Source organism: Penicillium longicatenatum (assembly GCF_028827895.1).
Source record: "Penicillium longicatenatum strain IBT 33135 chromosome Unknown contig_2_segment0_segment0, whole genome shotgun sequence".
In the NCBI taxonomy this organism is placed as follows: domain Eukaryota; kingdom Fungi; phylum Ascomycota; class Eurotiomycetes; order Eurotiales; family Aspergillaceae; genus Penicillium; species Penicillium longicatenatum.
This window is the reverse complement of record NW_026643120.1, coordinates 7,570,428-7,637,686: the sequence shown is the minus strand read 5'-3', so window position 1 is coordinate 7,637,686 and position 67,259 is coordinate 7,570,428. Positions and strand designations below refer to the sequence as shown.

At 43.7% G+C, this 67,259-nt stretch overlaps 13 protein-coding genes across 13 annotated transcripts, besides 2 other annotated features; 5 read left to right on the top strand and 8 right to left on the bottom strand.

The window, feature by feature from the left end:
• Positions 1 to 2,887: 2,887 nt before the first annotated feature.
• N7484_005357 (uncharacterized protein) lies at positions 2,888 to 5,431 on the top strand (the record flags this gene model as incomplete). Its single annotated transcript, XM_057115776.1, has 3 exons — positions 2,888 to 2,984; positions 3,039 to 3,090; positions 3,142 to 5,431. The coding sequence occupies 3 exons, from the start codon at positions 2,888 to 2,890 to the stop codon at positions 5,429 to 5,431; spliced, it is 2,439 nt and encodes an 812-aa protein (XP_056975916.1).
• A 6,863-nt stretch (positions 5,432 to 12,294) lies between these two features.
• N7484_005356 (DUF3435 domain-containing protein) lies at positions 12,295 to 14,818 on the top strand (the record flags this gene model as incomplete). The annotated part of the gene is made up of 5 exons (XM_057115775.1): positions 12,295 to 12,653; positions 12,704 to 12,965; positions 13,015 to 13,337; positions 13,394 to 13,731; positions 13,776 to 14,818. The coding sequence occupies 5 exons, from the start codon at positions 12,295 to 12,297 to the stop codon at positions 14,816 to 14,818; spliced, it is 2,325 nt and encodes a 774-aa protein (XP_056975915.1).
• Positions 14,819 to 23,163: 8,345 nt separating this feature from the next.
• N7484_005355 (uncharacterized protein) lies at positions 23,164 to 23,568 on the bottom strand (the record flags this gene model as incomplete). The annotated part of the gene is made up of 1 exon (XM_057115774.1): positions 23,164 to 23,568. The coding sequence occupies one exon, from the start codon at positions 23,566 to 23,568 to the stop codon at positions 23,164 to 23,166; it is 405 nt and encodes a 134-aa protein (XP_056975914.1).
• Positions 23,569 to 24,120: 552 nt separating this feature from the next.
• N7484_005354 (uncharacterized protein) lies at positions 24,121 to 24,720 on the bottom strand (the record flags this gene model as incomplete). Its single annotated transcript, XM_057115773.1, has 2 exons — positions 24,121 to 24,502; positions 24,707 to 24,720. 2 exons carry the CDS (start codon positions 24,718 to 24,720, stop codon positions 24,121 to 24,123), a joined length of 396 nt encoding a protein of 131 aa, XP_056975913.1.
• A 4,145-nt stretch (positions 24,721 to 28,865) lies between these two features.
• N7484_005353 (uncharacterized protein) lies at positions 28,866 to 30,033 on the bottom strand (the record flags this gene model as incomplete). The annotated part of the gene is made up of 4 exons (XM_057115772.1): positions 28,866 to 29,124; positions 29,287 to 29,349; positions 29,410 to 29,917; positions 29,997 to 30,033. 4 exons carry the CDS (start codon positions 30,031 to 30,033, stop codon positions 28,866 to 28,868), a joined length of 867 nt encoding a protein of 288 aa, XP_056975912.1.
• A 1,247-nt stretch (positions 30,034 to 31,280) lies between these two features.
• N7484_005352 (Clr5 domain-containing protein) lies at positions 31,281 to 32,475 on the bottom strand (the record flags this gene model as incomplete). Its single annotated transcript, XM_057115771.1, has 4 exons — positions 31,281 to 31,738; positions 31,807 to 31,932; positions 31,987 to 32,225; positions 32,327 to 32,475. 4 exons carry the CDS (start codon positions 32,473 to 32,475, stop codon positions 31,281 to 31,283), a joined length of 972 nt encoding a protein of 323 aa, XP_056975911.1.
• Positions 32,476 to 37,615: 5,140 nt separating this feature from the next.
• N7484_005351 (uncharacterized protein) lies at positions 37,616 to 38,343 on the bottom strand (the record flags this gene model as incomplete). The annotated part of the gene is made up of 3 exons (XM_057115770.1): positions 37,616 to 37,942; positions 37,974 to 38,041; positions 38,229 to 38,343. The coding sequence occupies 3 exons, from the start codon at positions 38,341 to 38,343 to the stop codon at positions 37,616 to 37,618; spliced, it is 510 nt and encodes a 169-aa protein (XP_056975910.1).
• A 237-nt stretch (positions 38,344 to 38,580) lies between these two features.
• Positions 38,581 to 39,387, top strand: N7484_005350 (Ser/Thr protein phosphatase superfamily; the record flags this gene model as incomplete). Its single annotated transcript, XM_057115769.1, has 1 exon — positions 38,581 to 39,387. One exon carries the CDS (start codon positions 38,581 to 38,583, stop codon positions 39,385 to 39,387), a length of 807 nt encoding a protein of 268 aa, XP_056975909.1.
• A 48-nt stretch (positions 39,388 to 39,435) lies between these two features.
• N7484_005349 (uncharacterized protein) lies at positions 39,436 to 40,222 on the bottom strand (the record flags this gene model as incomplete). The annotated part of the gene is made up of 2 exons (XM_057115768.1): positions 39,436 to 40,026; positions 40,079 to 40,222. The coding sequence occupies 2 exons, from the start codon at positions 40,220 to 40,222 to the stop codon at positions 39,436 to 39,438; spliced, it is 735 nt and encodes a 244-aa protein (XP_056975908.1).
• A 5,036-nt stretch (positions 40,223 to 45,258) lies between these two features.
• N7484_005348 (uncharacterized protein) lies at positions 45,259 to 46,839 on the top strand (the record flags this gene model as incomplete). Its single annotated transcript, XM_057115767.1, has 1 exon — positions 45,259 to 46,839. One exon carries the CDS (start codon positions 45,259 to 45,261, stop codon positions 46,837 to 46,839), a length of 1,581 nt encoding a protein of 526 aa, XP_056975907.1.
• A 7,448-nt stretch (positions 46,840 to 54,287) lies between these two features.
• Positions 54,288 to 54,313: a sequence feature (Short protein (N7484_005347, KAJ5651624.1) was converted to a misc_feature.).
• Positions 54,314 to 54,418: 105 nt separating this feature from the next.
• Positions 54,419 to 54,422: a sequence feature (Short protein (N7484_005347, KAJ5651624.1) was converted to a misc_feature.).
• Positions 54,423 to 55,070: 648 nt separating this feature from the next.
• On the top strand, positions 55,071 to 55,451 carry N7484_005346 (uncharacterized protein; the record flags this gene model as incomplete). Its single annotated transcript, XM_057115766.1, has 1 exon — positions 55,071 to 55,451. One exon carries the CDS (start codon positions 55,071 to 55,073, stop codon positions 55,449 to 55,451), a length of 381 nt encoding a protein of 126 aa, XP_056975906.1.
• Positions 55,452 to 61,519: 6,068 nt separating this feature from the next.
• N7484_005345 (glycoside hydrolase family 71 protein) lies at positions 61,520 to 65,267 on the bottom strand (the record flags this gene model as incomplete). Its single annotated transcript, XM_057115765.1, has 4 exons — positions 61,520 to 62,307; positions 62,554 to 62,820; positions 62,906 to 65,132; positions 65,187 to 65,267. 4 exons carry the CDS (start codon positions 65,265 to 65,267, stop codon positions 61,520 to 61,522), a joined length of 3,363 nt encoding a protein of 1,120 aa, XP_056975905.1.
• Positions 65,268 to 66,346: 1,079 nt separating this feature from the next.
• N7484_005344 (uncharacterized protein) lies at positions 66,347 to 66,814 on the bottom strand (the record flags this gene model as incomplete). The annotated part of the gene is made up of 1 exon (XM_057115764.1): positions 66,347 to 66,814. The coding sequence occupies one exon, from the start codon at positions 66,812 to 66,814 to the stop codon at positions 66,347 to 66,349; it is 468 nt and encodes a 155-aa protein (XP_056975904.1).
• Positions 66,815 to 67,259: the final 445 nt, after the last annotated feature.

Sequence of the window (67,259 nt, the reverse complement as noted above, 5' to 3'; positions counted from 1 at the left end):
TCATATTATATAATCTATAATATATAATATGTATGTATACTGAAGCGCCACATAATACTGTATATATATATGCTATTACTATTATTAGCTATTATGGGTTAAGAAGCTTTTTCTGAAAATAGGCGTAATATTAATCTAAATATACCATATAAACTTAATTTAATATTATACCAGTAGCTAGTAATACATACTCGATAATGGTGATTCAACGTGAGCTTTTAATAATCAAGATGAATAGAACTGAAGCGTATGCCACCCTAACCACCCTTTTTGACTTGGGGATCAGAAAGGATTGGCAGGATCTGCCTCCCGTGGCCTTAAAAATGTTCAAAAAGCACGATTTTTCTTTTGATACTAAGGAAGATACATCAACGACTCTTAAAAGGAATGGAATCGATGTATCTAGCGGTGCAATCAGCACCGTTATATGGAGCCATCAGCATTTTGATCATGTTGGAGACATATCCAAATTTCCAAGTGACACAAAGTTGGTTGTCGGAAAGAACTTCAAAAAGCACAACTTTCCCGGATACCCCGATGGCACAAAGTCAGCTCTTTATCATCACGATTTCGAGAAGCGCGAGGTCCAAGAGCTTGTATTTCCACCCGGGTGTATGAAAATTGGGCGCTTTGCAGCTTGTGATTATTTCGGAGATGGGAGCTTTTATCTTCTAGACACTCCGGGTCACACCTCAAGTCACATTTCTGCATTAGCGAGAACGGATGCCTCCCCTCCTTCCTTTGTTCTTTTAACCGGGGATGTTTGCCATCATGCTGGGGAGATTCGACCTACCGAGAGACTTCCATTACCCGAGTCGATTGAGCCGTCTCCGATTCCGGAAATATCATATCCTGTTTGTCCGGGTTACTGGTTTCGCTCAATTCATCCACACCAAAGTCGGACTACCCCTTTCTATTCTCTTGCCGAAACTTTCAATGACGACTCCAAAGTGGCCGCTTCGTCCGTCACCGGTGTGCAGGCGTTAGATTGTGAACCTAATATATTGACCTTGATTAGCCACGATTCAACTTTACTGGGCGAGATACCATTTTTTCCTAAGTCACTTGAAGGCTGGGCGGATACCGATATAAAAAAGCGCTTAACGTGGAAATTCTTGGCGGACTTCCGCCAAGGGCTACAGCATCCATAACCTACCGGGTGTGTACATATGTGAATAACAGTCGGTAACACCTCGGAATACTTTCAAGTTGATCCCAGAAGGGGTACTTGTGAAGTGACTTTGAAGAAATCACAACATTCATTATGGTGAATACACAAATCTTCAGCTATAAACGGATAAGAATGAATTATACTTCATCGGCCATTTCTTCTCAACATCCTCGACTTGATCCTCAACCTGTATGGCCGGATAACATTGATGCTGTGCTAGCGAACACGGCCCTCCAGCACTAAATGCGGATCCCAAGACGGTGATTTGTAGCCGTACCGTATCCTAATCCATTAGGCTTTACACGGTTTCCGGGTTCGGGTCTACAGAGACATCTTGCAAGATGTTCAAGCAGAGCGCCAATAAGGTTAGACCACCGAGGAGCCGCGATTGTAAAGATGGGGTGTCGACTCGTCATTTTACCAGTCATCAAAGAATGTACTTAACTCTTTTTCTGTCCTTAGGGTTTTTGCTAGTTACCACATGCCTTTTATATAGATAGACGATAACGGTGCCTTGGGCTCACCCTCTACGTTGAAATGGTAAGATTTGGGCTCGAAAATACTCTCACATCATATCTTGGTACTGAAAGATCCCAACACCCTCATGGATCCTTCAGACCCAGCTCTTACCACAAGATATTGTCAATCGAGTCTTACTTACCATCTTCAACAACAGATTCCGGCTACTGTTATGGTCACTCTTCATTAATATTGGGGTCATCAACGCTGCCGTGACATGTACCTAGATCCCCAGTGACCTGAAATCTTCCAGCGGAGCAACTGTGGTCCTCAACAACATTTTCGAGCGTGTGCAAAAAATGCTTTTCTTTCTCGTTGATCTCGGACACATTTTATATCTGGTATACTATCAGCTGATCGTGGATGAACTGACGAAGTACTGGAGCCCGTAAAAGTTCAACCGCACAATTCTTTCGTCTACACTTCGGTGGATGCCTTGCTTCTTCGGCTATTGTGGCTGCCAGAACGATACGCATAAAACCATTTTTTTATCCTCTTGACACTTATTCTCTCAGCATCACGCTGGTCTCTAAGAGTCTGGCAACCATTCTCGTTTTGACAAGCGTCGATTAAGCTAATGTCCAACGCGATGCAAAGGAATCAGGAATGAGTCTATTCTTGACCAAGCCTGTGCACTGATGATTGTCGAGTCTACAAAGCCTATATGGGAACCAAATTACCCTGGTTGCCTCGCAGGCAGTGACATAAGGCCTGACGGAAATTGTTAAGTCTTTGTGATTTGGGATGTATCAATCTTGCACTCGCCAGTGTTTGCTTTGTTCGCCGTAATATGGCCGGTTTCTGACGCTCAACACACGATGGAGCAGGCTTGTTCCTTATTTAAGATGGAAACACACAAGCACAGTATCTCTATGGATACTTGGGGTAATAATCCAGTACTACGCCAGTAGGTTTAAAATACTGTCTAAATTACACGATTCTAATGTCTCATAAAAATTCATTCGGTTGGCAAGATATAAAGTTGTAACTTATAGCACATAGTGTTTGGGGTGTTCCGCTCGGCTGTGAGTTATGTTACGTTAACTTAGCCTGTATGGTTACTCAGCCGTTCAAGCTCGGTACCAGATGGAGTAGACTTCCAACATCGGAATTTTTATCCGATTATATAATCAATTGGAGAAGAAAATGCATCATAATCATCTCCGGACGACCCCTCATCAGCACCACCCGATCATAATGGCTAGGGGGAGACCCAAATCGCAAGTGGCCCCGTGTCGCTTTTGCAATAAAGAATTCAAACGCTTTGAGCACCTACGGAGACATGAGCGTATTCGTCCGTACCCCACCCTTGGCTGATTCTCCTTCCGCATACTAACTTGAGAAACAGATACTCACGAAAAGCCATTTGTTTGTCATTGCGGCCGCCCTTTCTCTAGACAGTAAGATTTCGCCTGCTAATTTAGATTGCATCGTTAATGGTCTCTTTGAAGGGATCTCTTGAGTCGCCACGAACGACTGCGCCACGCACCCGTCAGCGTTGAAGAACCGAACAATGCAGCAAACCAACCACAACTGAACAATAACGCCCCCAATACTCCAATGCAGGATATAGAGGGTTTTATACCGGACACACATTCAAACTTGGGGGGCAATCCAATCTACAGTACATCCGCCGTGGAATCCCAAAATGCAAACCTACTTCCGTCTGAGCTCTATGCTCCTGTTGGCACTTCTCATCTTGATGACTCCAACTACCAAATGGGTCTTAGTTTTGGACTGCTGGATGAGCTGGACCCCGGGAACACCGATGTGTTCTCATTCGATAATGTCGTCCCACCTCAGTTCTTGGATTCCGATATATCACTTTGCGATCTTTTCCAACGATTCCCTCGACAAGACCAGCTGGCTTCCCAGGGAGATTTCCGACCGACCACAGACCTAGTCGGGCTTTCATTGCCTCAGGAGGTCCCGTCTTTGACGCCCGCAGAGACACCAACCCCTCAGAACCCGCCACTTCCACCACAATTCCCTTCAACTAATGACCAGTTGCACAATGGAAACCTTGATGCAGAATCAGACACCGTGGGATGCCCTTGGCTCCTGTCCTCTGCGGCTTACAAGCGGATTTCGGAAAAGGTGGCGCAGAGCAAGTCGATCTTACCTGACTTTAAGCTTCCGTCCAAATTCACTCTCATCCGTTACCTTGAAGGATACTTTTGCGGATTCCATGATCACTTACCTTTTCTTCATCCGGTTACATTCGACCCACAAAATATTGACCTTGAGTTGTTTCTTGCGATAACCTCGTGCGGGGCGTTATATCGCTTTGAACACGCACAGGGCTATCAAATGTATGACGCTGCTCGATGTCTCGTGGACCGAAGCTTTTCCCTTCGCCGGCGCCGCACCATGGAAAGCCTGAAAGTTAGCCCCCCGGCGTCTGTGGGTACAAGAGGAGATCTATTTTCCCCATCAAAGACCTCTTATGCGCCCGAGTCAGCGGAAAGTTGCAGTAATCATGATGAGCTACACTCGCAAACATGCCTACAAAGGGCCCAAACTCTCATTATTCTTATATCCATAAGCGCTTGGGGAGAGCAACCACTTGTTCAAGATAGTCTTGCCTTGGGAAGCCAGCTTGCAGTACTTATACGGGAAATCGGAATTAGTCGGCCGGATGATACGACCGATATGACTCTCTCATGGACAACCTGGGTTAGGCGTCAGCAACGGAGACGTACCTTATACGTCGCCTACATTCTGTTCAATCTTCATAGTATTGCTTATAATGTCCCACCCCTGATTCTCAACCAAGAAATAGCACTTTGTCTGCCGTCCTGCGAGGCAGAATGGAAAGTGAGATCACAAGCTGGCTGGGAGCGACATCAGCAAGGTTACCATTGCCGTGAGCATCTTTTCACTATGACACTAGACCGTCTACTCCAGGGCGACAGTGTTTCTGATCACGGCGCCATTTCAGCTTTCTCAAACTATGTCCTCATACACGGTCTCATCCAAAAAATCAACCTCCAGCATCAAACCGCAACTTGTCTTCTCCATGATGGTTTTTCGATGCACCCGCGGTCACTAAAGCTAATGGAGACTGCTTTACGATCTTGGCAAGCTTCATGGGAGGCTACCTATGAATCCACGCTTGATCCTTGTTCACCGAAGGGCCCCCTGGGGTTCAATGCAACGGCATTGCTACGGCTGGCTTATATCCGGCTAAATGCCAATTTAGGGCCCTGCCGTGACCTTATCTCTGAGGATTTAGCTAGCGTACAGCAAATCTTCACCAGTACTGATACGATTTACCTTTCTCGCTCTCCATCATTAGACCGGGCTGTCTTACAGTGTATCCATGCTCTTAGCATTCCGGTCCGTGTTGGCATTCCCTACCTGGTACGGACCCAAACTTCTCACTGGAGTATTCAACACTCGATATGCAGCTTCGAATGTGCGTTCCTCTTAATTAGATGGATGCAAGAAATCGCTAAAGCTGTTAATGCCGGCGGAATGTCGGCGCTTCGCGGAGATGAGCAGAAGCTACTTGCTATGGTAACGAGTCTAATTCAAGAGACACATCTTCAAGAAACATTGGAATATGAGGAGGATCTTTCAACTCGAATAAATCGTCTCGCGGCTTCAACCGCTCGACTGTGGGCTGAGATATCCAGTGCCACCCATGTTTTTAATATTGTTCATCGTATCGGGGCTTCCTTGTCTACTGTAGCTAATATCTTAGAGTCTCAACTCCCCCGGCCTTGTATTCCTACCTAGTAGCTCTACCAAAGCTATACTTAATTACTCTTACGGCTCAGGCATGATATTATTAAATCAACATAGTAGCATTTAATAAGGTAAACTAAGCATAGGAGAGGAAAGAGAGAAGGAAAAAAAGAAAGATGTTTAATCTACTTTAGTATAAAAATAAGATATATTAAATATGCTTATTAAGAACTAGCACTGGAAGATAAAGAGTAGTAGCTTTTACTAGTATACTACCTCTAGGAGGCTAAAGCTCTTATTATCTCCTAGCTCCACTAGAAACGCTATAGCCCGAAAACTTAAGAGAGTTTAGATAAGATATAAGATTTCTAGAATAGATAAGATATTACTATAGTATCCTTATATATAGTAATTAAGTCGCTAATTATTTTAGGTTCTATAAAGGTATAAAGCGCGATCTAGTAAAATGTCTATTATATCTCTTTAATACTAAAGAGATAGTCTACTTTCTTAAGGCCCTCTTTTCCTAGTAATATAACTAATAATAGGGAAAGGATAGATATTATACCCTAGGGCTAAAAAGTAAAAGCTTGTTTAATATATTCTAGAAGTAGTAGTATCTAACCTATAAGGCTAAGATTAGATATAGCCTTAGTAAAGATATTTAAGTCAAGATCTATAAGATCCTAATTAGGTATAAATATTAATAATATTATATCACTAACGTTCTATAGGTACTTATAATAGTTATGATAGATAAGAAACTTTCCCTTAAAAAACGCCTAAAAGTGACTATATTTATTAAGGATATAGCTAAATTTACCTAAGTAATCCTATTAATAATAGAGATAACTTTCCTCTATAGCTAATATTAAGTATAGCTCCTTCTTTTCTATTAGCTAACTACTATTACTAGTAATTATTTAGGAGCGCTACTAAAACTCTACTTCTAGGATCTTAAGTTAATATTAATTCAGGATCTAAATAGAGGATATCCTTAGCTAGACCTAGATAAAACCCGCAGGATTCCTACTATAGGATAGACCGTGGCATAGGTAATTTCATAAAAACTAGTCCTATAAGTGTAGGGCGTGGTGGTTAAAAATGGTTTATCCCGTCCTATAGGCGGGACTAGGAGGGTATATCCCACCTACCTTAGGAAATAGGAATACCTATAGGCCTATAAATAGTGTAAATAGTTACCCTTTTTAGACGTGCATTATTTATATAGATTAAAAAAAACAACTATCTCTTGGTAAAACGCATTCTTGCAATATCTCGCCAACCAGGGGTCCTAGGACTCTAAGCCCTAGTTCAAATCGTCTATTATTTCAACGGCTACCGTTTGATCCCGATTTTACAGGGCATAATGGCAGCTATTGGAATTCCACGCCCGAACCGTGGTTCTATACCTACGGACCGCGGGGAAAATCAAAAATTCGTAGTGCCAAGACCTACCAGAAACGCGACAAACAATAATAATAACCACGCCAAAATGGACCAGCTAATAGCTACAGCGAATGCAGTTATTCGCTATATAGAGAATACTGGCTAGGATGAGCCTATTATCACCCGGTTCGCCGTCACGGTCCGCCAGTTCGCCGAGCAGGCAAAGCAGAGTGTTAGCGCTTAGGGCGAGATAGCTAAGGTAATCTCCACCCTTAAAGCTATTGCCGCTGACACCTAGCGATTAAATACCAGAATTGATAGTATTAAGAAGTTAGCGAGCTCTATAATATCTACTTCGACCCTATCGTCCACAGACCGCTAGAAAGCGTTCCGGGCGGGCGCCTAGCGTAGCATAGTAGCTTCCGCCAATCCACCCATCAACTATAGCGACGGCACGGCGTCGCTAGGTATAAGCAAGGTCGAACTCCATAAGGACCGCTTTATAACGGTTAAGGTAGACCTAACGTGCCAGGATAAGGTACGGTAGATAGAGGCAAAGACGATTATAGATAGAGCCAAGTAGGCTTTGGCAAATGGGCCCCCATTTCAAAATTTCAGGGCCCACCCCACCCCATAAAATCCATGCCCCTATATGGGGGCCCATATGGGGGCCCATAGGCCTATAAGGCCATAATTAATGCCTGATTTGGCCTGATTTTGGCCTGATTTAGCATAATCTTTGCCAAGCCTTTTTTTTTATTATAATCTATTCTGGTCTATATATGTATAGTAACCACTTTTCCTCCTATATTCTACCATATATATTGTAATCATGTGTAATATAGCTTCATATAAGCTTATTATACCCTAATACCCTAGTTCATCCTATATTTAGGGTAGCTAGATATGGTATAAAGTAGTAATTTTTAAAGTGGTTGATTTGCTATGCTGATGGGGGAGATATATATATGTAGAACGTGTAGCTTCACCACCTTACTAACCATATATCTAGGTCTTCGCCCTAACCACCCTTTATATATAATTTAAATAAAGAATAAGCTATATTATAAGGTATTAACCTTATATATAAGCTTATAAGCTCTATTTTAACTAGTTTAGGTAAGAGTTCTATAGAAATATAGGTTAGTCAAACTGGTGTTCCTAATTATATAGCGCGCGGGTAAGACCACTATAGTAGTAACTAATTAGGGCTATAGAACTAGACCTATATATAATATCCAACTAATTGGGTTCTAGAAGGTAATATCTTTAAAAATCCTTTTATCCCAGCTCTCTCTTAGCTCTATATGCCTAGCATGTCAGAATTAGGGTATCTAAACCCTCTCCAGAGCGACCTAATTACTCCTTCTGAGTCAATATCAACGTCTTACCCTACCTAGAGTACCCTACCTACCCTACCTACCCTACCTACCCTACCTACCCTACCTACCCTACCTACCCTACCTACCCTACCTACCCTACCTACCCTACCTACCCTACCTACCCTAGGTACCCTATCTAATGGAATTCTGTAGTTTTCCATACCTAAAGTAGGAAATCATGCTATATGGTCCTAATCGAACCATCTAGCCTTCCTTAAATGGTGGAAAATAACCCTAAATGGGTTAAAGGTTATTAAACCATCTCTAAGTTAGGTTAAAAAGGGCCCCTTAAAGATTTGGTCCCATATTAAGTAGGTTATAGAAGTTTAGACTGGACTACTAAGAGTACGCTATATAGCATGTCATATACTACTTAATCACCCTAATTAGAGTAATAGTGGGGGTTCTATTAATAGAACCTCTACTATTCGTCGCCATATTAAGAAATGCTATGATTCTAGGGTTATAAACCCTAGCCAGACTTTAATTTAGAGTAGCTTTGCCTTTGCTATAGTAAGCCTACTGCCCTACTACCCTACTACCTTATATTTATATCATATATATCATATATATTATATATATACTAACCCTACCTAGGTAATTCAATCAAAGCAGCATATAAGCTATCAGGTATAGCTTAAGCTACTTATGAACTTCTTTACTACCTACCACCTACCTTTTAATATCTTAAATAGTCAGTAATTCAAGGCCTTTATAGAAGGAATAGCCCAGCTTACTTCGGTCCCATCTATACCTTCCCCTCGAACCCTATCTCGTCGCCTACGAGATAAAAGCTTGAATCAATAAATAACCGCTTTAAGAGCGCTTCTAGAAGGTTCTAAGCTATTAATTGCCCTAGATTGCTAGACATCTCCATTCTACCAAGGTTTTCTAGCTATTATAGGCTATTTTCTAGACCTAGACTAGAACTATAGAGAGGTCCTACTAGGGTTTAAACCCCTACATGGCACCTATTTAGGTAAGCCTAGCTCCCTAACCACCCTATATAATATAGCTCTATATAATATAGCTCTATATAATATAGCTCTATGTCTGAGATTGGCAGGGTAACTGGTTACTAATCTCAGGGAATTAGATTAGATGAATAAGGTAATATGGTTAAGCTAAGCTAATTCAGGGTCTTCTCAGGAAATTCTCAGGATAGAAAGTGGAGAAGAAATTAGCATAAGATTTAAACTATTCTGCTAAAATACGAGAACTAAATACCTGAGATTTAGAGAAGAAATCAAATAGAATAAATAAATTAAGTAAAATATCACATGATATGATATAAATGAAATAGCGGAGAATTCCGGTAAAAAAGTGCGAACTTAGAGAATATGTAAGGACTCCATTCTCTAATATACCCCCCTAGATTTAATAGCATGTTAAATCTATATATTTAGTAAGTAAATCCTATAAAATTTATTAAATTCTGGAATATAACTAAGGAAATATAGCGGGTTAAACTGTTAAAATTAACTAGACTAGTTAGATATAAGGTGCTATATATTAACTATACTAAGCTATTCTATAAAGCGTTATTATTATTAGGATAAAAGATGCTTAGTTAGTCTATTAGTAGGTATCTCTAAGGTTAGAACCTACTTAATTAGTAAGTTTCTATTCTAGACTTCTTAACGTAGCTAGTTCTATTAAATATCTATATGTTTTAGCTTAGTCTTAAATATTAAGTCCTACTTAATAAGGAGATTAACTATTTACTAGTTATTGTATTATAGGATAAAGGGCTCTTTAAGATCGAACTTAATTAATTAAAATAACCGTTTAATCTAATATAACTATTTAGCGGCTATTATTATAGATAGAAGCTTAGCTTTAGTTATTAACATAGTAATAGTGCGCTGCTTACGCGATTTCTAGTTAATAGCTCTACTATATAATAAGAAAATATACCCTTCTAAGCTCTTTTAATTAAGATTATCCATAAAGCTAGCGTCTAAGGTAGCCTAGAATAGCTAAGTAGCTAGCTTGCGCCTATTAAATTTAATAGTAAGGTATTTCGTCCTATATAGATATTTAATGACGTGATCTACTATAGTAATATATAATACACGTGCCTTAGTTAAGAATATAGATAGAGCTTATGATAAGAAGTATATGTCTAGTCATATAGATATGACGTTAAAAAGAAGGCTTCTAATACGCTATTAATATCCATTTAGAGTGGTATATAATAGAGGTAGTTTAGTCTTAAATTCCATTAGTCTTTTAGATAGTAATAGGGTCTTAGGTATAGTATATCTAGTAAGGTTAAAATAGTAAGTAATTTTATTAATATATATATCCTATAAGATCTATAATCAATGAGTTACATATTCTTAGATAATTCGCATCCTGATAAAATAAGATAATTCTCTATAATCTTTTATCTTAAAGCGGTTATAAAGGAATGACCTGATTTTCTACGCTAATTTAGCGTGTTTCTAATGATATATTATTAGTATATTATCTATAAAGACTATAATAATCATGTTCTATCCTATATATAGATATAGGTCTTCTAAAATTAGGTTAAGACCATATACTCTTAATGCTTCGCGGAGTTCTTATTGCCATAGAAATGGGGTAATTTAGAGACTATATAGGGCTTAAAGAAGCTTTAAAATGTGTCCTTTCTATCTAAATCCTAGTAGATAATAATAGAAAACGTCGTCTATTAGCTAACTATTTAAGAACGCGTTAATAGTGTCTAATTATATGGTTTTAAGGTTAAATGCGGCTATGATAGCTAATAGAATATATAATATAGTGGCGGCGAGCGTGGTGGCGCGCGTATCACGATCCTCTATGATCTACTAGTCTCTATATATATATAAGCGCGCTTTATGCCTTATAACATACCTATTTAGGTCCGTTTTATAGGCGAATACCTACCTAATAGGTAGGATTTAGTATATTAGACACAATTTCTATAGAATAGGTCCATACTTAATATAAGCCTAAGAAATGAGGTCTTTCTTAACTAGAATCTATGCTTTCATTTATTCTAGCTTCTTAAATTCTACCTCTATTACTTCTCTAAATTAGACTCGAAATTCGTGTGTTTTAAGGTTATAATAACCTTCTAGAGGTAGTGGAATATCCTTAATATAAGCCTTCTTTAGCTAGCTTATTAGCGCGGTAGAGAACGCCTGGATAAATAGAAATAGGGTAAGATTTGACTTAAAACGTTTAGCGTTATAATCCTTAAAATCCATATTATATATGCTATCAGAGGCACGTTTTAGGCGGTTATTTACCATATCTTCTATAGACTCTAAGTCGTCTAAATCATGGGCAGGATTATCGTTAAATATTAGATATTCTAATATGTTAAATCGTGAATTATTAACTAGGATCATAGGTCTCATTACTAATATAGCGGGTCTATCCGCCTAGTTTATTTTAGCCAAAAAGGACGGTTCTAGGAGCTGGTTGATTTTGGCTAAAGAAGATGGCTCTAGGGACTAGTTAGGTGATCCCTTCATAGTCTCTGGTATATATAGAATATTACCTAAGACCTCATCCTCCTTATCCCCCTTAGAACATATATCCTATATTTCTACTCTAAAACAAAAACCATTTGTGCGCAGGCAGCCGAAACCTGCACCCTTTGACGCTGGAAACGGCCGCGTCGGCACAGCTCCTCTACGCACGCACCTCTCCTACCACGGCCACGCACCACCCCTACCCCCTTGTAACAGACGGCGTAACGATGACCACAAGCCGGCCCCCACCTGCGCGCTTGCACCCATACCATTTGCACTTGCTCAGCCCCGGTGTGCCCTCGTTGCCTGGGCGTTCCCAGTCTTTTCCATGGCCTTCCAGTCAATCACTCCCAAACCACCAAAACGCTCCTCCGTCTTCCTCGCCGCCAAAAATGGCCGCCTTTGCTCCAGCTCTCATTGGCTACGCTGGCTTTATGGTCGCTAGCCATAAAATCGGCAACTTTCCCTACCTTGCCCTCCCTCGTTCAACCTCTTCTTTTCCTTCCCAGATCCCCTCGTGGCCCCTCACGTTTCGGCCCCAACACGCTCTTTTGCATGCTCTCTAAGGACTCTGCTCTTGCGCATTGCACAACAAATCTTTTTGTCTCCTGCCTGCAGCCTGCGCATTTTCTACTAATAAACCGATCCAAGCATGTCCGCCGCGTCTGCTGACGTCGAACTGTCAGATCAGGCGCCGGGAAATGAGAGTGATACATCCGGTGTGTCTTTTCGGCCAGAAGATAGCGATAGCGATGTGCCAGACGGTGATCAAGTCGGAGGTTCGACCACTCAGACTTCACCAGAGCCTTCACGGTCTTCCGAACAGTGCGGCGGAGTCTCCTGCAGCTCCAAACACTCTGTGCGTAGTCCGATTCGCTCTAGAGATTTGCCAGATTTCAGTGACGACCCTGATGACGACACTGACGAGGATATTGCAAACGTACCCCTTGACTATGGGCGTTCCGAGAAGACCAAGGTTCGCGGGGTTCGAATTGAGCAACGCTGGCAAAAGTGGGCGAACATTCCAAAACCCGTGTAGCGATGCCTGCTGACATGACCAGGTATTGCCGAGTGAAGGCCAAAAGCCCTGATGCGTCGTTGAAATGGAATGATCCGACGGAGGCTCTTCGTCAGGTCACACCCAATGATGTACATCGTTTTCTCAACTACTGCCTGAAACTGAAGTATGGCCAAGATGGCAGGCATTTGAAAGGAACAAACAAGGCTAGTTCCCTCAAAGCCGATTGGAAGAGTTTCTGCGGCTACTTTCGAAGAATAACCCGTACCAGGATCAGCCCCGAAGATCGCGAAGAAATCAACGCAGTGAGTTAGCCATCATCTTCTTACGACATACAGAGCTAATGAAACCCAGGGAATTCGGTTGCTGATCGACAAATGGGAACTCGATCAGCAAGAGCGAGGAAAAGAACCAGTCTATGTACAAGACTTGACCGAGCTAAATGAGACCATTCTTCGAACCCAGGAAAGACGATTTCATTTTGGATACGAGCGCATTCAAATGTGTCTCTTTAGCATGATTGGCATTTACACCGTGAATCGACTAAGTGCCCTGCTCTCGTTACAACTCAAGCATCTGCAGTTCTCCATACAGAAGGATCCTCAGGGTGGCCCTCCCGTGCTTCTGGCGGAAATCAAGTCAGAGCATACCAAGCGGTTCCTCGGGTCTGAGGCCATGTGAGTGATGTAAACCCCCGATCCCCGAAAGCTCAGCGATTAATACTTTCTTTTAGCAACACTTTTCCATTCCCTGAAATCATAGACGACCCGTCTCTTATCTTCAGCCCGCATGTATTCATCTTTGGTATACTTTTTTGGCTGCAAGCGTTTGAATCTCCAGCCCTTTCCTCTATGGAGAGACTCCGAAGTCTGTTTGTTCAAGGCGGTCGCCAGCAGATGCAACTCCCCTTAAAACCTGAGGTCGAGGACCATTACATTTTTTGCAAGACACAAGTCACCAACGGTTATCCGATTCTTCGGTGGGATCAACCCATGCTTGATGTTACCATGTCCGCTCGACTCAGGAGTCTCGGAGAGATTCATGGTTGGCTTCATTCGATGTTTGCACATCGTATGCGCTATGGAGGGGGAAAATGTTGAATAACAGTGACGCAGTCAGCGAAGCTCAGCAGAATCTGATCATGAAGCATGCGGACTCCCGCACCTTCCTTAATCATTACCTTCCGCGACACATTGATACGGACATGCAAAATGTGATGAACGGCCGCGATTCCAATAAATCATTGATGCGCGCAATCACCCGCATGAGCAGGTGGATCGATACGAGGCGACCTCGACATCTGACCGCCGAGCAACGAGCGTCGATCCGTGAGCATCCTGAGTATGTCGAAGCGGTCCAACGATTTGATGAGCAAGCTGAAGTTTGCATTCATGACCCGAGTGAGCAGATGCGATCGCGACGTGACAAACTCGCTCGCGATAAGCTCAACACGTTTGGCCGGCTAGAGAGAGCATTGAGGCAGAAAATTCGAAAAGAATTTGACCGCAAACAGGCAAACATAGACATTGAGCGGCAGCTCTCTGGAGCGGCCATCGACGACGAGGAAGCCAAGAATGTCCTTCGAACGGACAGTATGCTACCAGAGCAGATCAATCTGCTTGAAAAATTGTTTACCTGGCCGACTTCCCATTCATTAGATGCGGAGTGGCAGAGACGAAATGCCGCTGTCGTTGCAATCTCGCAATACTGTGGTCACCTTGAAGGTGGGCCGCTGCGTGGACGACGTAAACGGACGGCTCCGAGCGATGACACTGATGAAGAGCAAAGAACAATGAAATTGCAGTCATTGAAAACAGTCCCTCTCTCTCCCGAAGTGTCGCAGGAAGAGTTGCTTCTGGAGAAAGCGGGAAAGTATATTCGAAAGGCCAAAAAACCTCGACGCTGTTTTCAATGTTATGGCGATGCCCAGCTTCCTGTCCTTCGTCGGACACAGAAATATAGCGAATACAAATCAACCTTACGACATTTTCGAAAATGTCATTTGAAGGATCGGAGATGTCATATGTGCAGTGAAGATCTTTTGCACGAAATGCATCTTCGCAGGCACGCAGAAGACGTCCATCGACTTGCCACCGAACGCAATTACTACGCAAAACAGGAGAAAGAAGAATCAGGATCCGACATTGATACGGACTGAGTCGTACAACTAGCCGCTGAATTAATTCAGATCATCTCACTCCCTCTGTCAGTTTTGAGATGGCCAATATTGATCCACGCCTATTGGAGGCACATCCTGTCTTCGTTGCGGTGGCTTTGCCGACTCAGCCAGATACTGAAATTCTATATGCCTCTGGTGAATCATCCTACCCCAACTCAGCCGAAACTCCAATCAGACGATCGACGAGACGCACGGCAAAATTTACAGAATTCGCCCCGGTGCCAGAGTCGCAGTCCCAACCTCAACATGTGAGGCGCTCATCTCGAGTTCAACGTCATGCAGAGCTGCAATTATGTGGAGAAAGGGTAGTGGATAAGCGACTACGCCACGTAAAAGCTTTCAAAAGTCCTCCGCTGCGTCGATCAGAACGACTGCAATACTGATCATTTTTTCGTCATAACTTTTTGAGACAATCTGGCTTCAAGGTTTTAGAACCTATTTTTGGGTATAGGTCATATCGCAAATATTTTCAAGCGGCAATGCTCCTGAATCTGTAGCTAATACGTAAGTTTGCACAGTGACGAACTGCATGGCTGCGCACCTTGAGTTGTCAATCGTTTAAGGGACAACTTGCGAAATTTAACATGATTCCAGGATGATTTAATACACGTTCTGAGCACCGATTTGGAATAGATCAAAGGAAAGTCAACTGCAGGACGACAATCTGGGGATTTTTGTGGGCTATCTAAGTCATTGATTGTCCTTTTACAACCCTGGAGGATTTGGGCATAGGCCAAGCGTAACTTTGTCCGAAGGCTTCTGGAGATTGTGGCCCGACTCGGTTTTTAAGAAACGAGATTGAATGAGAAGCAATGACTAGCTAATCAAATGAGCATAAGGACCTGGGCTCAGCGGCATTGAGATGACATGATACCATTGCCCATCTTCTGTCTGAAGCTCCAAAACTTTCCCACGTGTCTATTTCAGAAGCACAGATCCCAAAGATCTGCACTATGTTGGCACAGTCGCGACTCTTCATGTCCCACATCTCTTCGCAAGGTAAGCGCTTTAAAGCACAGAGAGATCTTGATCCGTCACTAATTTCGGCCTCAAATAACGCGAAGCCTGGAAAGTCAGTTATCTTTCATATCAGACAATAATGGCCGACCTACCAGTTCAGACTGAAGAAAAGCCCAAAATCCGGAAGCGTCCGCTGAGAAAATGAACACTTGGCCTGTTTCACGGAGACGTATACCCAAACAGACATCTGCGTCACACATCTTGCTATATTCGCATGCTTTCTTCATAAGACTTGTTTTCCTGCGACATCGTTTCTGGCGCTTTGCTTTCTTGCTTGAATCAGGACGACTTGGTCGGGTGTTTGGAGTGGCAGTCATTGTAGAGTTTCCTTTGACGGCGAACAGAATAATTTCTTGAATGTGTTTTTTGATTCAGGGAAGAAAGAGAAGTGAAAGGAGCCAGCCTAATCAAATTAAATAGTCATAATTTCTATTTCATGTTTTTTTGGGTTGTTCTTCTTTCAACGGTTTTGAGCTACTAGTATCTTTCTAAGTGTCGCGTTGAAAGATTAAGGTCGTCAACTGTTTCCTGTTCCACTCTTCAAACCTCCCCTTCCTCTGTCCTTTACATTGAAGCCAAGGCCTATGGGTTAACGGCCATATAGACCTGCAGCTCGAGACAGAAAGGTGAAAGAAGGAAGGTAAACACATGGTGACTGCTCGAATTTATACTGAGAATATAAAAAACTGTGACAAATGAAATTTGAAAATGATCACTTCGTCAGAATTGGAGTGAACAGTTCATCGCTGGTGAAAACGCACGAGCATTAAAGTTAGTGCAGAAAGAATGACCGACAAGATCTTCGCAATGCCGTTTTTAATTTCACCAACGTTTGACGACTTATTCGTCCAACGTAGGTTAGGTATATGCCATGGCTAACGCGAGTCTTGAGCGTGCCCGCTCACCTAAGTCTTCCCTTATTAACGACCTCGTCTTTTCATTACTAATACTAGCATGGACACAGGCTCGCAAATTCTCGGGCATGACCTACACCTCAATAATTCAAGCTTTTGTACTGAGCTGCATTAACCTGTCTGATTGTGGTTTTTGCACAGCCAATCATCGATAGAAAAGAACAATCTCTAGCAAGCTCGGTCTTACATCTCGGGTCTATCAGGGATATTGTATTCACAAAGAAACAGGATGATCGCACAAATGACCTACGTAGGACTCACATGGTGTGTTACGGCGCAATCTCGTCGTTAGGGCATGATATCAGGATAGGCCGAGACGTTGCCTAATCGTGCCCGATCTACTCCCGAGGAGCACCTGCATGACTCGCTTAATCAGGGTTCTGCCCCATCATGTATATATCTATCACACTTGAGGAATAAGTTAATTCCTCAAGGATTAGTCTCTGTCATTCTCTACAGTTGAATTACATCTGACATCTTTGACCTTGCCTAGTTAATACCCCTACCTTAACATGATGCGTATGGAATTTCTTAACGCGAGGAGGCTATAAGTATATTGTATAACCACTTGAAAGTGATTTCCATGGGCGTGGCTCTTTTCCTCCTTAGTAGCCTCGAATATCAATAATCAAATTACCTTGCGACAATTCTCAAATGCCACCATTCCAAGTAAAAGTGCTAGATAGAGCAAGAATGATCTCATCTGAGGACATCAGCTAAAGCTATTCCTATCGCGTTCATTCTAAATATCGTTAAAAGTATTTGAACGTAATACACTAGAATACCCCACTATATGTAATTAAAAGTATGTAATGTATATAATCATAAAATACTCGCCATGTCCCTGCTAATTTTTGTCTGTATAAAAGGCGTTATGCACTGCCGCAGACTGGCTTGGGGCCTGAGGCAACAATACCTGCTTAGATATGTAGATGGTAGAATGGCAGTATTATCTAAACTATAGTTCTGGCAGAATTCTACCCTTTGATATTCTGCCAGTAGTCTAAATCCCATGTTCTGGGACTGACACGGCAGAAAATTATTTAGCATTTTTTTGCCTAGTCTATCTACCTCGCTCTCTTATTACTAGTAGAAAGGGTACTATATTAAAAGTGTATTGATTCGATATTAATTACGATTATGCGTATGGTACTATAAAAATACTAAAAGCTAATTAAAGCTATTATCCTACCCTATAGATCATAACTATCATTTAACGATTAGGTCCTAGTTCCTATTAAAGCCTTAAGTAAATCTACCATAAAAGCCGCTCTCTATTCTAGATTCTACTAGCTCTAAGGTAGAACAAACAACTCTTAGCTATTTCCAGGACGTAGGGCCAGCGATAAAATGAAAACGTAAGTTTGTGGGACTATTTATCCTTTATAGAAAAATAGAATTATCTTATGATGCGTAAGTTATAGTCGCGTGACTAAAAAGTCATGGTTAAGAATGAGAATCAAGATATATAATCCTAGTAACGCTAGTAGACTTTTACGATTACTAGAATACTAAGAGGTATCGTCCTTCTAGGTAAGGTAGAAGTAATATATATATTTTAACTATGAAGTTATGTAAAATGAATCTGCTTAATTAATTTATTTTGTTTGGCCTTTCTTAGTAACTTCTCTCGCCACCAGAATTACCTTTCTTTTTCTATATTATTATGGAATTTAGAAACATAATCCTTTTCTTTAGTAGCTATGTAGTATATCTTAGCTATTAAGATAATTATAAAGACTAGAATAAAGTATATATAAATAGAATAGATGTTTTAATAGGCCTATATATAATTAATATATATTACACGCTTAATGATATAAATACTAAAGTATTATTTATCTTAGTTAAGGCGTTAAATATAGTGAAGATAAATATAATAAGGTTATTAAAGAGGATTCTTTACTTTATATTTAATAACTTAAGACCTTAGCCTATTAATAAATTAAAATACTATTTGATAAAAATGTAATAAATATGATATTTTTATCTAAAATTTTTATATCTATAATTAAACTCTCTTAAAAGATACCCTATCTAGATATTAGGCTAGATAAATTTCTATAAAGACCTATTAATTCTATTCAATCTCTTAGTATTAATAGCTTAGAAATTTCCTTTTACTATTTTATTAGCTATTATGACCAGTCCTAAAAATATTCTTTTAAATTAGGAGTTAGAGGGTATAGATAACTATACTTCTTCTAAGAAATCCTCTATAGTACCCTTAGAGATAAGTACCAACCGTGATTTCATCGCTTTAGATTTAGAAAGCTTATCATATACCTCGCATCATTTATTAGACGCTTTATATCTTTTTTAAGGGTATTCATCTAAGGAAGAGTATAGTATTTAGGTAAGTGCATCGTGATATATTCTTAATCACATCGCTGATCTAGTGAATATCCCATGATAGGACGGGAAAGTTCCTATTAAAATAATCGCGCGATAATTAGTTATATAGAATGGCTAACCTATTACTAAGTACCTTATTCTATAGTACTTATGGGAATATGATAAGATATAAGAGGCTTATAATATATTAAGGCTAGTAAATAATCGCTTTTAAGGTTTATAAGTGAGTATAGTCGATATATAAAGTTTAATCCTACGAGTATTAATTTCTCTATCTAAACGTGTTACGTTACTTTCGTTTCGTGGTGTCTCTATTAGAATTTAAATTATAAAAGATTATAAAGTCGTGATTCCAAGAGTCTCGCTTTTACGATTTGATTTTGATTAAATCTAGCCTTCTATTATATGAAGTCCTTTATTTTATGATATATTTCTATTTATCTTAACATTTCTATTTATCTTAATATTTCTATTTATCTTAACTTAAGGGTGTACCTAGCTTATAGTACTCTATATTTTCCCGCATTTTCCTATCTATTAATAGAATGGATAAGCCTGACTGATTATTAATTAATAGAAAGCCTTACTTTTTTTCTAAGGACTCTATATTTCTTTAAAACATTATTGATACTAGGCTTATCACTTTATAGTTTTCTCACATTATCTATATCTACCGCTATATGACTTAGACTCCTTACTATTTAAGTAGATTAGTGTTTCTAAACCGCTAAATGGCTTATACTAGAACATAAGCTATCACTAACCCTAGAGAAAGATATATTTAATAAGAAGTAAGATCTAGTAGAGTCTCTAGAGTCGTGGGACATTAGAAAGTGCTTTTCTAGCTAATCCCTCCATTATCACACTAGGTACAGTATCCATCGCTGTATGTATACCTTGTCTAACGGCATAGGATACAGTAGTGACAGTAGGTATACTTAGAGTTAGCAGGTTAAATATAGGAATGATTAATGATAAAGGTATATCGGTAGTATTCCAGTGAAGCTCTATAGTTATATTAGGTTCCTTAGACGCAGCAATGTTATGTTCGGTATATGCGATGGAAGCTCCACTGATTATATCGTTGCCACATAGAAACATTCTAATAATAGATAAGTAAGACGTTGACTTAATTAGAAAGTTATAGTAGGGGGGCCAACTTAGACTTAACTATAGACTAAATAGACATATAATGGCTCTTAGATAGTGTTACGTCCAAAATGTATATTAATATATAGCCAGATTTAGTAAATCGAAATGGTTATTTCTATTTAAGTCTTAGTATAGGACTCGTTATTTAAGTTAGATTTTAGACTAGAAAACAAAAGATCTCAAATATCTCATCAATTAACAAGTACTAGAACACCCATAAGAATACATAATACTACGCATTGTCCTAGCTACAGTATGCAGTTTCCTATGATCAACTTCTTTCAGCGCCATAATTCAATTGTTGTAGAAGCTATAATTTATAAGAAATTGTTTGAGGCATAAAAATGAGAATGGAGAATTAAGACTCCTTATTTGAAAATTTTGAGTTGTCACCGTTGGGCTAGCCAGCTTTTTCGTGAGAGATCTAGAAATTTTCTATTCTTTCCTATCTTTCACTATTTACTTCTAGAAGGGCTACGTAGGCCTAACTTAAGTTAATCACAGTTACACCAGCACTATACCTATGCTCTCTGGGCGGCACGGCTTATAATGAGATAGCAACGCCTTTCATTTCTTAGTCTACAGTACACTTCCAACAATCAGACTTGACATTGAGATGAAGTACGAAACGAGGTATTTGTAGTAAATAGCGTAGCAAGAACGTCATATCACATATAATACCGAATCTTCCGTACTTTGATAGTCTATTAATCTTCAAAATAGTAATTACTCCAAAATTCAAATAACAATACAAAATAAAGGTCTAAAAAACAACCTAACTAATTCCTTTTAATCTTCTTCATACACCATGCTCAGGTCGATACCAGCCCCTTAACTTACTATTCTGACCTTAACAAAGGCAAAACAAGAGTAAACACTACGTCTTCTCGTTTAATCTTTTCCAGAAGGTAAAACTTATAGAAAAACAAGAGTACCAAAGAGATAGTAAGAGTCGCCTCAGTAGCGACAGTAGTAACGATGGCTATCACAGACCAATCTCCCCGCTAAGATACGTAGACGTTAATAATTATAGTTAATAGCCTAGCAGCGGCGTTTAGCGATATCGGCCTATTAATATATTAGTTTTACTTACCCCAATTATCGTTTAAGTAGTACAGTAACTTACGTGAAAAGCCTATTAATCAACCATATATAATTACTTCTAAGCTTCGCGAAATGCAAAAGCTATATAAAAGCTACAAGACCCCCCAGAAGAAGACAACAGGCAATAGAGAGCAACGGAGGATTTTATATGGTGTGTAATACTATTCAACCAGCTTTATTAGCTTATAAAGCATATTCTACCTAGTCGGAGCTTTAGAGAGAGATAAACGTGCCTAAAACGACTAGATAGCCAGCGAGCAGAGCCCAGTTTACCACACTAACAGTAACGTTAAAGATAAAGTCCATTTCTTCCTCTTCTCTAAGCATTCTCGCATAGGGAGTCTCATTAATACAGCGAGTAGGCAAGGGATTACTTACTCTAGGCGACACACATACCTCATTTAGGAGGCTACGTAAATATACAGGCTTCGCCCATAGGACATAGACGCTTAGTTTCATAGGTTTATACATAGCAGGCTTCATTTAAACACTATATTGCCAATAAATTTCCAATCGAGGATAAAGGCACAAGTCAGCATAGATTTCAGAAATTTATAGTACTTTCACATTCATATAGTGCAATAACCCCGTACTGATCTTATCAACAAAGGGACTTCAAGTAGCTAAGTCGCTTTAGGTCAGTACGTTTCAATAGTCACTTAGAGTCATTTTCCAGAGTCGATTCAGTTTATCTCTCAATCAAGCGGCCCAGTCTCATAAACAGAAAAACTAAGGAGGTTCTCATACAATCGGGTCAACATAGATTCAACCAGGCAAAATATCACTACGTAGTGATATTCATGCCGGTTCAAAATTTCAAAGAAGTGTCTCAACATCTCCACGATTATCTATAATACATTCCCTATTAGTGCCCATAACTCCGCGGGCCGGTATAATGTCTATGGAAGCTTTAGAGTTTTCACCCCAGCAGTCTCAGTAATATAGATCAAAGCGAACGTTTCGGAACAGTGGAATATTTCTAGCTATTCGTGGTCGCGATAGGCCAAAGACTGAACGTGATTAGCTTTAACTTTACCATCTTATATTCCGTAGACCTGCAACCCTGTGTCGCCACCTCTCCTGCGTGATCTCAACCCGTAGTTCATCGACGTAAAAACAAAGAATCATATTCTTGGTACAGTAGAGTAACTAATTCGTGCATTGAGTAATTCGCGCGTTGAATAACTTGTTGAAATATCCCGGTTGCTGAGATAATGATTGAGGCTGAGATCACGTGCATACATGTATACGAATCTCTCAGCCTACATGTATCTTAGACAATACATGCAACACAACAAGCAAACTCTACTTCCAATTTATGCCAATCTCCTTCAGAACTTTCCCCAGGTGGGCGATATTGAACAAGCCGATAGACTTTTGGAGCCGTCTACCAAGGCCCGTATCTGGAAACACTTGCTTGATGTGTCAGCAAGAAAGAGGTTCTTTTATAGCGAGACATCCAGCGTCCAGCGATTTAATTGCAAACTCAACAATATGTAGGAATCACATTTTTGCGGCGTTGCTTTCTTTCAACAGTTGATGAAAGTGGTTCACCATACTCAACGCAAGATTTGAGAGGAATGATCCTAGGTCGAAACTTGAGTTTGTAGGCCACAAAGTCTCCAAATACCGTTTCAACGTCGTTCAACTTGCTTCAACGCCAACGAAAGGACAGTGATTCTCGCTACCCTCGGCGCAACTGGTTCCTTGGTAGAGACTTGACCGAAAAATTATAGAAGGGGCCGGATTACCAGCCCAAAATTCTCAGGACTTCCATCCTCACACTTTGGTCCTCGCTCTTTGATGCATCATAGTGACCCTCTCTTGCCTGCGGGCTTGAGAGCTTCCGTGACCACGGCTGTCGCTGCCATGAGCCCGGCGATGTAAGAATGTGCTCCCTCGCTGCCTTGAGCCCCGCGAGCGTAAAAGGTGGTTCGCAGGATAGGTCTGCGTCAACAAAAATCCTCGCAGGGGAGCACTGCGTGAACAAGGAACTCCGCAGGGGAGCACTGCGAAAACAAGGAACTCCGCAGGGAAGAGCTGCGCAACCAAGGACTTCAGAGCTTCCATGACCACGGCTGTCGCTGCCACAAGCCCAGCGATGTAAGACTTGCGCTCCCTCGCAGCCAATGCCCTGTGTATGTAAGAAGGTGCTTCGCAGGATAGGACTGCGTGAACAACCATCCTCGCAGGATGGGCTCTGCGTGATCAAGTGTGCCTCGCAGGATGGGCTCTGCGTCAACAAGCGTGCCTCGCAGGATGGGCTCTGCGTGATCAAGTGTGCCCCGCAGGATGGGCTCTACGTCAACAAATGTGCTTCCTCGCTGCCCTGAGCCCCGCGAGTGTAAAAAGGTGCTTCGCAGGACGAGCTCTGCGTCAACAAACGTGCTCTGCAGGGGATTGCTGCGTGAACAAGGCCTCTAGCGATGTGTAGGCACCTCTCCGTGGTGTTAGAGACCAGTATTCGAGTTTTCAACAGTATTCGAAGAAGCAAAGACCTGCCCAACCTCCTCATAATCTGTTTCTTTTTCCGAAGGATCATCATTGGATAGGTAGAATGAGCCCTAGACAGATCGTGTTAAGTTCAATGGCCAAAATTATAAGATAACAACTAAAGTGTCATTCTTATCAAAGGGGAGGTTCCCAAATGTTCTGCGCTGATAGTTTGCGGTCCGATAGTCCTCTCGCCGTAGTGAAATTGGCACCCTTCATTCAGGCGTAGAGCAAACATGTTGGTTAGGGTTGGTGAAAGTTGGTGAGAGTTGGTGAGAGTTGAGAGTTGAGAGTTGATGTGTTGATGCGTGTTGATGTGTTGATGTGTTGATGTGTTGATGTGTTGATGTGTTGATGTGTTGATGTGTTGATGTGTTGATGTGTTGATGTGTTGATGTGTTGATGTGTTGATGTGTTGATGTGTTGATGTGTTGATGTGTTGATGTGTTGATGTGTTGATGTGTTGATGTGTTGATGTGTTGATGTGTTGATGTGTTGATGTGTTGATGTGTTGATGTGTTGATGTGTTGATGTGTTGATGTGCTGATGTGTTGGTGTTAATGTGTTAACGTTGACGTTGATGAGTGTTGATGTTGATGTGAATGGTCGGGCGGTGAAGGGAGTGCTGGTCACCGTGTCACAGGGGCAGCACGGTCTCGTCACCCACATTATAGAAGCATCATTTGCATTGTTTTGATTCCGCAAGGCCCTATTTTGACCCCTTTCGTCATTCCCTGATGTGCAGCCTCCAACTCAATTAAGATGATTCCGTTCAAGAAATGCTCAGCTATGATCAGGCAATATACGGTACGCTCAAGATCAGACCTACGGGTGTGGAGCCATATGATGTCTCTCAAAAGTACGAATCGTGAGCTCAATTCAAGATGATTATACGGTCGGCTCTGTTCCTTCCGTCGTCAAAGAAATTGCTTCAGATGGCTATTATGAGTTCACTCGAACCTACTCTACACTAGAATACCTAGAGCAATTACGTGAATAAATGTAGCTTTGCCTCGAGAACAACCATGTAATTAAGAGCTTCAGCTCAGGATTATTCGATCAGCCCCTTCTATATAGGAGCCGTCGCAACTTTGTGAATAATTTCCGTCAGCAACTACGATTCATAGTCCATCCAATCTCTCGTAAAAGTCCACTACAGCGATAAAGCGGCGGCCATTACTTCCTGTGGACGTATTCTTGAGTCATGCAATAAATCATGCTCCGCTGCTGATATAGCACGGTCGAAGTCCAATTGGGGTCCAACTAGCCATCTGGAACCAGAACTGGCAAAGACATCTCTGGCATCGCCGTTCAGGACTGGGCAATATCAGCGCAGGGTTAATCTGATCTACGTGTAGTCGTTGCAGGCACGCACTTAAACCATCCCATCCTTCGAAAGCAAATATGATGTGAGCGCTTATTAGGAGGTGGCAAATTCAGTATAGGTTGCACGGGAGAGTACGAGGTCCTACAAGCGGATGGCTCTTGTGGTGCTACTACATACATAAAACCCACCTTCAAGGCAAACAGCTCGAAGAGTGATATGCCAGATATCTTCCGACGCGGTGGGTTTGAGGAAATATCATCGATGCTCAAAGGGCAGTGAGCTCAGGAGGTAAGAAGTCAGTGATTCCCTGGCAAGACCTACTTGCGCCGCTAATTGCGGGATGTTAGAAGACAGTCTCAATGAACAAAGGATATTGCATAGCTTGACTGACCTCCAGCTGCTGTGACCTCCAACGTGGACTGGCTTTGCACATAATGCTCTCGGGCTTGGATAGAAAATCGCAGGCTTCGAAATCAAATCAAACAGCCTTCGGTCCAAAAGGGACAAGGCAAACACTTTTCATAGCATGCAGCTCCGTGTATGTCCGAATGACTTGTTCCCGCTCGCTCGCATATGTCGACAAGCTCAGCAACGCGGAGAGTAAGATGGATCATGGGGACTCTATCAGACGTGGTTCTTGGGTCATGCGTCCTCTCTTTCGTTTGGCCGTCCTTGGTTTCATCCATCAATTCGAAGCTAAAATGGCTATTTTTAGTTGATTTGGCTAGAAATGACGGGACTTTCGCCTCACATTCTCCTTGCAAAGCAGACTCGACGAACAACCTCGCCGTGTACGAAAATACGGCTCTAGCATGACGAAACATCGGCTTCTCCCAGTGTCTTCAGATTTTCAGGCTCGCAGATTTTCAGGCTCGAGAGACGCTAGACGCCATCTGAGGAGAACGATGGTCACCCACTGGACGCTAGGGATCCAAGCCGCAACTAGGCTATCCCCTGTGGGTGTTCAAATGCCGAGAAACAGACACTGCTATGCGCTCCATTGGGTCTTGCATCAGGTAGGCATACCAACGCGTGATCTGATGAACCAAATCACGGAGAGAAGGTCGAGGTAGCGACTAGTCGATGCCACCAGTAGTCACTTGGAAGAAACAGAGCATGCGATGGTGTTGGTGCAGGGGAAGCCGAGCAGACAAGACATTTGCTCGCTTCGCATTTGACTGTGAGAATCTGAGGGTGTCTTCTTGTGGTGAGATCCGAGTCAGCAAGTGTTGATCCAGTTGGACGAGGTGTTGTGCTTTACGTTGTTCATGAAGAACTACCCGAGTGTACGGTTGAGACAGATGATAAACAAGAATCGTGATCATACCTGCTTACCAACTAGATCACTACCAATTCAGTTCTGCGATACAGTCACCAATATACCATGTTGTATCCACGTTCGTCGCACTCTCCGGCTGTCGCTTCGAGAAGTTGCGCTGGATGCACTGGGAAGTTCACAAGACGGCAAAGGCGCATGACGAACCCACGCGTGACAAGAAATTGTACAGTTGTATTAGGAGACAGCTTCGTGCAGACAGCGAGAGGTTGAGGCACTCTGTCGTTCAGTGTGTGAAGGCGGTGAGGAAGAGGAAGACGCGATGGCGCGTCGGCCCTGTGGTCTTATCTGAGTCGGCGGGAATAGGTACCTCGCCACAAGAATTGTTGCGGTTGGCGATGGGCTGCTCCTACAACGGCACAGATATGTCAGTGGTGTTTGTCGTTGTAGTTCAGAGGAATAAAACTGATTGTTCTTTGTACCAGAGGGAATAACTGGGGCTATATATACAATGAGAAGATCAAGTTGATTGAAAATCAACTTGGTTCTTCGTATACTGTAGACAATGCGGGAATTAATTCCGATGGTGCGGCTTGGTTCCTGGCCGGCACCAGCCTCATATCACAACATTTGTCTGGGGCACAGACTGGCAGAAACTCAAAACCAGCGCAGCAAGAGACGCGATAATCCACTCACCTCATCGTGGACAACGAAAGTCTGGCGCTTATGTGTCCTGTTGTTGGCCCGCAGTCCTGGTTTGCAGAATTTCAGGACATGTTGCATGGGTTGAATTGACGGCCAGAAATGGCGTGTAAGCCGTGACTTTGCGGGGAGCACTGACGGAGTGCTGGGTCGGACTCACTTTGGTGTGCTGTCAACGGTCACCTATCCATCATTAGCTTGTCGATCGGCGAGCCAATGAAGGACTCACATGTTCTGAAAGACGACACGGGAAAGGGCACCGTGGCTGGTGTATATTGGATGCTATGCATGGATCTTTGTTTCGCATCGTCTTTGAAGTCAGTCTAGTGCCGGACAGGGTCGCGCTAAGACTTACTTACCTCGACCTCTCTTTTGCATCGATATATTCAGGAGCGGACGGTGGTCGGCTGCTATGGTGGACAGATGTTCGCATAGGCACATCGACCATCTAACACAAATCTGCTTCTTTGATCGGCTGGCATGGGTGGCATAGTGGACCTGGCGGGAATCTCATTCTCACAAGCACTTCCTAGCTTGTCGGTCCACAATGTAACTATAAATGTCAGTACAGTGGAAATCCAGTAGGTCAAAGAGAAGAACGTATCAGGTGCCTCAAACGCAAGGCCTGCTCGGCTTTGCGCAGTCAAGTGATCGAATTGTAGAGCAGGTATTTATAGATTTCTCGGCTCATCCTGTCGCATACGTGCTCTGCTAGGTAGCAAGCGTTGAAGGACACCTATCCTAATTGAGGCCTGTTGAAACCCATGTCTTCTTTTTAACGCAACTATTTGGATCGACATTTGATGCCCTGATATGCTCAGTGAGAGAAACGAGCAAGAGTCGGGTTGAGAAAAGGGATGCTGAGTCGACCAAGAAACGTTGGCTGACTGTCGAATCCTTCACGTCCTTGTTAAATTGAGCTTTTGTAGTGCATTGGAGATATTCAATCAGCAATGACAGGCTCATGTTTCGTGTTTTGACCACCTCATCTATAAGCGGGCAACATTGAATCACCCATGAGTGCCTACCATTTCATCCCTAGGACTGATGAGCCTTTTTTTTCCCAGCCTCGCTTTAGTGTTGGTTGTGTTGAGGTGTGGGTCACGGTCGCTTGCACCGATCCGCGAACCTCGTTGAAGCTTGGCCCTACATCGACTCAATATTTTGAACTTGTAAACATTATTTAGGTATTCTGGTTATTTTCTTTTTTGTTATTCTAACTTTTACCCCTTTCGTCTATTAGAGTTCAAAGGCCTTCTTCGAATGCGGAAGATGGGTCGGATTTCAATATATATTTCTCCACTAGTGAGTTATTGAAAATTGGATACATATATTCAACATCGCGGTTACCTCTTCATGGCACTCCATGCTAAAAATTACGCATATATGAGTCCCACACTATGTACGCATCATTTCTTTTCCAACTGATTATGCGAGGTATAAATGAAGGCGTTGAATTGACACCTTAGATAATGATCCATATTGGTTGGTCCTAGGACTACTTGGATTAGTCTTAAGCATAACTTGTACCAATCCCGACCTCTCATAATCACCCCACACCCCCAAACTCCTACGTGAAAACGAAAAAGGAACAGAAAAAGCATGCCCTCAGAATATTGACATTGTGTGCAATCCTGTGACATGATTTGAATGAAATTTAATCGGAAAAGTTACGCGCTGGTTTTATTGATAACCGTTGCGCTTGAGACGGCCGGAGTAGTGTGAGCTTCCGTTTCGGAAGTAGGGGTGCATGCAGGCCTGCCTCGCCGAAAGCCGGTGGGCGGGGTCGTACTGGAGTAGGGCCTCCAGCAGCTCGAGACCAGCAGGCTCCATGCCGGGGACAATCGACGCATCGGGGCGTTTCCACTTGGGGAAAGTGGCCTTATAATCGGGGAATGAAGTGACATCGGGCCAGAGCTCTTCGTCGGGGGTGCCGAGGACACTGTAGAACGAAAAACACGTTTAGTGATTGGTCAATCACCAAGTGAAAGAAGTGTCTACCGGAAGATCTTGAAGATTTCGTCGATCTCCGAGTCACCATAGGGAATAATGGCTTGCGGGTGTACATCTCGGCGAAAATAGCGCCGACGGACCACATATCGACGCCAGTAGAATACTGGCGGCCCCTAAGTAGAATTTCGGGGCAGCGATACCACAGCGTAACGACCTGAGATAGAATGTGCCGGTGAGCTGAGATGCAGTCCGTTTCAAGAATACCGGTGCTTACCTTATGGGTGTAAGTCCGTAGCGGGACACGAAGGCTCTTGCCAGACCAAAATCGGCCAGCTTCAGGTTACCATCACGGTCAATGAGCAAGTTCTGGGGCTTCAGATCACGGTGCAGGATGCGGCGACTATGGTAGTAGCGGATACCCTCAACCAGCTGGGCCATAAACTTCTTAACCATAGCATCGCCTAGTCCTAGGGTTGCCATCGACGTAGACTCATGGGGAAGAGGCTTACCACGACCACCCTCGCTAACCGGTAGAGCTTCCATGTATTTCTTCAGATCGAGATCGAGGAACTCCATAACGAGGTAGAGACTGTGGCTATCGGCATGGACGATGTCAAGCAATTGGACAATGTTGGGGTCCTGCATTTCCTTGAGCAGCGAGATCTCGCGGATGGTGGTGCTAGGAACACCCTCATCTTCGGCCTCCAGTCTGATTTTCTTCAGAGCAACAAGACGGCAAGGATGGTTCAGCTGGCGGGCCTTGTAGACGACACCATACGTGCCTAGGGACAAAAAAACGCGTGAGCTGAGTTCCGACAGGAGCTTATCAACAAAACCAAAAAACGCGTCAAAAGCCCGTACCTTCGCCGACTTTCTCGGTTTTCTGGTAGTTCTCCATGGAGAATTCGACGTCTGGCCCTATTCTGGACTTGATCGTATCAAGAAAACGAGAGCGGAGAAAATTGGAGTGAAGCAGGTAGGATGGATGGTGGGAGGAATGAGGAAGAAACAAGGAGGGGACGAGACACGGGAAACTGCAGTAATGAAACTCACATATAATCAAACAATGATCTTCGAGACCACTGAGCAAGTCAAGTAAAGTCTCGACACCAGAGGGGACTCTCTTCATGTCCGTGTTCCCAGCTGAGCGCAAGATCGCCCCGCGAACGAACTAAAATATTTACCTACCGCCTTCACGGGAACTCCAGGCCTGTTGCTGCCACAAAGAATTTCATGGCCTGACAATCTGTCTTTGAGAAAATGTAAACAGGCTCAGGCCTTCCAGAGCAGTCTTCGCCTCGTCACTGTCACGGTCAAGATTGGGATCGGTTCATGGTACTGTCTTGAGCTGATCGGGTTGGGATTTCGCCAAAGTTACCTTTAACCTAGTTCGTAAGTGAAGAGGAGTGGCTTTGGGAACACATGGGCGGGATCTGGGATCTGTTGCACTCCTGGGACCCTCCATCTGGGCCCTAGAGTCAACTTTTTGCCTCCGAGGGTCGAGGGAAATCCTCGCTAAACACCTTCACCAGACCTGCGCACAAATCCGAGCCATTTAAGTACTCCCAGAAGGCCAAGCTGTGGTACCAGGAATCGCACTTAAGGTTTCAAGAGTTAAAGTAAGGTCAACAGGAATACGACTTTGATTCCCCGAGGTGGAGGTAAAAGGCCCCAGAAGCTACGTCGGGTTTCCTAGGTGTTGTGATATGAGGCTGGTGCAGGCCAGGAATCAAGCCGCACCATCGGAATTGATTCCCGCATTGTCTATACGAAGAACTAACTTGATTTCCTCATTGTATATATAGCCCCAGTTATTCCCTCTGGTACAAAGAACAATCAATTTTATTCCTCTGAACTACAACACTAGGGGCTATATGGCTCCTAGAATCCGCTTCTCTGCTCTTAGCAACCGTGTCAGGGAGGTGCATATGGGTTCCGCGCAGATCCTATCTCCATCCGTCCTGTATGCTTCATGTATAACCTTGACAATAGGTGTGCGGGTCTCGCGTATATTCTTTATACGTGCGGAGAAGGAGAAGCAAAACGCAAGAGCCTAGAGAACCTATCGAAACACAGGGAACAAGAAAACCTCCGCTCCAGATGATAGAAGACATGGATGAGAATTCATATACACAGCGAGCAAAATCACATCCCGAGCCCCTCGTGATTAGTAAACTCTATATTGGGGTCAGGTTCCCGGTCCCATTTGGACATTGTCAGGTTGAGAGTGTGTTGCAGACCTTCGAGTCGAGTCTGAAAAGCATCGAGGCGGTTCCAGTCATCAGAGTTGGTGACCAGCTCGCCGGGGGGATCAATATCGCCCCGGTGAACGGGCACAAACGGTACAACAGAGGCAGAGGCTACAGTTGCGTGCTGGCCGGGATGATGATTATCGTGGAATAAATAAAGGGCCGGGGAGCTGGGTGAAGGGAGCAAAGGCTGAGTCGCCGTGTGAATCGAATGAGATACCAAGTGAGCACCTGCGTGAGTGACATGGTCCGATGAAAAACTGTTTTTTCGACTATTCGTATTATGCATAATCATCTGATAGGGTCGATCGTCATCAATGACTAGATCGGACATAGTCTCAATATTGCTGGCATCTATCGATATGCTTAGTCTTCGATCTAATGTGTCATCACGGTAGTCGTTTGGAAGCAGGTGGTGATACCACAACTCAGGGGGAAAGGAGGAACTTCCCTCGTTGGAGAAGGCTGATCTGGCGGTGATGCCGTTGTAGCTCCTTTTTGTTCAGGTTCAGGCGTATAGCACGACATATTGGAAGGGGTCTCTGTTGCTAGTTGCATGAGATTCGACATAATTTTTCTGACGATCGAATATAAGAACCTACCCGGTTCGGGACTTCGCAGTTCTGTGTCTTGATCCCGATGCCGCACCCATGAGGCACAAGAGCGACGAGCAAAGCGGGCAATTCGCCTGTCATCAACAACATGGCCGGCCCTGCGGAAGGCCGTTCGCTTGCCCTGGGCGGCACTCTTTTGCTTTTTGTGAATCATGATTTCGAATTCAGCGGCTTTGATATTTTTTCGAACGTTCCAGGCCGCAAGACGATCTTTGTACTGTTTTTCCCTGAAGCGAATGTAAAGAGTTAGGCGAAGTTCTTGTTGACGTAGCAATTGTAGAAGAGAAAGAGAGAGAAAAAAAAAAGGCGCAATGCGAGGCAAAAAAACTTGTATTCCTGCTCCATAATACGTTTCACATCTCGTAGTTTCAATTGATCGGTGCGATAGAGTTGTTCGATAATCTCGCGGTACTCGTGCCAGTGACCGGATCGACGGACCCGGTGGTCGTTGGATGGAAAAAGGGAAGGGTCGTCCATGAGCAGTAGAGCGCGATGCTCATCCGGGGTCTTGTCTTCAAATATTTTAAAGAAATACCTCTCGAAGATATTGAAGAGTAGATTTATGCGCTCCAAAAGGGAGGTGGAAAGAGGAAGACTGAAACCAAAAATCCCATCTATTTTAAGGCAACTTTCTTCGACCGAGGCCCGGGCCTATAATCTTCGACTACCCTCTGCAACGCGCCGCGAGCGGACGCGCGACCCGGTCTAATCCGGATAGGTGTTACTGGATGTCGTGGGCTCTATTCAGGTGCAGGCACGTGCCAGTGTCATGATCGTCAACGATGACCGGTGCACGAATCGTACTGCTTGGAAAAGATTCCCGGGGGCGACTTAAAAGACCGGCCTGGCTTCCCCCTTTTTGGCTCCCGGCCCCCACTTTGGAGCCCTTGCAGCCCACTCGCGATTTCTTTTGAATCATGCTGGACAACTGGCGATCGAGAGCGTGCTAGGAACTAGGTCGCCAGATCTTGCAGAAACATATTCCAGTAACTTAATGTTGCTTTATGCCGAGTATAGTCTTTTGGTAACATAAAATTACATAAAATCACAGTCGGCTGCTATTCAGTCACTTCTAAAGCCACCTACGTCACAATCTGAAGATAGTAGAGTGGTAGAGCTGATCTTCACCACTTACGAATAAGGTGACTACGAACAAGAAATTTGTCAGTGTGCTCTAATTACTAGGACCAATGAGGCCCGCACTCAATCTGGTTGTTCCCCTTTGATATTTGATACGCGGGGATGTTTGCAGTGAAAAACACGGTTCGGGATGCGGAAGGAGCAAGCAGTGCTTCCCAATGCAAATATCCCCTTTCTCTCGTCCGTGAACCCCCAGCTCGTCTTTGTCAAGGAGAATATTTTAGTGTAATTGTTGTGGCGGAACCACTTGGCCTGCAAAAACCATTAGTACATATGGACTTTGCCATCAATGTTTCTCTCAGAGGCGCTGACGATGCCCAATTATTACATGGAATCGGTGGATTCTTGACCTCGTCTTTAAAATGCCGAACGGACAATCGATGCTTGGCGACATTCGAAGATCTCTTCATTCGTCGGCCCGGACAATACCGACTTCGCTTTTTGTTGGCGGGTTCTTCGCTGTCTGGAATGATAGTGAAGGCGCGCGTCGATTCCGATATTATCGAAGTGGGTGAGTACTACTTATCCCAACAGCCCGCACTCCCAACTCACCTGGAAGGCTTATCACGAGTAAAAATGCTGAGATGAACGGTCCAAAATCAGCGTGAAGACCTTGCTTCGAAAAGTCGCTGGGCGTCAACTTGCGGATTTTCCGAGTTCACAATGGTGATCAATACGTTAAAGTCAGAAAGTAAATAAAGGGATGGCATGTGTACGGTCGAGGTCGATAATCAATGAGAATTGTGATCATACCAGCTTACCAACTAGATCACTTCCAATTATTTTCGGCGATGCAGTCACTGTTGTAGTTCAGAGGAATAAAATTGATTGTTGTACCAGAGGGATTGACTGAGGCTATATATACAACAAGATCAAGTTGGTTGAAAATCAACTTGGTTCTTCGTATAGACAATGCGGGAATTAATTCCGATGGTGCGGTTTGATTCCTGGCCTGCACTAGCCTCATATCACAACAGTCACCAATTAGGGTTCCGAAAGGAATAAAGGAATGCGAATACTCGCCTTGTTGAGTATCACGGTGGCTGAACCTTATGGCAAGGATTGGGAATGGATAGTTATATATGAGGCATCCTGCTCCTGTAATGGATAACTAAGAAGAAAATGAACAACCAGAATCGATATATCTATCTCAACAATTCATATTCATATTATTCATATTCATATTATTCATATTCATATTATTCATATTCATATTATTCATATTCATATTATTCATATTCATATTATTCATATTCACAAAAATTCATGAATATTCATGAATATTCATGAATAATCATATTCCTTTCGGAACCCTAAGTACAGCCCAGGTTTGTCTACCGAATCAGGGCTTTAGACCCACTAAAAGCGCAGATGTGTCTGGAAAAGAAACTTTGCATGAGAAAAGTCCGTGGTACAGTACGAGTCAGGAATACAATAAAGCTTAATCTATGCATATTTGGAGAACGGTCTCGCGGTCACTTCGAAGCGGTCTAAGTTTGCTCGATGTGGGTGCAGGGATTGATGTTGCCATACATTCTCAGCCTTTGAAGTCCGGGCTTATCACGCATGTAATGGGATGGAACCTAGTAGACTATGTGGGCACTAAAACGGCCAAATCAATGGTCATTATCGGTCATTATGTAGGGATTCATCGACATAACGTCAACGCAAAATTATTTTCTGTAGTGTGTGATTCATGGATGACACTGGCGAGGATTTCAATTAACCAGGCGTAAATACCGAATAGGGTCATATCACAATATGGACTTAGTGTTCACATGCGGGTCTTGGCATGGATTTTCATGATCATGTTGTTTCATGAACCCATGCCGGCTTTGGGTATAGGAACCACATAGATATAATATTGGAAGCGGATTCCTATGTACCATTTCAAACGTTCGCACCATCCAAAGAGAATCACCACAAGTGAGGAGAGCCCGACAATGAGAATTTGAAGCTTTTCGAGTCAGAGTACGCCTCTCTTGAGGCAGGAGTAACGACTTATCTTTAGCGATAATGAGCAGCTTTTTATAACAGTTCCCACGATGGCAATGAGCAAGAGACTCACACGCAGACATGATAGTTGGCATGCAACATATGTGACGTGGGGTCGACTCTGATATCTGGGCATGGTTTGCCGACGTAGCCACCAGTAGAAAGAAGCCATGCTCAAACAATCCAAGAAATCAGGAAGATGACGGCAAAACACATTGAGCGATACTCGAATGTCCCAACTATGGTAGCAGATATCTTTGCCAGGCTCGAGAAAGAGACGAGAAAAAGGAAACAGGTTTTCAGTCGACGAGACATCCCCCTAGAATTGACTAAATGAGCTTGAATTCCGAGATACTGACTTGCAATCAGCTTTTTGCAATGACAAAACAAGATGTCACATTACCCCAGGTAAGGTCATGAGCATGGCGATGAGCCCTCTCAAAATTTCTTCGACAGGGCCATGACTGTTGTTGCATTTCAGTCCCAAGCTCACGGCCGCGCACACAAACGTGGATACATATCCTACCAATTCGAGTCTGTGCAGTGAGCTCTGTGGAAGACTTCCATGAGACGATACAAACCGTATACCTTTCACAACCGACAAGAACATAGTGAATGTGGTGTACAGGATAGTGAAAACCCTCATGATGAACATAAGATGAGCAAAAAGAGGATCCAGAAGAAGAAACACACAACATATGTTTCAAATCAGACCTACTAGACCAGTCTAAGAGCCAGCTCATTCGGCGCAAGATACGCAGTGCGATATTTCAATACGTGTGAGCTCCTAGGAGCCCAAGGGCCTAGGGAATAGGTACAGATCTCGTCAGATTCTCTAGCAGATAGGAGCCCCAGTTGCCTTGGCCCAACTGCACCAACGGATATTTCTGAGGCTATTTAGTAGGCGCGAATGATTTGCACATCTTCGTTCTACTTCACGTCTAATTCCAGAGTGCAAGCTTGCTTGGCGTGGATTGAGGCTAAGTTATTGGAGTTGAGAAGCGAGAACGTGGATGAAAAGTTTAGACTTGTTCACAGGGCAATCTTATCTCCTATCAAACCGACCATTGCCGCGTCCGTAGCCACGTTCACTGCATGATTTGTGTCACCGCTACAATACAATGTAGAAGTCTCAAAAAAATACCAGTGGTGTCACAATACCATCAGTGATGACGTCTAACAAGCCTCAAGTGCTCGAGAGAATGAAGCTTCCAAAAGTCGGCAGCTTGTCACATATAGGATGAGGTTGTGGGCTGTTTCGATAAGTGAGAGAGAGCTACAGAGACTGTCCCACGTCACAGAGATGATTGTTCAATTGAACCAAAATTTCATCAAACGCAGCTGACATATATACATAGTGGTCTCTCGCAGACTACGAGAAATCCGAGAGACCAGCTGTGGTTCTGATCCTGCCGACAATTGAAACATGATCCACCGCAATTGACCATTTCCCGGCGGGTTGTCAATGCTATGGGCTACAATTGGGCCTTGGTTTCCTTTTCGTGTCTCCCATTGAATCCACTCTCGGGCTGTTCACTAGTCTGCTTGCACCACATAGAGGCGTAACGGCCCCTCAGCTTGATGAGTTCTCGATGGGTGCCCCGCTCAACCACTTGACCGTCGTGAAAGACGAGAATAGAATCCGCGCCTGTTACGGTGCTAAGTCGGTGGGCAATAACGAGAATGGTCCGATCACGCCCAAGAGTTGCAAGGGAGTTCTGCACGTGTTCTTCGGTGTTCGTGTCGAGTGAGGCCGTGGCTTCGTCTAACAAGATGATCTTGGCTTTTGTCAGTATGGTGCGCGCAATGGCCACGAAGACGGGAGGCTTGGTCAGCACATCACTAGTGGTCAAAGCGTGTGACAATTATAGCCCAGAATAGCACAATTTACCGAGGGTTCGCCCTTAGAAAAGGGTCCGGGCCAAGGATATGTTGAAGGCCAAAGTATTAAATGCCAAGTTGGCAAGCTTGCACTTTATGCCTCCTATGTCTATCATCTTCAATATTTCCCATTTTCTTTGTGACTCGTGAAAATCAGGTATGTCGGTTATAGTCCTACATCATCCCTTTTAGCACGCTCCTCATTCGGTAAAGCACTCGGACCTTTTGTGAGCAGAGATAGATGATATGCAATACTATGAGCTTAAGTGCATAGTAGCCAAGCAAAAATAATAAATAATGATTTGCTGAACGCCGATCAGAGATCCAATGTAGCTGATATACAACGCCCTCGAGATCAAATATGTTCCACTCATGGGTCTTACCGGCCAGTGGCGGTGGCTGTCCTAGAGGTACCTCACACGGTGGACGGAAGCTAAACCCAGTGGGAAAAGACTGCTAGAGATATCGTGGCACGTGAGCCAGAACGTGGCCGGGGTCACATCGTGGTTCAAAGACAAAAAGATTAACATAGAGCGATGAAAACCAGTGGTGAACACTCGGCTAAGCTTCCACATCGCTAGTTTGAAGTAAAGAGGTGGAGCTAATTCAGAGCCAGCTTCGCAATCCACCAGGCTTTATCTTTCCCAGACATTCGAGCCACGTCATCCAAACATTGAAGTATAACATTCTTCTGAGACACTGAAAGCACAATAGGCCCCTTGGAATTAAGATCTTCCAGAAGTTCCAAGGCGTCGTCAGTTGCATCACGCAACTTTTTCCCTGGCGTGGGTCGTAATCCGCAGCTGTTGATCTTGAAGATGAGTAGATCTAGCTCCGAGATATATGGCAGTGCATTCGGTCGAACAGTCGATATGGGTATCGCTGCGGAGGGGACATAGGGTGACTGTAGGCTATCATTAATATCATACTGTTGAAAAATAATGCTACCACGGCCTCACCTGCCAATCAGGAGTGATATCTATTTGAATTAATTTGCCATCGGAGCCTTTGTAGTAGAATAGCTGAGCTCTTTATTGGAATGGAGATGATGGCAAAGCAAGCAGTTTATCTTTGACTGCTTTGGGAGCGCCCTGGACAGTTATGAGGAAGTCGACGTCCTATTAGTAATGCTGTCAGCGGCTACTCAAAGTCCATGATTAGCTCTTGAGAACGATCATCAGTTGTTCGGTAATTGCGAATGTATTTTCAGAGACCTAAGCCCCCGATGACAACGATTCGGGAGTTCGAGAATTCCGGTATAGTTTTGAGGATTTCAATGACAGCCCCGGCAGCTGCCTCCAACTCAGCAAAGGACAGCCCGCTAGACATTGTAGTTATTGGAACTCTAAATGAAAGAAAGAACTATTTTTTTGGAAATGATTTGTGCTTAGAGAGAATGTTCTTGGTTATCTTTTTGAATGCTGTTGTTTGCCTGGTTTTTGTAAATCCGTCTCATTGAATGTCACATAACCAGGGCGCCAACCAAGACATATTTAGCGCTGGAGACCCCGCATCTTTAGGTAACCTCACAAACTTCGAAACAATCGGTGTTGCATGTAACCGCTGATGGCTGAGACGCAATTCCAAATGATTTCTGACCTCCACCTGGAATCCCCAGCTGCATACGATATTTTCCAAGTCAAACCCCGAGCGCCATATCTGGCATTGATCGGCGACATTGGCTACGTCAAGGACGAGGGCTTCTTTCATTTTATTCGCAAGCAAATAGAAGCCTTCCGCATCGTATTCCTTGTTCTTGGCAATCACGAACCATATCACAGCAATTGGGCTCAAACAAAGTTACGTGTGAAAATATTTGAGTCCCAACTCAACGAGTCTTTCAAACGAGGCGAAACGTCGGGCCAGTTTGTTTTCCTCGATCAGACACGCTATGACCTTTCACCGACACTGAGCATCCTCGGCTGCACCCTATTTTCCCAAATAGCCCAAACGCAGATGGAAGGCGTCAGTTATGGCTTGAACGACTTCTATCATATTAGTGATTGGTCGGTTGAAGCACACCAAGAAGCACACCAAACTGACCTTGAATGGCTCAATCGTGAAGTAAAGTCTATTTCGCGCTTGGAACCTAGTCGCAAAATCGTTGTGCTCACCCATTATTGTCCCCTAATCAGCGAAAACGTCGTCGATCCGAAGCATAGACATAGCAAAATGTCCTCTGGTTTTATGTCTGATCTGTCAGGCGAATCCTGCTGGAAACAGGAGGTTGTCAAGATATGGGCTTTTGGTCATACCCATTTCAACTGTGACTTCCGAGACGCAGAGACCGGGAAAAGAGTGGTTTCAAACCAAAGAGGATACTATTTTTCTCAGACAGAGGGGTTCGACACTGCCAAAATCGTTGAAATATGAGCCGCCGAGAGAGGATACTATGAAAAAAGCATGACTTTAAAGGAAAGACTAGTAATTCTCGATTCTGTGCAGCTGAAGGCGCTCTACAGCCAATTCACTGCGGAGATCATCTAGAAGGAGATACATCCTTGAGAAATCTCCTTCTTTGAGTGCACGATAGAATAATTTATAGGCTTCGCCCAGGCTGTTCTCATCAAACAAAACTGTTTCGTCCACATATTCCAGAATATATGTCAGAATTGCCATCCAGTAATTTGCAGATCTGGTGCCATTATCTCGACAGAGCAACATGATTACAGTCTCACAGTATCGAACAGGGTGAGGAATCTGTACAGAGCCAAATTCAGGTGGGAAGCGTCCTCGGCCACGGCCGGGTACCGCTGATGGAAGCCGTTTGTCTGATGCATTCAAAATGTCGAGGCTCCCTTCGGAAAAAGATAGTTCCCACAGCACATCGGACTTCCGGTATACTGAGATTACAAGTTCGTCATCAATGTGCAAATGTTCGAAGGGGAGGTTTCCCCGACATCCATCTAAAACAGGGCAACCTAGGCCTTGTGGACAAGCGGCAAAACCAGCTTTCCGAATCGAGGTCAGGGCAATCTTCGTCGATTCGTCGGGTACAACAAATGCCACACCCTATAATTAGGTCAAAAACATTTCATTTGGACGAAAGAAAAAAATCACGTACGTCAACAATAGTGGGAACGCCATATACAGTCAGTAAATAGTTGCCCCAAAGGATGTTCGGAACACCAGCAGAGGTAAATATACTAGAGATCGTTGCGACAAGGCTTTCGTCCAGCGTTTGAGCTTGCGTGTGAGCGTCAGACATAGTGAAAGATATGTAGCATCTCAAGCATGATAATAAAATTTTGAACGGTGTCGCGAGTGCAGCAAGAGGAAGCAAAGAAAAAGGGATTCAGCTCAGGGGCAAGAAGATAACCGGTCTCGGTATAAGTTAGTTAACTAACGTAATTCACCACCGAGCGGATCATCCCGGTCGGCCGGATCACCCCAACCAAATTATGATAATTAAACCAGTATAATTCAACCAAAACAACGTAATATTAAGTATCTAAGCTATTTAATCAAATTTGGACAATGCGTTCTCTTATGACCCTGGATACCACAATTCGAGCATTTTGGTGGCGCCCTAGATCGTCGTTCTTGTGCTTCTGGTTGACCGGTTGGCTGGTTGGATGGAGCTTCAATTTGACCATTTCCATCATTTTGAGCTAGTTCTCGAAGCTCAGCGACAGATAGACCCTCTGGAGCTGATATCTGGAGCTGATATCTGGAGCTTAGAACGTGCTTTTTTTGACTCTGTTTTCTCCGCTCTAGCGCGTAGAAGCTTGATATCTTGAGTTAGAAGAGCGTGATTATGCATATGGATTTGGCATGAGTTAAGCACCCGGTCTATTTGAGAAAGTAGCGGGCTTGGTGGGCTTTTAGAGCGCTTTTTTAAGAGCATTTTGATCGAAATTTTATGCTTCTGGAGCTGCTTATAATTTGATGGCGTCTGATATACGCTGCTTTGGCTTCCTCGAGATGGTGGTGGTGTAGGTGCCCGGAGCTGAATATTAAGCTTTGAAATAACCCGATTTGGGTCGTATGGGACTAGGCCAGTCGCAGAGAAGCTAATTTTGATCGTTTCTGCTTTGAAAGCTTCGGTTCGAGCGTCCGGAAAGGCGTCTAAAAAGTCTAACTTATCGATATGGTTCTAACCTTGCCGCATCACGTTCTCGACGCACTTTCCATACGCACGCTTTAAAACGGTAAAACAACCTACGTCGAGAGGTTGTAAAAGATGTGATGAGTGCGGTGGCATGCAGATTGGAATTATATGATTCTGAGAGCAAATTTCGTCGAATTTTGGAGTTAGATGGCTTCTATGACCATCTAGAACCAGAAGTCGATATATCACCTTTAACCTTGAGGAAGTCGATGGAATAAAGATCTTTTTGAGCCAGCGAAGTCCAATTTCGTCCGAGGTCCATCCATTCGGACTAACCTGGAATTGCCAGTCGCCTGGAAGCTTTATCTCTTTGGCCCAGCCTTTTATGTATAGTTTTGCCTTAAAGATAACCATCGGAGGAAGGCTATATCTAGACGCGCCTGTACACTCGATCGCGGTAACCTATTCACGATTTCTAGGCTGTAAAAGAGAGCGACGACCATAATATTCTGCTCTTGTAATAACTTTTGTGGTCGCTGTTAAGCCCATCGCGAACCCCGTCTCATCAAAGTTATATATATCATCTTCATGGATCCCATACTTTAAGGTCGTCTCTTGAACGAGGTCGAACCATTCCATAATGATTTTTAGGTCCTCGCACTTTGCCCGCTTATAATTATAGCGTCTTGAGAACCTTATATTAGGTTCTGGGTGTCGTTTAATGTATTTTGTAACCCAATTTTTGCCGACGGTTTGAATTGGGGTCGTTCCGCGTGTCGCGAGTAAGAGATTAGCCATTTCTTGGACCATAGAAGGACGTGGTGCTACTTTACGTATTTCTATAGAGATCACCTATTCTTTAAGCGAAATCTCCTCGATTTTAGTTAATTTGAAGGTAATTGCGCGTAATTCGACGCGATTTTCACGTCCGTTGAGCTGGTCTTGGAGCGTCGTTCTAGGGGCATTGTATATGCGTGCTGCTTCACGGATTGATAATTTCGCCTGCTTTTCTATTGCCTGGATAGCAAGTAAGATACGACCTTCTTGAAGCGTCAATTTTTGACGATTTGAGAGTGAATTGGTGGCATGGTGGTTGGTTGAAGAAATATAGTCTAATTAATTCACGCGTTTTGGTTGGGGTGGCCGGGCTGACCGGGATGGCTGGCTCGGGGGTGAATTACGTTATCGCCTTCCATAACGTAATTCCCGGTCCAGTCGCCCACCCAGTCGGCCCGCCCACCCCAACCAAAACGCGTCAATTAATTCAACCTTTCTTATTTAACTAACCACCATGCCACCAATTCACGCTCAAAATCGTCAAAAATTGACAGAATAAGAGGGCCGGATATTACTTGCTATCCAGGCTCTTAAAAAGCAGGAAAAATTGATAATTCGCGAGGCAGCACGTATATATGATATCCCACGTTCAACACTACGAGGTCGGCTTAATGGAATTGAAAACCGCGTTGAATTCCGCTCAAATTCCTTTAAATTGACTGAAATTGAGGAGAATTCACTAAAGAATTGGATAATCTCTATAGATATACGTGGAGCGGCACCCCGACCTAGTATGGTGTAAGAAATGGCTAATCTCTTACTCGCGACGCGTGGAATAACCCCGATTTAAACCGTTGGCAAAAATTGGGTCTTAACTTACGTTAAACGACACCTAGAACTCGATACACGGTTCTCAAGACGCTATAATTACGAACGAGCGAAATGCGAGGACCCTAAAATCATTATGGAATGGTTTAATCTAGTTCAAAAGACGATTCAAGAGAATGGTATCCACGAAGATGATATCTATAACTTTAACGAGACCGGTTTCGCGATGGGCTTAACCGCGACTGTAAAGGTTATAACGAGAGCGGAATATTACGGTCGGCGCTCTCTTTTATAACCTAGAAATCGTGAATGGGTAACCTTAATCGAGTCTACGGGCGCGTCTAGGTTTAGCCTCCCTCTAACGGTTATCTTCAAAGGTAAAGTCTTCATCGTAGGTTAGGCTAATGACCTTCCAGACGATTGGCATTTTGAAGTTAGCGCGAATAGATGGACTACGGACGAAATTGGACTTCGTTGGCTTAAAAGGTCTTTCTTCCCTTAACTTTTCTAAGGATAAAGGGGAAATATCGACTTTTAGTTCTTGACGGTCATAGAAGTCATTTAACTCCAAAATTTGATGAACTTTGCCATCAAAACGACGTGATTCTAATTTGTATGCCACCGCACTCTTCTTATCTTTTATAACCTCTTGATGTGGGTTGTTTTACCGTTTTAAAGCGCGCGTATGGTCGAATTATTAAAAATCTTATGCGGGATAGAGTGAACTATATCGATAAGTTAGACTTCCTTAACGCTTTTCCAACCGCCCGAAACGAGGCATTCAAGCCAGAAACTATCAAAAATAGCTTCTTAGCAACAGGATTAGTTCCATATAATCCAGATCGAGTGATTTCAAAGCTTAATATTCGACTTTATACACCTATACCACCACCACCAGCATCTTAAGGCAGCCAAAGCAGCGCGTGGGAACTAAGAACACCATCAAATTCAAAACAACTCCAGAAACAAGCTTCTTCAATTCGAAAGCTCTTATCTAAGAGCCCACCAAATCTTGTGAAAACTGGTCTAGATCAGATATATAAAGGCTTCTAAATAGAGCTGCAAAGGAACGCTTTTCTTACTCGAGAAAATGAGCTCTTACGTGCCGGAATGGAGAAAAAGAAGAAGAAAATGGCAATATCAAAGCAGCAGATAGCTCATCCAGAAGGTCTATCAGTAGCAGAGCTCAAAGAATTAGCCCAAAAGGTTGAAATTCCGCAAATTCAACCTCAAGATGGAGAGCCAACCGGTCAAAATCAAGCTCAAGAACCACGACGTCGAGCTCCACCAAAGTGTTCTAAATGTGGAATTCGAGGGCATAAGATAACGCATTGCCCAAATTTGGCTAGATAGCTTATATATTCAATATTATGTGGATATGGTTGAATTATTCTAGATTGAATTCTAATATGTTGGTTGGGGTGGGCGGGCCGACCGGGTGGGCGACTGGACCGGGAATTACGTTATCGTAAGCAGAGAGGCCGTCTCAAACCCTAATCATATGATACGCTAATCCATATATATGTAGCGTGTAATCAAACCGTTTTGTAGCTGACCATGTAATAAATACCAGAATCTTAAAATACCAGTATTGGAGATACAGAAATTTACCTTTGAACTTCCAACCTGGAAGTTCCATACAAACCCTGCAAACATCGCGGACTCCGAATGGGAAATGATAAGAAACAGGAAAACGACTGTGAGATTGTGTATCAAAAGACTAATCCAAGTAGCGGGCTAGCCCCATTAAGCCTGTCAAGCCCGTGTGGGATGTGTTGGTTGCCTCAGCCAGTTGTATGGTCAGCAGGGCTTAAGCGGCCCCCAAGAATGTGCTGAGAACATCAAACTTGCATATACCCCACCATGAATGCATAAAAGTGGGAAGTTCATCCGATTAGGCGCTATCTTTCACCTAGCGACTTGGGAGACCGAAATACCCACCTTTTGCAGCTTCCTCAAAGGTGGACTCGGTAGTGAGTTTCTGCCTTTTTTGCCTTAGACAAAAAAAGGAGAGAAAGAACAAGAAGCTCTATTAGTGGGAGTACAGATAGGTCAGTGATGGCGAATCTGGGATGTGGTATGTGGCTTAGCTGAAAGCTGCAAGCCGTAGACAGGGATCTAAGGTTGACTTCCAGTGACGCCTTTCCTCGCTGCTCCAATACCAAGGGACTTACCTATAAGAGACACTCCTTCCCGAAGCTTGGTCCAAAGATTTAAATTACAACCAGCCACATCCGACTGTGTAGAAAAAGGAAGCGATAGGCCCGTATTGAATATCGAATGTCAAAACATCAAGTAATTGCTATATAAACGCAAGACATTGGGCTGTGGGTCTTCCAAGCTGACGCATGCATTGATTTCTCTCTTTCTTCGCGGACGTCTGAACTTCAATAACACTACTCAGAGGCTTTTCACGGGCTACAAACCTCGGACCTCTTGTCGTTTGAAAGATGAAGGAAGGAGTTGAAACAGAAAAAGTGTCACCAGAGAATGTGACAGAGGCTCAAAATGCAAACCCATCCCAAGATGAGAGTTCCCACACTAGAATTGGTCCAACCAAAGCTCTCAAATCCGCACCTCTCCTCATTATGCACACTGTTGGCAGCATCGCATTAGCTCTTGTCCTCATCTATGCGGTTGACGGTTACAACGCCGGCGACGACTCAACACCGCGATACGTCAATGGGACGTTACTTCTTCGATCGTCGGATGTGACAACAATGGTTTCAGCAGCGTTAGTCGTGATCAAGTTTTTCACCACATCTTGGGCAGCTATCGCGGGTTGGAGATGTGCATGGGATTTGACCCACACGAAGGCAGTCTTGAGCCCCGAGCAGGTATCATTCATGACCAGATATCGATTGCCTCCATGGCTAAGGTCTCCCTTCGGGCGGCCAAGGGGACGTCGTAGTTGGGCAGTTGTTGTCATTCTCCTATCTGCCCTTCCTCAGCCATTCATAGCCCCTATTGTTTCCGGTGCCATAAACTGGAACCCATCGTCTATTGCCGGGGAACAAGAATCGGCCATTTTGGTGAACTCAAGCAGTCCGACTGCGGATGACAGATACTGGTCCCAGTACACAGACTTCTCTTATGCCACCAAGAGAACTGACATCATCAGAATGGCACTGGGTTTTGCTAGTATAGCTTGGTCGGATACTTCGACTGTCTCCGCGAATGGAACCTCTCTCAGGGGTAATGGATGCCGGCACATTGTCAACTTTGACGGCCTGGCGGAAAATTCAACGCTGGTGAATACTCTTGTACCTTGCATTAAAATCCAGAATATCTCTTGGGCAATGTCTGCTGGTGATATCTCGGATGCTGTCTACTATCAAGCCACATCATACGCCGATGAACTGAGTGTTGTCAACGATACACTTGACTACTACACAAATCCAGGACATGCTGTTGTGTTCGACATCAATAACTTATGGTATAAAAATGACGTTGAAACAACCAGTTTTCCGATGGCTAGTAGAGTCACTGGACCCCAAACTCTGGCTCTTATCATAGCCAACCAATACTCAGACTGCAAGAACCTGGACCCAAACCAGTTTGGAGATGTGAATAACTTCCCTCAGTACAAGTCCAGCTACGCACTCGGGAGTTGTTATCTATTCGCCAATGTGACATTCACCGCTGGCGTAACCACCAGCAAACTGAGCACCTATATTTCGCCCCGAGTCATTGAGGATCAGACCCCGATTGATCAGGCCATAATAGAGGAAAATACCTGGACCCAAGAAGCTGTTTGGCTTCTTCCAGACTTGATGACCTCCCTCTCCCAGATGAACTCCACGTTACTTGCAACCTGGCAGAACCTTGATTTGTATGCGGAGAATCTGATCCGCCAAAGTTATCTGGCTGCGTGGGATAGCTTTCATCGCACATGGGATACGAAGGGTACACTTTCTTCGGCAACACCACCGAAGTCGCGGGTCCAGGCCAATGTATCCCATGCGAGAGTTTATTCCTGGTTGGCAATATCTCTTCTCGAGACGGCTAGCGGCATTTTCTTGGTCTTCTTGCTTCTGAACCCAACCCTTTTCGAGGAACCAGATTTGCCATATGATACCATTTCCGAGCCTATGAACGAAGCAACGGATAGTGCAAAGGATGGTGCGAAGGAACTTTTGGAGAACCTCTTTGAGTCGAACTTTTTTTGATCATGGTTGAGAGTGGTGGAATTTGACTTCATGCTTTACTTAGTTATTACCTATAATTATTATTGGACCGCGGGATTTCTGCATCCATGAATTGAGTTGCATGTCATTTCCTAACGGGGAGTGTAAGGACCAGTCCTCGGGCTAGGGCCGGTTATCTAATAAGCGTAAAATTCGGAAATGAAATGAAAGTCACAAAAATCGAAAAGAGGACATACAACAGTCAAGATGAACTGCTGTTCACCACACAGGACATACTTTGTGGTCAAATATAACTTAAATTCTTTAGTAGTTCATTGGCTTTAAAACAGAATGATGCAATTTATTGAGCTGTTAGTGGTATGCATATGCCAAAAGACCGAGCGTTCCGAGAGGGGGTCAAGGCCACCAATAAAGATATTAAAACACCTCTATGCAAGGAATGTACGCGTGATCCTAGGCCTTCTCACCCGACTGTCGCCATTTCTCACCCCATCTACTTTGTAGTCACCCTACTCGCCCCTGGTCGCGCGACGCTAAAGCGGCGCTAACCCATCCGACCTACTGGCAGCACATGAGCTACACACCGGTCAGTTAGTAGTACGGTGGGTGACCACATGCGAATCCTGGTTATTACATGTTTTTTTTTTTTTACTAGGGAGAACTGCCAAACAGTCAGAAGATCGCACATCTCAATCCTAGCAAGGCACGGCGGGCTATGGAGAAACTTACTAGATGGCTTAAATAATAAGACTGAAACAATTCCATGCCCATAATGGGGTTGAAAAGAATGGCCATGTCACTGCGACATATCCTCTATGAATTTACTACAGGAATCATAATAACACAGCGTCACCGTAGAGAAGGCCACGGCGAAATGCCTGATATAACCGAAGCCTGAATATATGTATCCTTTGGAAAGACAATGATACGGTGAATTTACTCAAGAGTCCCGTGCGGTAGACAAGACCTGTTTAATGGTGGGCAGTATGTTTAGATATGTACCACTACATGTACAGATACCCGAGTTGGTAATTTACATGTTCCGAGTCATACGATTCACCCTTGGAACAAATATTGAAATATAAGATTAACCAAATATGGATTAGTGTGCCATGTGATTAGGGGCAATTTCGAAGAAGATGGCGCTACGTTCACGTATTGAACTCCTGAATAATGTAAATGGAAAGACACATTATCTATGAGATACTTCCTAGAGGTATAGAGGCTGAACACGACATGATATTTGTACGATCTCTCGACGTTATTTTCAAGACACTTCAACGTGATATCTGGAATATCAAATTACCTGGACTCCACACGAAGGATATCTGCAAACCTAGCCCAAATCCACTAGCAGCGGTGGAATACTCATGTGTCTACTGGATAGACCATCTTGAAGCTAGCCTGGTTAATGGAGCTTGTGAGCTGGGAGTTTATCGCAGAGGTCGCGTGGATACGTTTCTGTAGCAGGAATTCCTCCACTGGCTCGAAGCTCTTAGTATTTTGGGAAGTGTGTCTGATGGCATCCAAGCCATGCAAAAGCTCGAGATTTTGATTGAGGTGAGTGGTTAAAATTGAATAGAGATGATCTTCTCTTCTGACAAGGGGTGCGCTCAAGTAGAAGAGAAAAGAGTCAGGAATGCTGTTGAATCGAGCTCGAGACGCCTCTAGGTTTATTCGATATCATAGAATAGCAATTGAAAGCAGCCCTCTATAAGTATATTGCTTACCTCTTATATTTAGCCCACTAAAGAGTCTCGTAAGGATATCTTTTCAGGATGGGAGACCAGACTGGGTCTTAAATTATCCTGTGGTAGAGGAAAACTGGAGTCCCTGTCTTCAAACTCTTGAGGGGTATAGTGATTCGGTCGCGTCGATTGCCTGGTCGCTAGATAGAAGCTAACTCGCATCAGTGTCTAATGATATGATAGTCAGGATCTGGGATGCGACTACTGGCTAGAGTATATCAACCCTTAAGGGGCATAGTGATTTGGTTACATCGATTGCCTGGTCGCTAGATGGAAGCCGACTCGCATCGGCGTCTTATGATGAGATAGTCAGGATCTAGGATCTGGCTATCAGCTAAAGTATATTAACTCTCGATGGGTATAGCGATTGGGTCATATCGATTGCCTGGTCGCTAGATAGAAGCCGACTCGCATTAGCGTCTTATAATAAGATAGTCAGGATCTAGGATCTAGCTATCGGCTAGAGTATATTAACTCTTAATGGGCATAGCCATAAGGTTAACTTAATTGCCTGGTCGCTAGATAGAAGCTAACTCGCATCAGCGTCTTATGATAAGACAGTCAGGATCTAGGATCTAGCTATTAGCTAGAGTATATTAACTCTTGATGGGCATAGCGATTAGGTAAGGTCGATTGCCTGGTCGCTAGATAGAAGCTGACTCGCATCAGCGTCTTATAATAAGATAGTTAGGATCTAGGATCTAGCTATTAGCCAGAGTATATTAACTCTCGATGGGTATAGTGGTTCGGTCACATCGATTGCCTAGTCGCTAGATAGAAGCCAAGTCGCATTAGCGTCTAATGATGACACAGTTAGGATCTAGGATCCGGCTATCGGCCAGAGTATATCAACTCTCGATGGGCATAGCCATAAGGTCAACTTAATTACCTGGTCGCTAGATAGAAGCTAACTTACATCAGCGTCTTATGATAAGATAGTTAGGATCTAGGATCTGGCTATCGGCTAGAGTATATTAACTCTCGATGGGCATAGCGATTAGGTTAACTCAATTGCCTAGTCGCCAGATGGAAGCCGACTCGCATCAGCGTCTAATGATATGATAGTTAGGATCTGGGATGCGACTACTAGCTAGAGTATATTAACCCTTAAGGGGCATAGTGATTTAGTCGCGTCGATTGCCTGGTCGCTAGATAGAAGCCGACTCGCATCAGCGTCTAATGATAAGATAGTCAGGATCTAGGATCCGACTACTTATTAGAGTATATTAACCCTTAAGGGGTATAGTGATGCGGTGAGGTCGATTACCTGGTCGCTAGATAGAAGCTAACTCGCATCAGCGTCTTATAATAAGATAGTTAGGATCTAGGATCTGGCTACTGGCTAGAGTGTATCAACCCTTGAGGGGCATAGTGATGCGGTAAGGTCGATTGCCTGGTCGCTAGATAGAAGCCGACTCGCATTAGCGTCTAATGATAAGATAGTCAGGATCTAGGATCCGACTACTTGTTAGAGTATATCAACCCTTGAGGGGCATAGTGATGCGGTGAGGTCGATTGCCTGGTCGCTAGATAGAAGCCGACTCGCATTAGCGTCTTATGATAAGATAGTCAGGTTCTAGGATCCAGCTACTAGCTAGAGTGTATTAACCCTTGAGGGGCATAGTAATGCGGTCTGGTCGATTACCTGGTCGCTAGATAGAAGCTAACTCGCATCAGCGTCTAATGATAAGATAGTTAGGATCTAGGATTCAGCTACTAGCTAGAGCGTGTCAAATCTTCCTATTAGCTTTAGCAGATCCCTTTAATTCAATAACGATAATATCAATCTTCTACACATAAATAGCGGTATATATGACATAGGTTTAAAAGGTCTAGTGACGCCTATATCTAACGACTTCATCTCGCCGCTTAAGTAGTATAGATATAGATTAAGCTAGGAACGTTCCTAGATAACCTATAATGGTCTTAAGATATTATGGTTACCTTTAGAATATCACCCAAATTCTCACAATAATTTCGCTAGATATAGAACCAGATTAGCGATCAGCTACTTATCAGGTCATGTCATTTTCCTTATGCTCTTAAAACGAAATCCTGTTTCTAGCCTTTAATCTATATTTAGACAACTATAAATCTATGTCTATATATATAAAACGTGACTATATTATACTTCTTTTAGGCTCACCCAAACCTCCTTAATGATTACCACTAACGTTACGCGATCAAGCTTTATATTTAAAGCTCACTTCTTTTTCTACTAATTAAATTAGTTTCCCCTTAAATATCTAGTTCCTTAACAATTAGAATGATGCTTCAAGTATAATGTCTATTTATGAGGTGAACGTACCGGTCTACTTCCTATTAGCACTAATTAATACCCACAGCTTTTAGATCGCCAAGATAAAATAGCTTCCTAGGAGCCGTAGTGCCCCTTAGTCACGTGCATTTCCTAATATCCCAGCTCCCCCCTAGTATTCAATCAAAAATCATTTCGTCCACTCCCTGATCAGAGGGGTGAGCAAGGTGAGTAGGGTGAGCTTAGAGAAAACCGTTCTCCACCGTTATGCCGCGTGGTCGCGTTCAATTTCTGAAAATATTACTAAGCCATAATAGTTCCGCGCCAGTGTATAGTTCTCTGCTTTTAAGGGGTGTTATATGATCGCGACTCTCATCCTAGTCCTAAGTGGGAATAAGTACATGCTTCCAAAGTTCCAGGATTAGTGCGGAGACGCAAGATAGTAGATATACTTTTAAAAAGGTGCACTGCCTTAATCCATAGAATTTTAGTCAAATAGGAAATGTGGAGATAATTTAAATTCTGGGTTTGGCTTTAAACGCGTGTCCCCGTTATTTATCTATGGGCTGGTCCTTCAGGGTTGACTAGGGCGGTATATGACTAGGAAGTAGCAGAATCGACCTTCGTCAATATCACGTCGCGTTAGAACATTAATCCAAAGTCCGAGACTTTAAATTTGGACCACACTTTAACGAATAGATGCCAACATAAAGTATAATTCCATAGACGTCTAGCGTTTAGAAACTAACCAGTATAGCCAACCGTTCGTTAGTATAGATTATAAATAACGGGGAGAAAATGGTTCACACTTAGCTGTTAACTATCGTTTCCTCTCCAGGACTTGCAATTTAATATAGCCAACTTTAGATGCTTCAGATACTAGCTCTCTAGCGAATGCGCATAAGAAGTAAGCGGGAAAAATGATCATGATCTTTAAATATTATCTTCTACTATGCCTAGCTTGTCTCAACCGCTTCATCTAAGACATGTTCTCCCTAGCTACATACTCCTCCTCGGCATTTGTCTAGTCCGATACTCTACAAACGCGCTCTAGATAGGTCTTTAATATTTACTTTTCAAGCCTATTTCTTAAAGATTTCTCAAAGCCAGTATCTAATCTTATAGTGTGATATAAAAGACTGATCGTCCTCAACTAATCCTGAGTTTTATTTAACTTACAAAGTCACTATTCTACAAAAAATTAAGAAAATTTTCGAAGACTATCTATAGCCATAAATACAGTACCTACTCCAACGACTATAGTTACGGGATTATTAGCTTAGGAACGCTAGCATGCTTCACTCCCTAACATACATTATTAGCTAATACAGGCGATTCAGGGGCTTTTAAACCCGTAGAGGATATCACATCTATAAATGTGTGATAAATATATATGTTATCATTAAATTCTTTATACTAAACTTCATTAACGATAATATATATAGGCTATGCGCAGACCGGGCGGAACTTTCAACATCACTCATTATAACCAACACTAATGGGTCCGCTACTTAGTATCATCTTCCATAAGAATATATAACGCTAGATTATATTCTCTCCCCTATCGCTAGAGAAAGCTTTCTTTAGACTACCCATATCTATTTTCCCGGCCTAGTATATAAGCTAGGGAACGCCAATAGCTTCGTCCTACTTTATATCACTACGAAATTTCCAGCGAAGTTAGATATGACTACCTAGTTCTTTTCCCTATATCTACTTATTTCTACTTTATTCGAAGCGGTTATATAGCGTATTAATGCACGGGGGGGCTCAGAGTTAAGTATCGGTGCTACTATTATAGGGCCCGGTTATTCATCTATAGTAGATAGACCTAGACATAGTCCTTCTTATACTTAGTTTACGATACATCCCGAGATAGTATATATTATATGCTATACTTAATCTAGGTGTTAGGGCACGGACCGAGTATAGTAACTTAGTTTCCGAAATCAATTCTACCTCTACACTCTTCTTAATTAACTCATAAACTCTAATCTAAAACATATTATTAATATCATAATAGTATAGATATTCTCCTCGAGGGTTATATTAGAGCTATAGGTTCTCGAGAATAGAATGCAATCGGTCATTTCTAGCACGCTAGCATAGTCATTGAAAATCATCACTAAGTAGTTCGCCCCTTACATAGCAATTAACTAAACTTCAGCACTATGCTTAAGGTTTAGGGAAGCTTAGAAAGTTTTTGTCGAATAGTATATATTTTCACATAGCTTTTAAACATAAATTAATCAAAATTATCAAGACGTAAAATCAAGTGTAAATATATATAAAACTATCACGCATTCCAACCATAAATATGAATTTGCCCATTATTCCCGTACATCCCTCGCCTATTTAATAATATCACCTACGAAGCGGCGTGTAATACCTACCGCAACTCCCTTCTCGATGAAGAAGTTCGGATACTAATCACCATAGATCTATTTAAGAACCAGACCATCAGGGAGCGTGACATCACGAGCCAGCTAGAATTAAGCTTTCAAAGTTTCGTCAATAACATTCATTTCTTGCCAAGCACTATATTCCCTAACAGCCACGTCGCGTGGTCCGTTAATCGTGAGCATCACTACTTACTATTTTTGCTAGGAAGGCGATACCTATGCTATAATAGAATCAATTGCCTATAGGGGCTATCCTCCTAGGAAATTGATATTAATAGGCGGACAATTTCCAGGAGCCAGAGACTTATTACTCTTAGACTATAAATGATCCAGTCTCTACTACTCTTCCATAAACAGGTCTTCACGCATAGCTTCAGGGACATCATCCTAGCACTCCAAAACACCGCCGCCTTCAACATGCGCAATCAGGCGTTTTAAATGATACGTTCTTAACTAGTAGTGTTTCTTTCCATAAGGGTCTTGCCAGCAATACAGCCTAAGGTGACAAGACGGTAAAGGGCAGCGCATTAAGCTATAGACAGCCCGCTAGACTAACTATTGTCTAGATATATACTCTTCAGCATTAAGTTATACATCCCGATAGTTATGCATCCCGATAGTTATGCATCCCGATCGTTAAGCATCCTATTTATGATAGATGACTTCCCTCGCTTCTCGCCCCTACCTACTGCGCTTCTAGAAAGGTAATCGTCTTCTATATAGTTAAAGATGATTATGACTTCTTATTTCCTTACCTCGCGTGCTAAGTTTACCTCACGCGAGCAGTTGTTCTTCCACTGTGGTCCAATCAATATCAAGGGACTTAAACCATATTTTTAAGTTCTTGTGTTTGCGATCGTTGACCGATATAACCATAGACGTGCCATCGGACCTAACCCTTTAGCTACGTGGAACTCTCTCTTATAGCGCTTTATCTAACTTAGTCCTTAGCGCCGATGGCTAGTAGGCACTTAGGGTTAGGGTCACATTTTTTATCGTGTCCTCCCACTTTAAAACGATTATTCACTTTGACTCTCCACTCGATTGTATACCAGATAAAGTTTAGTGGCAACTCCTTATCGGGTCCACTTACTTCCCACTTATGGAGTTAAAGAAGTCTTAGTATCTCTTGCGAGGGGAAAATCAGAGCTACGGGACGGTCCTAGAGGTAGTAGTCTAGTAAAGGGCTAAACCCATTATTTAAGGGCGTGCCGTTATGATATCCTAGAGTAGGGGCGTATTGCGAATCCTGGTCCGAAGTATCGGCTACTTAAGCTTGAAAATTATCAAGATAACAAAATGGGTCGTTAATCATAGTGACCTGTTTCTAAATCATCCAACGTCAGCAAAACTAGGCTTAGAGGTTCAACAGGCTATGGAAACAGGAAGATCTATAAAGGTCCGTGTAAAGGGCTATAGAGGCGATGATAAACGCGTTATCAAGAAAAAAGTTACCCCATCAATTTTCTTTCTTTTCCGATTAGTGTATTATTTCGTTTATTTGGCAGATTATGCCCGTGGGAGGAAAGTTAAGCGAAGGAGGGAATAAATGCTCCAGAGGTGGTCATCCCCTAGCTACGTTATTTAACTTATTTGCAATAGTTGGTTCTAGACAACGAATAGCCCATACAACATAATACAAAGACTATTTTTATTCGTTTATTTACGATCGTACTAGATTACCGCCAAGCACCACATCAGGGGTGATCTAATCGTAATAGGTATAGTGTTATGCAAGATAAGGTTTAAGAAAGAAAAGAAAAGAAAAAAGACATGAAGCTGATTTCGAGCGGCACTGTATGCTCCCGCGCCTAGAGAGATCGCTCCTGTCAATTTTTCGACACCATGAACGCCTTCCGCAAAGCCCTCTCCGTCCATTTTCGCGACAGCGCCACAAGCATCTACAGTCGGCCTGCTGACCCTGCACAAGATGCCGAGCTGATTGCAATGACCACTGTTGCTCCGCCACTCCAAACGTCTTTCCCAGAAATCAACTCACTCGATCACCAGATTGCCATGGCGGGAGGGTCTACGATGGCTGTGGAAACGACGCGGCCCCGACTCAGGATGTCGAAGAGATCTCCCAAGACCACGCCTCGGGCACTGAAACAGCAATGGCTGCAACAACGACAGCAGCAAGCGCGGGAGAATGAATTTTACACGGATTGTTTCAAGAACTTCCATCGACTCGTCGCGACCGTGATGGACTCCACCCAGGATCTATAACTAGGAGGCTAGAAATAGGAGGTATGCTTAAATAGTCTTGCGAATGAGAAAGAGATACGAGTCTCAGTGAGAATAGAGAACTTGCATTCGAATACTAGAAGGATGATTCATCGCTGCGCCAGCATTAAGATGCTAGTGGTGCAAAATACCATGATCCAAGAGCCTCTTATTGACGACACGAGTCTTTAGATGGCCTGCACAAGCAACGCATTTTTCAAACCAGAGAGCACCAACATTTTCATACCCACTGTCTGGATGTGGATCAATGTTGACTCTGATCACAACGTTGTATCGCCAGACAATTTGCAGCGGAAGCACTAGCATGCAAGAAGTGTAGAACTTGCCGCAGATATCTTCTTTTATCTTGCTCGCAGGTCACCAAAGCCAAAGAAAGTCGGTGACTTAGGTAAGTAAATTCAGCTTCAAAGCCACGTATGTTCGGAGCTTGGTCACAAGCCTTGCAGTATATGTAAAAATAATGATGCTGGGGAATCCCAAAATGTGCACCGTAGTCGGTAAAATTTATTTCTCTTCAATCTTTAAATTTTGATTGCATCTGAACAGAATCGGATTCTCGATGTGATACTCTGCATGATTAAAGTCAGTGTCCTAGAAATGAAAGACTCAATTTTCTGTATACACGCACACTTATGATGCAGCCTCAACTCCCGCACTCTGTGTTCGCGACGTAACAGAATCTTTTGCTCCGCTCAAGATTTGGAGGGAGTGGAGATCGGTGGAGCCAGGTGGAGACATGGCAATTGAAGTCGAATGCCAAGTCCAGAATAAACCCCACACCCTCAAAGATGAAAGGACATCAATATTGAATTGATCGACTTTTCTGCACTTAGTAGAAGCATTGAGCAAGTATAAGCTTAAATCAATTAAATGTTTTGTTGCCTGAGGATTCCATCTCACTTGAGTCGCAAGACATGAAAATCTGGACTTGAGTTGATCGGATCATATTTGCTCACATAGATGAGGTGTTCACTTATTTAGCTGTATCTGTAATGCAATGCACATTAATGTACACATGAAAATTTTGGATCATGCAAGTACACATATGGAGATTTCCCACTTGTGTGGATTTACTCAAGTTCATCTAGCACATGAGTAAACCAACATGGTATGCAACACGATCTATGTGGAATTCCCACATAAATTCCGCTTAACTTATCTGGACAATGAAGGCATTTTTGGCCAAATCACAATCTCTGTTTAGACAAATCATAAACAAACAGCTGCGCCTCGATGAAGGTCGGTGTAATGAACATTACAAAACTGAACCATTGGAGGTACGCCTAGTCCTTCGAGCAGTACCTGCTAAGCTATCTACTGCTACAGTACTTTACCAATTTGATCAGCCTTTACTATTCAAGCCAAATACCCAATACATGGCTGAAAAGTTTACATTTAGCGGTAAAAAATGATAGGCTTATAATGAGTAAACCTAGAGTGCCCACAAATATAGAAATCTGGTTGAGCGATTGCGGAAAGACATACGTTTGTTCTCGCCGCTTCATATTCGCCGGTTCTTTGCGTGTCTCCCAAACGAATATCTCACGACACTCTTTCAGGGCCCTTCCTAGCTTCGCGACCGTGCTTCAGTGTCTCCAAAACCCAGTACAGCCACTATCGCCAGGCTGTTTTTCTATTTTTCTTTCGTTTTAACTAACACCAAGCAGAGCTGTGTAGATCAGCGTATGCTGATTGGTTGAGCAAAAAAGGTCCAGGCTTCATTGGGCCCACAGTGAGCTCATAATCTATTTTAGGACCAATAAGAGGTGTAGTCTGGCCTCGAGAGTTGGAAGTGGGCCAGTCCAGACTTGCCTTAGCCTATTCCGTCCCGGATTATCCCAACTCTGGACCGAAAAACCGGACTAACATACTGAAATAGGCTAGTTGCACGTGATTTGTAAGCGAAAACACAACTTTTCACACAGTAAATTTCACCGTTTCTTTCGCATGCACTGTCCCACTTAAGTATCAAATCACAGGAACTCTGCTCACTCATTGGTCATAAATAGGTAAGATGAGTGGGGATAATGATATGTATAACCAGTTATTATGGGAGATGAGGGTTTAAGAAGAGGAAGCGAATGTGAGTAGCAGACGTCTGCGAGACGTCTACTAAATGTTTACAAAAGATCTATTTGCTTATGATTTCTTAGGCCAGTCCTCCACAGACTGATATATCACCATTTGTGACACTTACACAGACAAAGCGCTCTCAACTAAAAGCATCTTTAGTCGAGTATGCCATTGATTTACCTAAATATCCTCAGACCCATCCAGATAGCTTTGCCTATATAGTGGAGGTTCGTAATGGAGCAAAGGAGTCTCTTGTGCAAAAGATCGGAAGTGTAAGTAATATAACCCATCTATTAGATATCCTAAAGACGTCTAATAGACGTCTACTAATTCTTTATAGGTGCAATATTCAATGAGACAGCTATATAAGGATAAAGAATGTTTTTCTAAATCTTTTCTTGGCTATGATGCCTACTACCACTCGCATTATCAATGTGCTGGTGTGAAATTGTGCTAATATGTAGCACCTAGGCTTCGAGAATTTCGACATATTGTCAGGGGGCGGGCTGGCAGGGTTGTAATAGGAGGAGATCGACAGGATCGGAACGTATCCAGAAGGATTCTAATTGATCAGGTGGCAGACGGGGGCAGACTAGCGTAAGCTTTTATACAAGACGTAGCTCGAAGAGCTATAACAGGGTCTAGGATGGATGTGTAGATAAACAGACTAAAGATCACGTGCCCGTGATCTTCCTTATCGGTCCTGGCGGGTCCGGGCGGACCCTTATAGTTCACACCGTGACACATATAAGGGTAGATGAAGATATCCTTAAACAGATCAACGAGATTCGCTAAGATATTGGGTGGCTAGAGAATGACATAGTAAAACGGGGAACTTGTACGTAAGTCTAGTGAGATATCTCATAGACGTCTACTAAACGCCTACAGGATATTTAATGCAACGAAAAATCAATTTATGGAGCAAATAAGCTGTCGGCTATGGACTCCAAGCTATCGACCTCGGTTATTCACTACACCATTTACTAGCCCTGATGGGTCATATAAACACTATATTAGGTGTGAGAATAGTAAAGCTAACCCTAGCTTACACTATTTCTCGCAACCCCTTACGCGTAATAGTCAGATAGATCTAGATCTATTAAAAATGCTTTATGATCACGAGATTCGAGCTAGTATTAAGCAATATGGTAGTGTTAAGTCCACAAGATAGCATATACGAATAGACCTGGACAAAACCCGCGGGAGCTACTAAATTCTTGTCCCGTGCCCGCGGGTCCTTAGTCATACGGGCCGGGATAATATGGTTTTGACCACCACGCCCCACTCCCATGGGATTTTTTTTTACCCATTTCCCGTCCTGGGTATACCCACGGGTTTCCCATGGGAGTCGCAAAATTACCCATATCTACATAAAGTCCCTGCATAATCTGCTGACTAAGAATGCTGAAATATCGGTAATTTAAGCTGTTTTGGTATGTAATATAGAGCTAGAATCGAACTTAGAACCTTAAAAAAAGGGTGGTTCTAGTGGAATTTAGTGGTTCTGGTGGAGTTATATAGTCACGTGCGTATATAGATTACTACTGAAAATACAGAAAAAATTGGATAATTAATGCATGTCTAAAAAGGGCAAGTTTGCACTGTTTACAATACCCATGGGAATACCCGTGTCCCATCGCGGGCGGGACATACCCCCCTAGTCCCGCCCATGGGACGGGATAAACCATTTTTGACCACCACGCCCCACTCCCGTGGTACTGGTTTTTATGAAAATACCCGTGCCACGGTCAGTCCCATGGTGGGAATCCCGCGGGTTTTGTCCAGGTCTAGTGTTATATAATATATCGTTCTTCGCGGGTTCTTTATATTACTAGTCGTATCCTTAGTAAGGAGTGATTATAAATTTATAATATTAAGGCATAGGCCTTATATAATTAGATTAGATATAAGTGATGACACAAACTATAGTATATATAGTGCTATTATTATATTAATAATATAATCACTAGAGAGCTCCCCTAGATCTCTCCCGTGAGCCTACTTCTATTGTGCGGCTTATCTAATTAGTTACCTGAATATATTAGAATAACCTTTCTCTAGTATCTCTAGCTAGTAGTAGTATATAGAAGTGTTCTTATACGCTTATACGCCTGTTCTCTACCTCTTATATAGCTCTTCTATAGACGTGTCGTAACACCCCGCCCTATAGGCGAATCCCGAAGTTAATAAAGAGAGTATAAGTTATACTAATCTCGATATTAATCTTAACCCCTTACTTTCTATAAATAATAGTCTTATAAGGCTTAACTACTACTGGGTAAATCAAACCGTAATCCTGGATCGGTGCCAGAGCTAAATGTTACGCGGTGCTAACTGGTCACAGTGAGTATCGCTCGTATGATCCGTTATACGTACGTCGAGGCTCGTCCTCAAGTCTCAATCGCAACCGTACCGTTGCCTGGAGGCCTTACACGGGCTCGGGTCTATAGATTAGACTCTTGTTGGTCTGCGCCAGGTAGTGCGCCTAGTCAAGCTATGCTTAGGATCTGTGTCAAGTGACAAGAGACTAAGTATACCTCTCCTAGTAGGGTGGGTTGTCTTAAATACGAAACAAGTGTGAAGCTAGAACTGTAGGTTCCAAGTAACAATGTATAATTGAACGCGAAGAACTAAATACATCTGTGGTAATGACCGTCTTTATATATCTAATCCGTCGCATCGCTTGATGAGTCCGGGACTCATCGCTCGATCTGTTCCGGTCTCATCGCTTGATGAGCTGCACTCATCGCCCGATGAGTCGGCACGTGATCCTTTCCTAGGATCCTCGTTTTCCTGGGATCTTAAGCTCCGCAGGATCCTTCGTATCGTAGGATATTCATGGTTGTTAGTAACCATGGTCCATCGTAGGGTGTTGTTGATCCTAGGACACCTCGTGTCCTAAGAATCCCCCTTTTGGTTCCAAACCGTGGCTTATCGTAGGGTATCTTTGATCGTAGGGCGGAACCCATCGTAGGATCCTTCCTGTTGCCGATAACCATGGCGTATCGCAGGATACTCCTTATCCTGCGATCTTGCTTATCGTGCGATCGTCCATTTCCCAGGATGGCACCGAATCGTAATGACCTTCGGTTATCACGTATCGTGCGTCCTGTTGTGAAGAGGCTATGGTTCTTCGAACCATGCCTTGCACGTGACCTGCACGTCGTCCCGTTCCTCCAGGATGATTGGGTATAAGTGCCCCGCGGGTGGTGCGGCCCCCTGTAGGTCCGTAACACTAAAACCCCATTCCCGAAGAAAGTTAGCGCACCACCACTCGTTCTCTACTAGCTCCAAAATGGTGAGACGACATTAATGAGAGTGGTTGCGACAACAATTTCCACTTTATTAGTACCCTTCTTAAGATAGGCACTAATATCGGCGCGAGCCAGGACTCTATAAGGGTATTTTGGTCATAAACGAGCACGCTTAGATAGTCCTTCTAGTTTCGATTTTGATATTAGTAGAATCACCATGATCTAGGCAACATAAAGCTATTTTTAGAATTTTCATAGCCCTCTTGTAGCCCTTATAAATCCTTCTCAAAGTTAGTGCATCATAGCGTTATTAGTAAGGACCCACGGGCACGGGACAAGAATTTAGTAGCTCCCGCGGGTTTTATCCAGGTCTAGATAGGTGGCCAAAAGCGGCCTTAAAAGCGGCCATTTCTAGCCGTCTATTTACCGTCATCTAGTTTTATCTATGGTTAAGGAATCTATTAAGGTCATTATTCTAATCCTCTTCTATTATTCTATTCTTTAATTCATCGCTTTTTAAGACCCCTTCTAGCATCCTGACAAGAATTTAGTTTTTTAATAGCCAATTAACGAGAGTGATAGAATAGTCATCAGGGAAGCGAAACCTAGATCTATACCACTCAGAAAAAAATAGAATGAGATTAATGAATGTTTTCTGGACATTTAAACTAAGGCCAAACGGCAAGCATATCGCGAGAGTGTGTTCATATAAGCTCGAAAAGATTAAGCATCAATAGCTTTATAACCTGTCATGCCTAAACCTTCCGAACTTTCACCACTCGTATTGATGTTGTAACATGTGCGCGACTTGAGCGTTATAAATCCATCCTGTGAAGACCCGGTCGAGGGGCAAGAGTCTCCGACAAATGCTCCAATCCAGAGTTTAGTATCGTCAAAAACAGGATAGAAAGAAGCAACCTTGCTTGCGAAATGGTAACAGATATTTGCTGCTGATATTCCGTCGTCGTTATACCACTCTCCGCAGTTGGAAGTGGTATATAGATTCATGTCGTATTCAACGTCAAAATCGTTGTCGTCCTTGAACTCTGTCGGGGTGACGTCGACCGCGGTGGGATCGGTAGAGCTGGCAGCGCTACTAGTACTAGTAGTTCTTGAGCTTGTTGTACTGCTCGTCTTTGTTGTACTGCGCGTCGACGATGAAGTGGTGGAAGTACTTGTAGAAGAGGCTGACTCAGTACCGGTGGTGTCATCCGACCAAATCGATTCAAACATCTCTTCCATAGACTCAGCGAAACTAGTCGCTTCCGCATCATTCATGACTGTATAATCGGGGTAAGGAGCTATAGTCACAATCACGTATGCAGATTCGCTTGAGATGGTCGTGGTGGTTGTAGAAGCCTCAGCATCACAGGCGGTGATAGTTTCGCAACTGGTGGAGGTTTTAGTGGTGTAGGTTGAGGAAGGAGTCACTATAGAGGAGTAGATGGTTTCAGTACAAACATCAGCCTCGACAGCTTCGCAGTCATCATCTTCGGACGCGCAACCTTCACCTATGCATTCACCATTTTTACAGTTCGGGCCTGAGCAAGTGACCTTGCTGCAGTGATAGCCGGTACACTCTCCTGTGCTTGAAATGCAGTCAAGGCCAATGCAGCCTAGAGAGATACAGTTTAGACCCAAACAGAGACCAAATCCATTGCAGTCACTGCCATAACACCCGACTGTCTGACAGGTAGTACTGTCCGTACAGACGCCATTAGAGTTACAGCCACTGCCACGACAACCGGTCTGCTCACAGTTGGTGCCAAGGCAGACATGGTCTTCAGTATCACAGTCGGTGCCGGTGCAGCCCTTCTTAACACAGTATGGGCCAGTGCAATCACCATCGTCATCACAGTCAGAGCCTGAGCACTTGGAATGGCTAGTAGGAGGATCAGGATCCGCTGGGTCCTCCCAGCTTTCAATAGCCTTGGGATCGTCGCAGTTGAGCAAGCATGGTGTTTCACAGAAGGAGGTACACTTGGTTCCACAGCCAGACGTGCAGGTAGGACCTGGGGGACCGCCTTGAGTAAAACTGATAGTGGGGGTCGGAACCTCCACAGACAAAGAAAAAGTGGACCAAGGCCAGGGGGGAGGGATACAAAGTACGGTTGGCTGTCACGGTATGTGAGATAAAGCTTTCACCTGGGATATCCTGGGGGTTTGGACTGTCGCCGAACACGATTGGGCCTAGTGCAAAACTAGGAAACAGTGTTGTGGAAGCTTGTGTGACGTCGGTTCCGGTGATATTCCAATTCCACCATGGAATGTGGGTGGTCGTGATATCAGGTATAGTAAAGGTCGTAGTCTGCACAGTGCGAGTCACTGTAGTAGTGACGGTAGGCTGTCCAGAAATAGTCACAGTCTTGGTTGTAGTCCAGGCCACCTCGAGTGGAGTCACCAGGGATCCGATAAAGAATGTAGTCGTGGTAGTCAGGGTGGAGGGGGCGACAATGATATTTAGCGGAGCAATACCAGTGACAATGTTAGAACCCGATTTTGAATCGGCAACAGACGCGGCAACATAAAGATCATCCGTGCCGTCACTACCACCAGCATGCGATACACAGGCGCCTTCGGGACAGTACCCGCGCTGACAGGTGTATTCACACAGAGGACCATAGACGGCTGGGTCTTGCCCGGGGGCAGCTTCACCAGTGACGTCGGTCGTGGGGTTCATGACATTCACTGCGCCTTGCCCTGTACACGTGCAAGCGTTCATCGGGCAGAAGCCATGAGTACAGCTGAAGTCACAGAGGCCAGCCAGATTGCCTGTGCCAGTTCCCGCGGTGCATGCCGGAGGTAAGAATGGTGAGACAGAGGGCGTTGAGAGGGGGACATCCGCGGTACCACATGCCGAGGGAGGACAGAATCCGAGATTGCAATCAAAGCTGCAAAGTCCACTGTAGCTCGCACCTTCTCCTGCGATCGGATATCCTAGCACGCCGGTCGAATTCGGCTTTTCATAGCCGAGTCCCATTTCTGTGCAGGTGCAAGCTCCTAGGGGACAGTAGCCATATGTGCAAGCGAACTCACAGAGACCCGCGAAGTTGTAAGCGCCAGTCCCGTTTATACACTTTTGCTCGGAAAGCAGGATACTTGTTCTGGCCGACACTGCGCTCCCTGTCGTCGCACTACCTACCCAGGCATTCCAGTTCTGGATGCCATTCGTGCAGCTTCCAGAGATGGCTTTGCCCTCAATCGTGGCGATCACAACATTATCGCGCATCAAAGACACGGTGACTGGTCCAGTCCGACCACCAAAGGCGACACTACCATGGTAGACACCAACATCATCGCCTGGAACAAATGACCAGCCTACTGTCTGGGCATCTCCTCCAATTGAGACCACGGCATTAGAGAAAGAACCCAGAACAGCGGAGAAGAAGATTCGATCTTGAGCCATTTCTGCCGGAGGGAATTCAATCTGCAACTGGGAGGCAGTGTTGCCACTGGTGCCTCCACTGCCGCAAGCCGCTGCAGGAGCCAGTCGATACCAGGCAATAATACTCTCCTGAGTCACCTCTGCCGATCCCTTTTTATACATATCGATCCAGTAGGGTAGAGTAGCTCGCCAACCATCGTGAGCCATATCAGTTACGTAGTTAAAAGGGGCCTGGCCAATCTCAAATGCTTCCATAGCTTTGTCATATAAGGGTCCGATATAGTGCGACTCGCCATAATCGTTCCATGAGATGATTTCAACAAACTCGGGCTGCACATAAAGCACCTCCTGCCAGCGGTCATGCCAAAGATGGTCGCCTCGCCACATCCAGTTTTTCTTGTAGCCCGGCAAGTTGGTGAAAAACCAAGGTGAAACTGGCATCATGTACGGCATCCCAGCCAGGTACTGGATGTAGGATGCATCGATATAGGTGTTCATATCTTCATTGCCCCAAGGCCAGCCAGCCCAGCTAAAGAGACCATCCACGACACCTGTCTGCACGGCGGGCTCAGCTCCAAGGGAGGACCAACTCGGAATAAAGAAGCAGTCGGTAGCAAGTTTGATCAAAGGCCAGTCATTAGCTCGATCTGGTCCCTCGAATGTGGAAACAAAGGCTTTTTCGTTGTAGAAGAAGTACGATGAATGAGTGCTGTACTGGTTGATTAAGTCGATGACATCGTTCCTCGGCCAGTCTCCATTGCCGGCATAATCAAACGAGAAGAAAAGTTTGAAGCCGACAGAATCTGCCACCGCAAAGGCAGCAGGGAGAGCTTTCATGTTTGTCGGGTCACTGTAAGCCATATTCAAGGCAAAGGCATCAATATGCGCATCTTGCGCTAATTTCATGTCATTTTCCCAGTCACTAGAGGTATAGTTGGCCGAGTTCGTCACCTGGTGGTGCTGTCAGCAATTTCAAGTCACCTTCGCCGAAGAGTCAGGAATTACCATGAAATGAGCAAAGACAGCCGCTGCCTGCACTCGGCAGGCGAGCAGGAGAAATGTGACCGAAGCCACTAACAATCGCATGGCTGGCGTTGATACGTTGAACACTGGGCTCTAAGAGTTTTGCTCCGAGTGCCTCAATGCCGTTTGTTGTTCGTTTGAAAATAGAGACGTAGAGCTCCTTTTCATACCTGCTTAGCGTGTGCCTCGGCTGGGTAAGAGTTTTATTCTTTCCGCAATTCCCTGGTTTTAAGGAAGGTGGATTCCATTTTCGAACTTTAGAGGCGAATTTCGGTGATGACCGGTGAGCTCGTGCCTTACTCGTTATTAGGTGTACTCAAAAATATTGCGTTGGCCCACTGCACTAGCGGTATTAATTAGACAGATGGATACTAAATTGGAAGCGTCTGTTTAGCATCCCAAGCCGCCCAAGAGATAACGCCCCACATACAGTAATTCTTAGCTCAGTAGACAGTTCCAAACACGCCATCGCCGCAACTCCGGATATGACACTGCGTACTCCAACGGAAAAATGTGCTCTGCGCTAGCTACACAAAAAATAAGTCAATCTGTGGGAGCAAGCCGAGTCAGTATAGGCTAGTAATCGAAACAGGCAGATGAGATCGAGAAGGAGCGCAAGCGGAACCAATCTTGGATGCAAAGGTTGATTGACTGAAGAGAGAAGGAATCTCGATGGGGCAGGTTGCCCATAAGTGGCTTAGATACACAGTGTGACGACCCCTGTAACGCCAAGGATACTATTTTACTATACAAAACACAAATGATAGTAGGCTACTCAGTATAACCCATATCTTTATGGTAAGTTACCACTCCATGTCTCGACACAATCACACAAGAAACCGGCGAAAGAGCGCTAGCTATTGCCGATACCTTATTAAAGTCCATTGATATTATCGCTCCCGCCTCTTCGCATCGACGGTGTACCTTGGTACCGAAACTCTTTCCTTCTCTCGGACACCTGTTATTCAATACAAGAAATGATGACTATTCCTTACATGAACAACCCAACATCTTGCGGACACCCAGGCAAAGTTTCGAGCAAAGGCCTAAAGCACCCAAACAAAGGATATACTTCCAAGATATTCCCTCCAAACTATAGATTTCAGTGGTGACGTTTGTGCTTATGTCGGAAGATTCCGCGCCTAGCATGAGCCTTCGAGAACAGAACTTTCGTTAGCCACAAATCCAGGGCAACATGCTTGAAAAGGGCGAGAACGAACCAAAGAAGCAGTTCCTGAGGCTGCCGGAGTACTGATCACAGCGGAGTGCAACGAGGGGCTAGGAGTAGGAGCTAGTCGGGATTCGTCGACAGCGCTAGGCTTGCACCCGCCAAAGATGAACCCCGCGTTATCCGAGACGCTCAACGCCGTCGTGCGATGAAGGTCACATTGATTTGACTGGTCAATATAGACCCACGCTTGGCATGCTGGTACTTTCTCACACCAGTTCTGGCAATCCAAGGCTGCTGCAAGCTCGTAGCTAAAGGTCATGGGAGCGCTGTTGAAATAAGCGATTGTCCCATTGTGAACAGAGCCTTGACAGCCAGGCAAGGCCTCACTGCCTTGGAGAGCCAGGGCAATCACAAGCAGAATCGAACGCATAGAAGCCATGGAGGTAAGATGGTAGAACAGTGTGTGTGGAAGATTGCAAGAACATAAAAGACTTAGGGACTTGGAAGACAATATTTACATCATATTGGTTCAATGGTGAGTGCACAGTTTAGCGGAGATCAATGGAAAGAGTCAAATGTACTTTCGAAATTTTCTCGTTTCTCCCATGTCTCCATGTCTCCATGTCTCCGTAAGTCGCTTCGAAGACCAGGGCTAGCTACGACTTTGGGACTGGCTGCTATTGCCGTATCCACAGCTGGAGACCCGGAGCACAACTTCCGAGTAAACCCGTGGGAAGTGGGTCGTGCATACTTATACTAAGTCAGACTTAGCATTTTTCCGGCAGAAGGGATCGGAGAATTGCCTCTCTAGTCTTTCAGGTGTTTTGAGCTAGTATATGAGACTAAAAATAGATTCGTGGCGGACCCTTCATTGGTATTGTATA